Source organism: Apium graveolens, chromosome 8 (genome assembly GCF_009905375.1).
Source record: "Apium graveolens cultivar Ventura chromosome 8, ASM990537v1, whole genome shotgun sequence".
Taxonomy (NCBI): Eukaryota; Viridiplantae; Streptophyta; class Magnoliopsida; order Apiales; family Apiaceae; genus Apium; species Apium graveolens.
In genome coordinates, this window is record NC_133654.1 from 20,052,744 (window position 1) to 20,124,832 (window position 72,089).

The window sequence follows — 72,089 nt, forward strand, 5'->3', positions numbered from 1 at the left end:
CGTAGTGTAATCTCTTTTCCTGCAATAGCCTTAATATTCGGAGGATATGTCCTGAATCCTAAAAAATAATTGACTCTGACAAATAAATTTATTACATATAGAAATTAAAATTTGAATTTAAAACAAAGATACCATAATAATAAATTGGCATACCTCGAAACCCTCGGCAATAAGTTTTGTTACTATTTTACCCACCAGTCGTTTTACAGCACAGTCATAGAGGACGAAATTAAACGCTTCTGTAGAGTCTTCTGCAAGTAGAAAAATCTTGAACCTAAACATTAAAAAAAATGATTAAGAAATTATGTGATTTTTTAAAGTTTCATATAACTGTAAACTGGTTTAGTTTACAATTATACAACCTTTTTTGAGGAACATAATTGTTTTGATTGCATGTGGAGCATTTATATTTTCTTTCCAGTTTTGTGACTTCTCCAGAGCAATCCATCTTGCTGCAGCTACGGTACCATCAGCCAACACTCTCCTCCATATTATTAACTTTCACTTTGTATAGGAAAATCATCTAAAAAATGATTAACATATGATGAATAAAATTGTCTGGAGGCTGTAGAAAAAAAATAAACTCAAATTTCTATACATATGTAGTTAGTAAAATTGTGTAAAGCAAATAATTAATTAATACCTTCAAAAAATCAGTTGTAGTTTTCTCACTAAGTTCTTTTAGCGTGATAGTATGAATAGTATGATAAATTGACCCTTCGAATTGAGTTGATGATGATATAGCTTTTCTCGAAGGAACGCAACCTTCTTCACGGAGTCTAATTCGAGAAATGAAGTACATGTAATAATTTTGGTATTGAGAATAAATATATACAAAAGTGCCATAATTACTCAAATATGAACCTCTGTCTCATCTCAAAAACGGCATCATGGTCCAGGTTTAGATAAATTTTGGAAGCAGGTATAGTGCTAATCTGAACAGAGGCTGCAACCAAGAAAATTTGAAAATTAAGCTTCATTGCTACAATATTTTTGATAGTTTTATTAATAAAGAGGTTAGTTCATTAAAAATTAACTAACTATGAAAAATCTTAAGTTTGGTAGTGGTCAATATGACAATCACTCGCTCTTCTTTTGGAATCTCTTTATAACGTGCATCAATTGCAATTGCAAGATTACCCTACACGGTAACTTTGGAGGAATGCCTAGAATAAAATAATAGATGAAGTAATAGTAAACATACAATATGGAAAGTAATATTAAATATATGTACACAAACAATAATCAGAAAGAACCAAGAAAATTAATACCTTTCATCAGTAATCTGAAAATGGGCAATGTCCCTTTGACCAAACTTAGTATCAATCTTGGAAAGCTCCTCAAAACTCTCTAATACTCCCATAACATCTACAATCAATCTTGACGTTAGACACTTTGCGTGAAAAAAAATTACTTGAAAATTTAAAAAAAGGATTGTGTCCTAAAAACCTGTTGCAAATTCTGGAAATTCTGTACCACCGTTTGCTTGTGCAACAACAAATAATTCACTCAGATCCACAAATTCAAATTTGTGGGTAGATATCATTACATCATCATCATCAACAGGATCTACAGTTGTCGTATATGAGAAATTAATTATTAACCTAGAGGAAACATGTTTTAGTGTTCCAAGAGCTTTTTTGGTGTAAAAATTAGAAAACACGTATACGCCACCCTCCACTATCTTATCAGAATGCATTTTTTCAGTAATCTGGATATATGTAAGCATGTACATGACAATCCTACATAAACAAACAATGGTGAAGAAGTGGTTAAACATAGCAAACATTTTATAAACAGATTGATATTTAAATATAATTTATGTAACTATTATAAGTAAAAAAAAAATAGATTTTACACTATCATCCAACAGAATGAGGTTATATCTCTTGATGACATCGATTGCGGTAGAAGAGTTTGGAACCGAAGGTCATATTCGAGTTACTCTTGCTTTAATTTTCCAGGTGGTTCTAGAGAGGTCGAGAGAAGATAGTTGATCGAACATTGTTGCTAAAAATCTGGAAAATAGTATATTCAGCGAATTAGTTCGAATCAATTCAACTTTTAACTACATGATAGATACATAAAAAACTATGAGAAAATAGAAAATCAGAAATAGTTGAGTATTATTACGTTTGTGTAGTGGTTGCTAATTGTTAGTAGGAAGATGTGATTTTGTGTAAAATGATGAACATGGTTTATATATGTGATTGAGACATAATTAGTGGGAGGAATTGATGTATGTATAGGAAAAGTCAGCACTTAATAATTGTTTCTATGATTCAAATAATAAATTAGTGATTTTCTAATCATAAAAGAATCAATTATCGCATGAATTATGGACATGTATGATATTATTTGGATTATTGATTTTGTAAATCATAAAAAGAATCAATTAGAACTATATCTATATTTTTGCAGGGATGTAATTTGCTAATAAATAATTTATATGACTATTTACTCTTATTAAGGAGAGGAAAATAGAGAAGGGCATTTTAAGTAAATTGTAAAAGCTACTGCTAGTAAATATTAAGAATATATTGAAAATTCAGTATGATACATACTATAGATTGTATGTATGATGTGGTGTGCAACAAATTGTGCGATGAAGAATTATGTTTACAAAGAAGAATCAAAGAAGAATCGGCAGAATCATGTAGCTCTACAATCGAGGAAATTGAAATACATTCGATGATAATTGTGATGATAATTGTGATCAGACATTCCTTTAATACTTTGCAGAATAACTGAAACTGCTGTCATATTGGTAGTTACCATGTTGAATTAATTCAAATATGTTGGATAGTGAATATGGAGTATCCGGAACCCATGGATAGTGAATATGGAGTATCCGCTAAATATAGTATTGTTTGTATTGATAAATTGAAATCGGATAAATCCATGGGTTGTAAGTGGGTTGGATTATTAAAATGGATCATATATTTGAATTTTGTATGACCAAAAAGGGTAAACAAATGATTAAGGAGAGGAAAATAGAGTAGGGCATTTTAAGTAAATTGTAAAAGCTAGTGCTAGTAAACATTAAGAATATATTGATATTGATAAGTTTATGAAATTTAATTATAATTTCATAATTAATAATAGGAAAATGCTAGAGGTACAAAATGAGTTACTAAAATAGTTACAAATGTCATATGTCACATGTTGGTTGACTAAATATAAATGGACCTCCCTGCAGTTACATTAATAGGATTAATTGAATTTTTTCATTGTATCACATCATCCATGCCATGTCATTTTGTGACAATTTTTTATAACTTTCTTTTGTGCCTCTAGCATTACTCTTAATAATAACGGGATCATCATTAATCATTATTAATTTTAACCAAATGGAAGGAAAGAGGGTTTTTCATCTCTCAACTGTGTACATACTCTGTAAGTGATGATTAGTTATTTTTGGATTCGAGTTATTCATATTGTTTCTTGCCGTGTTATTTTACCTTTTTCATGTATATTTAAGTTGTTCGTGTTGTTTCGTGTCGTGTTTTTTCATGTATATTTACTATTCGTGTCGTTTTTTATCGCGTGCTTTATTAAATTATAATGCCACGCTATTTGGATTGTGATGAATGTCTAGCATTCCAGAGCTACTTGTATAATGTATTGTTTCCGAAGCTGCATTTAACAATGAATATTTTATCGGCAATATAGTATACTTTGAATGACCAGCAGATATGGTATTATTTTCGAACTGCTGTGGGTGAGATTACACAATTAGAAGGGGAGCATGCCTGGCTTGTCCCAGTATATATGCGATGCATTGGACAGAGGATTTGGGTTTAATTGGCGCACACCGATTTGTCTACCTCCAGACGTTGAGAAAGAGGGACTGGAAATGGTATTTGATTATTTTCGATTTGCTGTATCGTTGGGTCGGGATTGCGAGGTTAGATTCGTGTTTGCTTAATTCTTGTTGTTAGTTTGTACTTCCTGACACTTGTTTTGATTTAGAGTTATTAATTGTAGAATTTTTTATGGAATTTTTTCTATTTATAAAGGATATCATAAATTTTGAATTTATATTTGTTTTTCTTGAGTAGGAGCGCGAGTTGTTTATTGACGAACTTCTTCAAAGGGATGAACACTCTCTTTGGTCGTTGCTTCATGCTGCAAACTGTCTACAAGTTAGCGGGCTATATGAAATGATCCGCGACACTCTTGCTCAAAACACTAAGAAGAGTGTCTCGGAAAGAGAGCACGATTTATCTAGATCTTTCAAGCAGTGTGCGAAGGTTATTTTTCTTGCAGCTACCATGTTTACTACCAGTGACATCTTCCTTACCTTCAATTTCTTTATGTTAATTTTTTCAATTGATTCAGGGAGAAGAGCTGGAACCTCACAAGAATGTCAACATACGTGCCAGGCTTTCAAATAAACTGTTTGTGAAACAGACGAAAAAGCTCGACGAGGTACCGAATATAAAGGTAAAATTCAAATCTTCTTCAATATGATTACTATAATTGGTACTATAACAACTTGAATATATCTTCTAATATTTTTCTTTGTATCATACTTACCTTGTTATTGGTTGATGTTCTTCCTTGATAGAATGTGGAGGCAGCAGAACTGGAGCCTCCAGAGCCTGAAGCTTGTTCAATTGATGACCTCCTTTCATTTACTAACGGTGATGGAGGTATCATTATCTTTTTGCTCACTAGTTTTTATATGTGTGTCCCATACTTGCTTAAATATATGTATTACAAGATTTGTTCATATATTCTAAATTGGCTATACCCATTGTCCTTTTTCTTTTGTAAATATCCGAAGTCCTTTATAAATGTTATTATTTCAGCTTGTTCTTCTTGCCATATAACAACACGAAAATAATGGCATGTAAGAATGTGTAGAAACTGAAGGATGTTAGGTGAATTAAAATAATTTTAAAGGGAAACCCATATACGCCTATAAAATTGTTTTACACGGTGAGACTTGACATCCTATTATTTCAAAAAGGAATACACCACCATAAGCCTAACTAATTATCTCAGTTTTGAAATACTAGTCATGTCTCTTCTTATTACATACTATATAATGAGTTTGGCGCAGTTTTGATATATCAACTACGTCTCTTATTCTGTAGTCTTTAAATAAAAACCCTTATTGTCTTAGTTCTACTCTCTAGAAGGGGTGTATTTAAGTTTTAGGATACATGTCCTAACTTGTAGGAAAAGTGTCTACCTTGTCAAAATGATCTGCTCATCCTCAAATGATAACAAAATTGTACAAACATTTTTCTTATTTTCTAGTAATAAGTGATGGAATTTTATCCTTTTTATGGTTTCTGTGGTGTGGTTATCTAATGGTATCTTTCTAATTATACTTAAGGAACTTAGATGTTAGTTCTCCGTTGTTTCATACCTTACCGTTTTACAGTGTAGTTTAAAAGAGGCAAGACGGTTTTTTTAATGATGCAAACATCAATATTATTAAGTATATTATATTTGCAGACACTAGAGGGGGTCAAACCTCAAAGAAGAAGAAAAAGAATCGTAATAAAGGGAAAGAGAAGAAGAAAACTTCTTGTGTCAATGTTTTTGCTTCAACTGAGGCCTCTGCTTTGGAGCAAAACACCGAGAACAGTGAGCAGGTCAGGCACATGATTTCCATTATTATATTATTGGTTATTTCTTGCCGTAAGGCACATGCTTTCCATTATTATATTATTTGTTATTTCTTGTCATAATTCCCCATAGTATACGGTGTTGTTTGTTACCTAAGAAGATGTATATTAAATTTTTTAGGACTTGAATGCTTCTAATTCTGCATACGATAGAGGTTCCGCTGCTGATAGATTACAACTACTAGGCACTCAACATGAGAGCTTCAATCCTGACGGAGACATTGTTGATAATGATCTGGATCCCGCTTTGTTGGAAGGGATTGATAGGTTAGCCTGTTAATTTTGTCATTTATAATATATTTAGACCTCAATATTTTGGAAATTCTTTTGTATTACAATTATCTCAGTACGGGATATTTTTAAGTGTGTGAGTGTCATAAGTATCTCTTTCCTTTATGGAAACAGTATCTCATATATATATATATGTGTGTGTGTGAATGTAAGAATGTGTTTGTGTGTGTCTTAACTTCAAATATCTAGATTTGACGTCAAAGAAAAAAGAAACGACAAAGCCTTTAGGAAATAACATTTTTTTGGGAGTGTTCGACAAATTCACTTTTTCAAAATATGATGAGGTATAAAACAACTTTTGCTTGCAAGTAAAAGATACATACACAGTATGCCAAGAAAGATACAATGTAAGGACCCGTGTTACCAAAAGCACATATGAGGCAATTTCTACTGCTTTTGGATAAACGATTTTAATAAGGCAATTCTTTCGTCGCATGTCCTTAATTAGGTGATATTGATACAATAGATTACTTATGGCCTTAACATTTTTGTCAAATTGTTATAGAAATTGATAAATATGTATTTATTATATGTAACTAAAACATAAAACTGTGTGTTTATGTCATTATTACTAAAATGGATAAAACATCACTAAAAATGTATTTGTAAATTATAAATAAACTATAGTATTTTACATTAAATTTTCAATTACATTTTTTTAGTCTAAATTTGTTTTGTAATATGTGACCCAAACTTTAAAGTTAAAATGTAGGCTATACTTTAAAACTTAATATCATATCTGTCATTTTCTATCGCTCTTGTAATTTATATTATTAATATCATATTGTTGTCATATTAATGCCAAATATTGTGTAGATACCAATTCACTAGTTTCTATCTATTCTATATTATTTTATTATAATAAGCAAAACTAGTATATTTGGTTGGTTGTCATTTGGCACATTAAATAACGACCGTCAAATTATATACTATACTATTATAAGCGACATATTGTATATTTGGTTGGTTGTCAGTTTAACACATGTAATTATAAAATTATTGTTGCTTTGTCTCGCCTAGGCAAATAGCACATGTAAGGTCATGATTGGTATTGAGCACACAACATTGCAATACACTTATCTTGTGTTTGTTTCCTATATTTTGCTCAATGAAGCAATGCGAATCTTATTTTTATGCATAGGCAATGTTACAATTTTGGAAAATTACATATTTTTTAGAAAACAATTATATTTATTTAGCAAGCAACTACATTAGAAAAAGAAAAGGTAGGGGTGGGGATAAAGATACATGAACATGACACAAATTTGATTCGACCGCTCTTGCAAACGGATGCTTATGTTTTGAAAGAGGATCTATTTACTTGGTTGTACTCTCGACTATCAACCAAGTTGATTTCTCAAATATTAGTTTTCATTCTTTAATTTATTAATGTATCTCATTATACAAGAAATATCATACAGTATGTGATAGTATCATGAAATTACATGAAAGTGTTGGACTGATTGCTACTTGCATGTTTGCTTTTTTGTTGCTCCACCGGTGTTTTGTCTTTATACAACGTTTTAACAATTAATTAGTCTGGTGGAACCTATGGAATCTAGTTTTATTCATTTGATTATACTTACAACTTGAATATCTGTAACTGATTTTGACATTTTGGTAAATTGATTTTTTCGCCCTTGTACTATATATGGTATATGGGCGGGGAGATTTTGTCCGTTTAAGTTAAATTTTTTAAATATAAATAAAAAAATGAGTTCAAAGGCGTGTGCAAATTTTTATTCAAAGCTTGTAAGCATATATATATAATTCTTGTATGGCTACCTAGATTTTAATATGAAATTATTGACATGCATGCAACAACTGTACTGCCTTAATATGTATAATGTAGTATATTTATAAGTTTCCTTATAATTATGCGCAGTTGCACCCATTAAACTACCCTCAATACATGTGTGGCATGTGTGCGCATCGCGCAGTAAACTTAAGTATAGCCTTCACACACAGCCGCAGCTCATTATTACGCACTTCGCTCATTTTTCTATATGATTTTGATTGTATAATTTTTACAGCATATGGCTGATGTCTGCACACATGGAAAACAAATTCACATCCACAAACTTGTTTTTGTAAGAGTTTTCTTGGTTTAGTTCTTTAAATAAGTTATATACTATTTAGTGTATTTTCTCATATAAGATGTCATATGCCTAAACAAAAATCATTTTGAAATGTTTGTGGTGATGTTGCAGTCTTCTGCTTTTGTGTGTGAAATAAGTAGCAGTACTAGAATACTACATTCGATGAGAAGTATTTTATTGTTACTATTTTTCTCTCAACAAAGATATATTCCTTTTACCTTATTTTCCTTTTATTCGTAGTTCCTTATTCTTTGTGTGCAGGGAAGTAGAGGATTTTGAAATAAGGTTGATGACAGATGCATTGGGTTTAGAAAGGAATGAAATTCTTCAAAGACTTGGTACAAATTTTTATTCCTTCTTTAGATTGTGCAAAAATGTTTACTAAATTTATACATGTGTATATATGTATATGATGATGCATAATTTTTAAATTCCAAAGAGAACTACAAATTTAGAACTGATGCATTATGCATCATATTCATATATACATGAATTTTTGTTTCGTTAAAATTATTATATTTCGACATGTAATAAAGCTAAATTACTCATGGTTGGTGTTAAATTAAATAGTGTGTGTATCTATCTATACTATTATAAGCAGAACCCCTCTATTCGGTAGTCGGTTGTTCGGTACAGTTGTTTGGTACGACAAATAAAAACAGTCAGATCTAAAGTCAGATAGATAAGAACCGTTGGATGCAATAATAAAATATTATTATATTATTATTTAAACTGCTCTAATGGATTCAGGGTTCGAACCCTGTCAACAGCTTATTATATTTAAACTTTTATATTCTTTATTTTAACAATTTATACAGGTTCGGGGCTCGAGTCCCGTGAACAACATATTATATTATATTATTTATTTTCAGTCAAGTCTCAAATTATCACAAAATATTTATTATTATAACTTATTATGTTTTTCAATTTATTTTTCAACTATTGAAATTATATATCAAAATATAATAATTTTAAGATATAGTTATATTATTAAAAATAATTCAAGTGTTAAAAGCAATCCGTGCATCGCACAGGTCATAGGATAGTATATATATATATATATATATATATATTGTATTATGACAAAGGATTAAAGACCTACATGATTTGTGGTTTTCAGAATCTGTTCTTGTTCATTCTATCATTATCACAACTGAAAATTTCCATTTAACCCTATTTATCTCATCTTTTATGCACAACTATTTTTGGTCAAGTTTTGTTATGTCAATATTGCCATTTTATAATCTTTGGCTGTGCATAGAAATAATAATTGAATAGTACAAGTTATGCTAATTGAATTATAGTTAACAGTTTTTTAACATCATAGCATTAAATTATATATAACAATGGATTTTTTGCTGTATATATGATGAGAGAACGTCTCTCTATCAATTGTACAAGACTTTTTTTCACCTACGTGTTTAATTTGTTTTTTTATTATGACTAGTTATCCTCCTTTGTCAGTTGTAATCCTTTTAGTGTGTAGCAGGATGCACAAGTCTCCTTTATATTCTCTGTTAATTATATGGTTATATAATTATTGACTTGCTTGCTCCCTAATAAGTCATGGATGTTTTCACCCTTTGTACATATTTCACTTATATATGTAAGTTATGCTTGGATGGACAGGAATAGACTATGCTGCTTGATCGCAGTAATCTGTATGGTTCAAGACCTCCAGAGAATGGCTCATGTGTATTGAATGCATGCTTTAGACTTTAGAGTTAGTGTCAGGGTTGGGAATAACTTATGGTGAAAGCTTTTGACTGTAAAATGATGGGGATTGGTTTTGATGTAGTCGTATAATTTCTTCTCTTCATGCGCCAAGTTTTAGTTGCTCTTCTATCTAGAATGTATGAAGGTCAGCATTACTGTTGAGAAAGAACTCATTGTGTTCAAGTCCTTATTCACTTTAATGAATAGTGTTTTTAGGTGCAATTCAGATATGTAAGTTTTTTTTACCTTTACAGTACATTTCTTAATTTTTTTAAATATATTTAGGGGGTTGTTGTTTATCTTATGCTATAAGCATCTACAGTGCTCCTTTTCCTAGCATTTGTTACATTTATAAATCAAATGTGCATAATCCAATGATTCTAGACCCGCCTTATCCAATTTATAAAGGCCCTACCTCGCACTACTTTTCCGAAAAAACAGTTTTCCCAACTTATCAGGCCAAAACTTGCATTTGGTAACTGGTGTAGAAGTTTTGCACATAAAATAAAAACAACTTTCACAACCTATTGAAAAATTGATATTGAATTTTTTATTATCAATTATCAGCATAATTATAAACTATGCTATTGTTATTCACTAATAATATTTGCTATTCTGATTTGAGCTTGGGAACCATCTTTATTTTCCTTTAGGTTTGCTTTCTTCTTATATTATGATTGGTTAATATTTCATTATATGCCTCTGTAATCTATATAGATCAAACTTAGAGCTGGACCAGCTATACCACTGCAATCTCAGATTATTCTATGTGTGCTGCATTACCTCTATCAAGTTAATATAAATTAAATGGGTCAATAATATTACTTGTGCGGTCAGGCAAGGCATTGGAGACGAAGTTCTGAAGCTTAAAACCTTCATCAAACATAATGTCCGTAGTCTTCTTTCTTGGCAGTATCTCTGGTAATATTATTTCAGCAAGTATTGGAATCAATATCATAGCAATGCAAGTAGTTTGTCAAGTTTACTAATTATGTGCACTACTGTTTCTATTTGGTTTTATCTGTATCAAATCATATTGCAATGCTCTCTTGTCTGCCCTAAAACTAATTTGGACCTTTTAATCTATCTCCACTGCAACTTGGTAGCTGTAGTCCAGATATGCCTCCACAGAGCCCTTTGTTACCTGCTATTGAGAATGCAGTTGCATTTGTGAATACTCCTTCTGTAGGTACCTCCCCCTCAAGATTATTCGAGCTTAGATTTATATATTGTAAGGACAGGGTTTCAAAGTAATCCGGGATTTTCCCAGATAAGCTATTACAAGAAAGATCAACTATCTGCAGACCTTTCAAATTTTGCATTGACAAGGGGATGTAACCCGTGAAGGAGTTGCCTTGCATAGTTGCATGTATAATGCAGTCACCCAGCTCTGTTGGAAATAAACCGAAAAACTCATTTTCTGAGATATCCAATTCAACTAAGATTTTTAAAGCACCAATACCATCTGATAATGATCCAACCAAATGGTTTCAAAAAGCCCAAATTATATAAACGCTAGTTTTTTTTTCTTTCTGAATAATTAGGTCTATTCTAACAAATTCGGGGTGAGCAAGAATCGAACCAGAAACTAAATCATTTTCCACTTGAGGTATCTCCTCATCGCATTCATATATGTGCTCTGTATTCAAATCATATAACATTGTCAAAATTTGCAACAGACTATGACAAATTATATAATTTATTATAAATATCTATTCTGAACATAAATTTTCTTTTTTTTGCACTAAAATTTTCTACAAGATTTTTTTTCTTAAAAGAACACATGCTTGGCTTCCTCAAAGTGTTACCATGCCTTTAATGCAACAATTTTGTGTCCAAGGTGCAAATTACATTACCGATAGCATAATGCAACCATTGCAACAACATTACCAGTAACCTTGTAAGATGTACGAGTGACTACACAAATGACTTTTGATAATGGATCAAGGAAGATTCGATTTTCCCGGGATTTAACCCAAGCTGTTTTTTTTAGTCTCCATTTAGCTAATCCAGCTAGAGCCCGACCTCTTCTTAACATCCCGCTTTCCCATTAGTTCTCTCAGAGTTCCAACAGCATCCCAATTGCTCGTATCAGCAAAGGTGTTACTTAACAATACATAAGTTGAAGGGGTATGTCTGTCTAAATTTAAAGCATGCTCTGCTGCACGAGTTGCAGTATCAATATCCCCATGAAGTCGACAGGCACCAAGTAGAGTCTGCCAAACTAGGACTCCTGGTTTCGATGGCATATTTCGGATTAAGGCCTCGGCTTCTTTTGTACGCCCAGCTAGGCCTAAGAGATTTACCATACATGCATAGTGATCTTCTCCAGGTGAGATTCCGTAGTCATATGTCATGGAAGATATATGTGTCCAAGCTTCATCAATATATCCTCCCAGGCTACATGCATAAAGTACACATATGAACGTAATATAATTAGGTTCTGGACCTTCCACCCTCATATCACCGAAGATATTTAAAGCTTTTCTTGGATCCCCATTTTGTGCATACCCCATTATCATTGTCGTCCACGAAACAACTGTCCTGTCCTTCATTGATTGAAAAACGCTTAATGCTCTATCCATCAATCCACATTTTGCATACATATCCAACAAAGCATTATCCACACACACATCAACTTCATTATCAAGCTTAATCATCAAAGCATGAAATTTTTTTCCTTCCTCTAAAGAAGCTAAATTAGCACATGCATTAAGAGCTGTAACAAGAGTAAACTTGTTTGGTCTTACTCCTGTCTCCCTCATTTCTTCTACAATTTCTAATGCTTTTCTCGGTTCACCACAATTTAAACATCCAGCTGCCACTTGAGTCCAAGTGTGCACATCTCTACAAGGCATTTCATTAAAAGCTTTCCAACCATCGTCCAGTTTTTGGTTTTTCAAGTACATATCAACCAAAGAATTCCCTACACACATCTCATTTCCATGACCAGACTTAGCAAGCCGCGCATGAACTTGCAATCCTAAACTGAGATCAGTCAGGGCAGCCAAAGAAGTAAGTACACTTGCAAACGTAAAATTATCAGGTATCATCCCTTCCTGAATCATCCTACACCAAAATCCTGGAACATCAGAATAGGACGACTGCAAATAACCAGACATGATGGCATTCCAAGAAACAATATCCCTGTTCCAACAATTCTCAAAAACATTCAAAGCTTCATCAAACTGATCATGGCGCAATAACGCAGTCAAAAAAGCATTGACCAAGTAAACATTTGAAATCAAACCAAGCTTGAAAATCAAGGCATAAACTTGGAACACGGGTATCAAGCTACTAGAGAAAGAACATGCTTGAAGAACACTAACAAAAGTGAAGGCATTAGGCTTAATGCCACTGTTGTTGCGCATCCGGGAAAACAAGAAAAGAGCTTCAAAGGGTCTAGCATGTTGAACAAAACCAGTTATAACAGCAGTCCATGACACAACATTTCTGTGGGGCATTTCATCAAACAGCTGAAGACCATTTTTAAGATCACCGCATTTGACATAAATATTGAGTAGAAAATTGTGGAGATACAATGAGGAAGAGTGGATTGCAGCTTTAATAAACTTGGCATGAACAGCTCTGCCATGGATTAAGCTTGAAGATTGAGTGTATTTTCGCAACAAGTTAGAGTAATGCAATTCAATGTTGTCAACGCAAGTTGAGAAGCGTACAGTGGTGGGGGGAAATGCAAGTTGCAACTTGGTGAAATTGAAATGTGAGTACCTTTTGATGCATAACATCTTGTTATTACATACACGCCACTGCACAGTTTCGCACCGGTTCTTTCGGTTTTTTCTCGGCTCTAGTTTAATTTGAGGTATATGACTCCCGTATCTTTGTAGAAATGATTTATAAACTGGGAGCAACTTAGTTAGTATCAGCTTCTGAAGCTCATCTCGCAGGTGTATATCCAGCAGAATTCGTGTTGATTGGAACTGACAAACCTCATGTTGAAGCGAAAGTCTGGAACCTATCGAGTTCGTAGAAATCTCATTATACAAAGGAAACTTGTAATCTAATCCATCATCTATTAAACAATACAAAACCCTCTGCCAAATATATGAAAAGTAGTTCTTAATTATGCAACGCAACGATGTATCTTTGCAAATGCCTCAGTGTGGAACATTGTTTTAATCTCAGGCAAGATAACGACTAGAATCTTGTACAGATCCAAAGCAGCAAATACTTGCTGAAATGAAGCAATAGAATTCACAGCATCCGCAAAATTGTTCAACTCAATTGCAACATGTTCAACGATAGGGAAGAAACAGTTGTGCACGCGACAGCTCTTGCACCATCAAATATCCGTTCCTAGTATAGCCTCTCCCAAGGAAAGATACTGTTGTAACATTTTTTGGCTAGTTGTTTCCATAATCTGATTTTTGCAGCAAACACTTCACAGTCTAGACCTTGTAAGTCGTTGATGCTCCACCTCCCAGTGCTAAACTTAAACTTAGTCGTAAAAATCAGTTTTTGAAAGATGAGGTTTAGAAACCTCTTGCAGGTGACAACTTATTATATATTCCTCCGTCCCAATTGACTTTTTACGGTCAAATTGACCAAATTTTGACTAAAAATTTCATATAGTATATAATCGAAAAAATTATAAAAATTATATCATTAGAAAGTACATGTAATATACTTTAAAACGTATTCTTCGGTTTTTCAAAATAATGAAAAATTAATTTTTAATTTACGATCAAACTTGAGTCAATTTGACCACAAAAAGTCAAAATGACAGATAAATTGGAACGGAGGGAGTATATATTACCAAAAAGATGTTTGCCTCTGTTGGTACTTGATAGAGTGGTTTCGAGCTCTTGACTTACTCGAGGCTAGGGTGTGCATTTGTTGTTACTATTAAAAGTTTCGATCACAAAATAGATAGTGTGCATTTGTTGTTACTATTAAAAGTTTATCACAATATAGATTCGTGTAGGCTAGTTAGAGCATCTCCAAAACTAATAGCTAAAATTATTAGCTAAATGATCATTATCTAAAAATTTGTTAAATCTGTGAGAGTTTTTATTCCGGCAGTACTAGCTATAATGGTTAGTTATATTTAATAAAATTATTTTATTATTATATATGTATATATATGAAAATTTTATATGTTAAAATAAATTTAGTATATATATAGGGAGTTGCTCAAATGAGAACCCAATTATTGGTGAGAACTGAGATCTAATATCAGTCATTCGTTTCATATAATTTTTTTAATCTCCACCGCACAGTTCTTTCTTTTTAACTACTTGCCACTCTCTCTCTCGTTCACTGTCTTTCATCTCCTCAAACTTTCCTTTCCTGCCATCACCGCCTCGTCAATTTCTTTCATACCACCACCGATTCATCGGAATTCGACCATCATTGATTTCGTTAGCATCCTCATCATCGATATAAAAACATCTCCACTTAAAAATTTCACTCTTTTTACCAAGGTGATGTTTAAGATCTCGCCGCCGTCGAGATGAAAGTCACAGATTACCGGCGTTATTCGTGATTTTGCCTCCATAATCTGCTACTACACTGCCTCTCCCATATAGATTCATTGGAGAGAAGATGGTGAATACAAATGTGATGGTAATTACATCATTAATAAAGGTAAATGTATGGTGACGTGTCCGATGGTGTTGAAGGTGGTTTGGTGATAGTAATAGTGTGGCGGTGACGGTGATTAATGGTGGCGTTGCGGTTGTTATAGATTAATTGGGGTGATTTGTTCTTTAATTTGGTGATTTTTGTTATGATGTCGGTGGTCGGAGTTGAGGAGCATAGCTGGTGGCTGAATCCGTGAGTCAGAATCATTGTCCGACTGTGGTGATCATTGTATTTTCGGTGGTGATTTTTCATTCTCCGGTGGTGATTTTTGAATTGATGGTGGTGATTTTCTATTTGACGGTGATGATTATTGGTGGTCGCCGGAAATGGAGGTTGGCGGTGGTTGGAGGCGGCAGGTGGTGGAATTAGAAAGAATAGGGTGATAAAATATCTAAATATTAAAAAATTAGTGTGGTGAAATATTAATATAATGTATAAAATGAGTGGCTACGATTGAATCTCATATCTCACAATAAAAGAGGTTTTCACTGGAGTAAGACCCTATATAGTTAAATACAAGTGAAAATATAAATACTATATTCAATGAAAATATATTAAATATAACAGCAATTTGATATATATTACAATTGAAATATAATAACATATTTAAATATAACCAAACATAATTAATAAATATTACTTATATATCTATTATAAAATATTATATTATATTATATTATATTATAATATATTATATCTATTTGTATTTATACAAATATACAATGTATATTAAAATAAATATAATAAAGTTTAAAAAGTTAAATATAAAATAAATTTTAATATATATATATTAAGTGTAATATAAATATATATATATATTAATGTACTTAGGGCCCATTTGTTAACACCAGAACAGAATCAGAATGGGTTTAACTCAATCGGTCTGTTGTTCAGGTGATTTGGGTAAAAAAAATTATTGAGCTGGACCAGTCAAAATCATCTGGACGACACCTAAAATCAGCTGGACGAATCGTATACAAACTCTTCCTAAAATCTATTTTCCATATATATCCAGCAGCCTCTCCTGCATATCTCATCTGGAGGTCGCACAATTTTTCTGTTATCAATACTCTAGTCTCTATCTTTCATATAAATCCATCAACTACTCCTCTATATATATATATATATTCAATTACAATTTACAAGTGTTTCTCTATCTCTGCTATCTGCTCTCTACAGGTACGTTCTTATTCTTGTTAATTCTCTCTCTGTTTGGTCCCAAGTCCAAATCATGTCATAATATTAATACAACAAGCAAGTACATTATGTAGATTTATAGATTTGGCTTTGTCAGCCTTGTACTTGATGTCATGCTAATTAACTATATTGTCATACACAAGTTGCAGATTGAGTTTTTTAATCAAACCATACTATTCTAGCCTTAATAATTCTAGTATTAAGACAGTTTCACATTCTAATCCTTATTTAATTATACCTAAGTGTTGTAAAGAAACAACTACTTAGTTTAGAAGCAGGTGAAATGACAGTACTGTGCGCCTTGTGAGCTCTTTAGTAACGTGTCAAATTCTAACAAATATTCGGACTCTGGTAAACGAATGATTTGTACAATAAATAATTTCAATATTTTATCATCGGGGGGACTAACACAGACTGTCAAACAGATGGCTCCATATTCATTCTCTACGCAGCGAGATATTGTGATAACTTGTATTGCAGTTCACAATTTCATAAGAAAGAAAAAACTAGAAGATGAATTATTTGATCGATGTGATCAAGCTTCCTTAGTCAGATAACGATGGAGAAGGAGATAAAAAAAGATTTAGAAGGACCAATGAATGACACAGAGTGGGGATCTCAAGCCACACAATATATGAATGATCTTCGTAATCAAATTGCTCAGAAACTTTAAGGAAAGTTCTTGAAAATTATATAGTTATGTTTTCATTGAATAATTTTAAAATTGTATTAACATTGTTAAGTTGATTTGTCATTTTTAGAACTATATTAAAAAAATATTCATTTCGTATCATTCAGTGATAAATAGATATTATTTGTTAAATAATATTAATCATTCAGCAGGGTATAATAGTAAATTAATACTATCCAAATAATTTTTTTAAAAAAAATTAACAAACAACATGAATCATTTGGTTGTTCAGAATAACCATTCCTTCAGATTGTCCAGAAATTTTACCGGTTCAGCAAATGTGATTCATATTTAACAAATGGGCCCTTAGTAGGTTAAGTTTTAAATAAAAGACCAAAACTTGCGTGGATATTTTAGCTAATGTTACAGTATCAACAGATATAAAACAAATATAAAAGACGTGATAGAGGATATCTAACAGCTGTGATGGTCGGAGAGGTATATTTTTTTAACTAATATCTAAATCATGTCGTTGCCTAGACTTTGTACGTAACGATGCTCTTAGGCTGGGAAGAGTATGTACTAAAATAATTTTTGGAAAATTAATTAAAAAAAATACTGTCATAAATTATTCTCACAAAAATCCATAAATTTAATTTTTTATTATTTTTACAAAAGTGCAGACACCTTTCTTTTTCATTGAAAGGTGAAGACCCTTTGGATAAATATTTATCTTACAAAATAATGAATTAATTGATACTGAATTGAGAAAACACATTATCCAGTGTACAATTATTCATCATTCACGTGTATTTTTTTCTTCATTTTCACATTTATTCGTTAACCAACACCACCTGTTTGATAAAATTCTCAAAAGAGTTGGCATTGTCGTAAAATCCTGCATAATTATTTTATTTTTCTGTCTGCAGACTATATTTGCAATACAGGCTACGGAAAGTTAGTAAATTGTGTGCCGGGAAGTTTTCACATTGCAATGCATGCATTTCCATTTCCAGGTAAGATTTGTTTTTGCTTTTTTTATAATGTCCATTTATATGGAGAATATACCGAATGTTTCGGTGATAACATAAAAATTTAGATGCGGAATTTTCGTATGCTTTCTGATGTAGCACTTAACATTGTTAGCTTATCATTACGGTATTATCATTACATTTTAACATACATTAATAGGCAGTAGCAAGCTTTTCAGGTCCATAGAAACTGCAGTTAGTCTTTTAATGAGATTATCATGCATAATGCAAATCAGTATTGGTAACTAAAGTCTATAAGTTCATGTCATCCTCGTAAAGGTGTGTTAGCACATAGTTATCTTACTTAGAAGCTGTTTCTAATGGATTCCAGCTCACATAATACGTCATGCATGTCTGGTCGATCCTTTGGCGATGGCTTGGAGCATGCAAGACCAATATTGAACATTCTAGTTAGGCGTTTTTCTACTCTTTTGCCCTCCCTTCCAGATGTCATTACCTTCATGAGTGGGTCAGTAATGTCAATTACGTTGTCAGGCAAGGCCATCCAAACAAAGTTATGAAGGTTAAGACCTCTCCGGAACATACGATTGGTGGGCTTTTTACTTGTCAGCATTTCCAGTAATAAAATCCCAAAGCTGTATATGTCTCCCTTGGTTGTCATCTTGCATCCTAGACCATACTCTAATAATCAAAAAAAAAAATCAAAAGCTTTAGCTATAAATTGCAATATAGAGTACAATATACCAAAGACAAAATGGTAGCTTTAGGGGAACTCCCGCAATAATGCAGTGACTCTCACTCTCCATGCTTACTGCCATACATTGACAAATATGCATACTACTATATACGTGTATTCACCATTATATATGAGATTTATAATAAAACCAAAAAGAAATTCTATAGATCCATCTTGTGATAACTTCAAAAAAAAAATGGGGCTTCAGTCATAAGGGTAATTTGGACAATGATCCAGATGCATTAATACTACTTGGTGAGAGTTCATGGCAGTGTGAAGTTCACTCACTGTCCCTCAACCTGAGAACAAAAAATGGTGTTTGACAAAAGGATTAAATATAGGAGTAACCATTAAATTGTTATAGATGAGTGCAGAATTCAGACCAGAGTATGCAAAGGATAATGGGTGACTGCAGAGGAGTTTATATTGTCAAATGTATTAGCTGTATGTTAGCTGTATTAGCTGTCCCTAATTAGATTGAGATATATTAGCCGTATTAACAGAATTGGTTACCTTCCATATTTAGAGTATAGAATTGTTGTATAGGCTGAAATTTGCAAGTTAGCTGCATTTCATGATAGAATTCAGCTTTTATTATTGTTATATAATGAGGACTCTCCAACAATGGGAGAGATACTTTTCCCTGCCAATATTCTTGTCATGGTATTAGAGCTACAATTCTGATTTCCTCTTGTTTCTGATCAATTCTTTTTCATCGTTCTTGTGTCTTGATAAAGTTCCTTGTTCCTAGTCACTCTTGATCGTTCTCTCAGAATCATGTCTTTAGACAAGTATGACACTCTCTTGGTTCGCCCTAATGGCAAAAATTATATTCAACATGGGCATTTCACTTTCAGATCTTTGTCAAAGGGAAGGATTTATGGGGTTATGTTAGTGGCACCACTCTTGCGCCTGACAAAGAAAAAGACAAGACTGGATATGCTAAGTGGGAAATTAAAGATGCACAGATCATGGGCTGGCTGCTAGGATCTGTCGATCCGAACATTATATTGAACTTACGGCCTTTCAAAACTTCAGCTGTCTGAAGAAGATATATAGTCAGCAAAACACTGCTCGTCGCTTTCAACTAGAACATGACATAGGCAAACTTTAACAAGATGGCCTTTCAATTTATGATTTTTATTCTTCATTTATGAATCTATGGGTTGAATACACGGATATTGTCTATGCCTCTGTACCCGCTGAAGGTCTTTAGTCGGTTCAAGATGTACATGAAACTACTAAAAGAGATCAGTTTCTTATGAAATTGCGGTCTGAGTTTGAAGCTACTAGGTCAAACCTTATGAATCGAGATCCTCTTCCTTCTCTGGATACATGTCTTAATGATTTGCTTCGGGAGGAACAACGTCTTCTCACTCAAGACACCTTGAAAGAACAGAATTCTGAGTTAGTTCATCTGGCGTATGCAACACAAGGTAAATCAAGAGGCAGGGAAATGCGTAATGTTCAATGTTTCTCTTGCAAAGGTTTTGGACATTATGCTTCAAAGTTCAAACTGTTCCAAAAAAATTTGCAATTATTGTAAGAAAGATGGACATATAATCAAGGAATGTCCTATTCGTCCACCAAAAAAATCTGAGACAGCCTACACAGCCATGGTTGGATCCTTAAATACCAGAGGTATGATGAATACTGGACATATGACACGGAATGATATCGCTCCTGTTCAACCCATGACACCTGAAATGATTCAGCAAATGATCATTTCAGCATTTTTCACTCTAGGAATTTCTGGTAAATCTACTCTCGAATTACCTACTTGGTACTTTGATTCTGCAGCTTTTAATCATATGAAAAATAATGCTGATTTTCTTAAAAATATAAGTAAATATTGCAGAAATCTTGAAATCGGTACTGCAGATGGGAATCATTTACCTATCACAGCAACCGGTGATATTTCTTCCTCTTTAACCGATGTCTTTGTCTCTCCTGCCCTTACCACTAACCTTATTTCTATCGGTCAATTGATAAAAAATAATTGCAAAGTGACATTTTCAAAATCTGGTTGTATTGTACAGGATCAGCAGTAAGGGAGGGTGATCACGAGGGGGCCTAAAGTTGGGCGTCTCTTTCCTATATAATTTTCTTCACCATGTCGCTCGTTTCCTATTATTTCTTGTAATTCTTCCCGTATTGATTACCATGGCATAAGCGTCTAGGACACCCTAATAATAACGTTCTTCGTGGTTTGCTAAAATCTGGTATACTTGGGAATAAATAATATCTTCTCTTAGTTCTGTCCAATTCGATTGCAATTCTTGTAAACTTGGAAAAACGAAACTTTACCATTTCCCATTCATACTTCTGATGTAACTCAACGTTTTGATTTAATACATAGTGATGTTTGGGTAATGTCACTGATTGTTTCTCATACTAAGTATAAGTACTTTGTCACATTTATTGACGATTATAGTCATTTTACTTGGATATATTTGCTTTGTTCTAAATCTGAAGTGCTCTCAGCCTTCAAGATTTTTCATGCATATATTCAAACTCAACTCGATACAAAAATCAAAATTATTTGCTCAGATAATGGGGGTGAATATATGTCTTATTTGTTTCAAGAGTATTTACAATCCAATGGTATAATTTCTCAAAGGTCTTGTCCTTCAACTCCCCAACAAAATGGGATAGCTGAAAGAAAAAATTGCCATCTTCTCGATGTTGTACGTGCCCTTTTGTTGGAATCATTGTGCCCTCTAGGTTCTGGTGTGAAGCTCTCTCTACTGCAGTGTACCTCATAAATAGATTACCGTCACCATCCTTAAATCACGTTTCACCTTTCACTCGGTTATTTGGTCCCACTCCAGATTAGTCAGGTCTTCATAATTTTGGATGTGTATGTTATGTTCACCTTCCTCCATATGAACGCACAAAACTCACATACCAGTCAACAAAATGTGCTTTCTTAGGATATGCTCTACACCATAAAGGATTTCTCCGTTACGATCCTAATTTACCATGTACTCGAGTTTCAAGAAATGTAGTTTTTCTAGGAAAACCAACCTTTTTTCTCTACTTACAATGATCATCATTCTCCGTTATCTTCAGTTGTACCTCTATTTACTAACTCTTATGCAGATTCTTTATTTATTCCAGTGTTATTTGAATCTGAACATCCATCTCCTAAATCACTTTTGGTGTATCAACGACGCACTAAAGTCATGCCAAACTAGAATACTATACCAGAAACTCTCAAGCCAATCCACCTCCTCAAACTGATTCTTTTTCTGCTGATCATGTTCAAGCCTCTCCACCCCCTTAAAATGATTCCCTTGTTGCTGATCCCGTTCAAGCCACTGCACCTGCCACTCGTAGACATAGCACTCGAGTGAGTCAGCCTCCAGATAGGTATGGTTTTACTAATCCTGTATCATTGACAACTGCTATATCAACCATTCCTATTCCCACATCATATAAACATGCAATGAAGCATGAATGTTAGAGGAAGCTATTGAAACTGAGCTTCTTGCACTTGAAGAAAACCAAACATGGGATATTGTAGCGCGTCCCAAATCTGTGAAATCTCTTGGCACCAAGTTTGCGTTCTCAGTAAAACTTCATCCGGTTGGTTCCGTTGAGAGGTATAAGGCTCGACTAGTAGTTCTTGGAAATAGACAAGAGTACGGCATAGATTACGAAGAGACGTTTGCACCGGTAGCTAAAATGACCGTCGTGCGAACCATACTAACCCTTGATGCGTCTCAATCATGGAAATTGTCTCAAATGGATGTGAAGATCGCTTTCTTACACAATGACCTCAAGGAAGACGTTTATATAACACTTCCCAATGGTATGCCTATCTCACCTAATCATGTTTGCAAACTGAAGCGCTCTTTATATGGTTTAAAGCAGACACCTAGAATCTGGTTTGAAAAGTTCAAATCCACTTTACTTAGTTTTTCATATACGCAAAGTAAACATGACTCTTCCCTTTTTCTGAAAAAGACAAGTGTGGGTATAGTTATGCTTCTTGTCTACGTGGATGATATCCTTGACACTGGTTCTGATATACAAGCCACTGATTGTCTTAAAAAATATGTTACATTCCACTTTCCAAATGAAAGATCTTGGTCAGCTCGATTATTTCTTGGGATTAGAGGTACATTATCGACCGCGAGGTATCTTCTTGAATCAACACAAGTATGTTCAAGATTTGGTTGAGTTAGTCAGGACTCAAGGGCTCTAATTATGTTGAAACCCCAATGGAAATTAATGTCAAATATAGCAAAGAAGAAGGAGAGCTACTTTATGATTCTACTTTATACTGGAAGCTAGTTGACAACCTTATATATATCTTACCATTACTCGACCGGATATCTCTTACGTTGTACATATAGTAAGTAAGTTCATGCAATGTCCTCGACACTTCCACCTATCAGCTGTCAAACGAATCATCTGGTATATCCTTGGAACTCCTAGACGTGGCCTGTGTTCTTCCCCGGTGGTTCTTCACACAAGCTTCAAGCGTACAGTGATGCGGATTGGGCTGGATGCCCCGATGCTAGAAAGTCTATTACTGGTTGGTGTATGTTTCTTGGAGATGCTCTTATTTCATGGAAATGCAAAAAGCAGAATCGTGTATCGAAGTCGTCTAGAGAAGAAGAATATCATACCATTTCTGCCGCTTGTTCTAAAAGTATTTAGCTACGTGGGCTCCTTGGATTCTCTCAAGCCCAACCAACTCCATTGCATGCTGATAACAACAACGCCATTCAGATTGCATCCAACCCTGTTTACCACGAACGTACAAAATATGTTTACCACGAACGTACAAAATACATCGAGGTTGACTGTCATTCTATTCGTGAGGCTTATGACCACCTGGTTATTACTCTCCCACATATCTCCACCAGTCTACAAATTGCTGATATTTTTACCAAATCGATGCCACGTCAGCGCCACAACTTTCTTGTTGGCAAATGGATGCTTGAAGATTTTCCAGCAGCATCAATTTGAGGGAGGGTGTCAAATGTTTTAGCTCTATGTTAGCTGTATTAGTTGTCCCTAATTAGATTGGGATATATTAGCTGTATTAACAAATTTGGTTACCTTCCATATTTAGAGTATAGAACTGTTATAAAGGCTGAAATCTGCAAATTAGCTGCATTTCATGATAGAATTCAGCTTGTATTATAGTTATATAATGAGGACTCTCCAGCAATGGGAGAGATCCTTTTCCCTACCAATATTCTTGTCATATACTCCCTCCGTCCCAATTCATCTGTCTTGTTTGAATTTTTGCGGTCAAACTGACTCAACTTTGACTGAAAATTTCATATAGTATATAATCGAAAATATGTATAAAGAATATATCACTAGAAAGTACATTTAATATACTTTAATATGCAATTTTAAGTTTTTCAAAATAATGAAATAATGAGTTTTTATTTACGGTCAAAGTTGAGTCAATTTGACCATAAAAAGTCAAACAAGACAGATAATTTGGGACGGAGGGAGTATATGTTAGTGATAATATAAACAATTTAGCCAAGGATGTAAACAGTTGAAGTTATGAGCCCATCGAATGCTAAGGAGCAGCCATGACTATAAAGATGTCCATACTCTAATGTAGCATATACCTGTTTTAGAGGGAAGGGTTGAAAGGCTGATATTGCGTATAGTGGATGTCATTGAGATTAACAAAATTTACAAATTTTCTAGCTTCCCATCTCATATTCTATCTTCTTAGTTTTCGAAAAAGAATAAGTATACCTGGTATGCACATCCTATGCTAAACTAGAACATGTAAATGCTTAAATTAGCCCCAATAGAATTCATATTACATTTCAATTCAAGAGTTATAGTAACTTTACCTGGAGCTATATATCCGGTGGTTCCTCGTATACCAGTTGGGCTGCTACATTGGTTCATATTTGGGGATTCATGAAGAGAAATTGCCAATCCGAAATCTGCAATTCGTGCGAACATATTTTTGTCTATCAAAATGTTGCCTGGTTTTAGATCACAGTGAATAATGCAATGCTTGCATTGACGATGAAGATAATCGAGTGCACAGGCTACATCAATTGCTATATTTATTCTTGCAAGAAGGCTCAACATTCGAGGTGTCACAGGGCCATCATGGTACGTTTTATTTGTTGGATGAAGCCACATCTCTAAACTCCCATGATCCATGAGCTCATAAACAATAGCTCGAAAATCATGACCTTCCTGATCTACACTTGTGCATGTAGTTATGATCTTTACAATATATTTGTGGTCAATCATTTTTAATGTTTGATACTCTGTGTTGAAACTTCTCACTGCTCCTCTTCGTTGTAGGTTGAATACTTTGATTGCAACAGCCGTTCCAGTCCCAGTTTCTATCCCACTATGCGTTACGAGACGAAATTTTTCTTGATGAAAAATTCCCTTATAAACTGAGCCAAAACCACCTGCACCGACTAAGTTGGTTGAGGAGAATCCGTTAGTAGCTTTATGGAGATCCATATATGACACTGTGACTGAATTTTGAGTTATATCGGGGGAAGGATTGATAGACTGTCTTGCTGTGTGTATAGTCCGGTTGGCTCTACCAAAATTTTCTTCTTCATGCCTTCCAGAGGGCACTTTTAGAACTTCTGTCCTACACCATTTGGTCAAAATAATTGAAGGCATGATCGATAAATAAATAAATGTGTATTTATTTATATATGCATCTTAACTACGGGAATTATACCTGTTCCATAGTAGAGATTTCTTGTACCTCCGAGCCATCAAAACTGCATCTAGAAAACTTCTTTCATCAAACGCCTGGATACCATCTTTACTGGCCTGAAGCAAAATATTTAATAAATTTTTAATGCTTAAAAAAATTTAATGATATAATAAACATTAATCTTCAAATAATGGGAATTATGCAGTTTAACAACCTTGAAGGTGCTAATGATTTTACATTCGGCCCAGTACTTGATGTTGCGGTGTAATACTAAAAATTCAAGAATTTTAGAAAGAAAGAGAGAGAATGTAGGTTTATAGAAAATAAAAAGAACATAGTTTACTGACCTTAAAGATGCTTTTAACTGTTTCCAGCACACTTAAGATATCTCTAATGTCTGGTCGGAACTTTGGCAAGTTCTGGGTACATTTCACACCAATGTCTAAAAGCATAACCAGACTAGCCTTCGCCTTTGCTGCATCATATCTATTGAGTTCATGTAGATAGAATGGGTGGATAACATCATCTATCCTGTCAGACAAGGCATTAGAAACAAATTTCTGAAGCTTAAATGATCCATGAAACATAGGGTCAGTAATCTTCTTCCCCGTAAACATCTCCAGTAGTATTATTCCGTAGCTGTAGACATCTCCCTTAGTTGAAACCATGCATCCCTGATAGTACTCTTGTGCATTAAATATCAGAATGATGACAGTTAGAATTTGTCAGCTAGCCTTCGAACAAATCATGAAAATATTAGTTTCTTAATCGATCACTAATCCTGTACACTACTGTTTCCAATTAGTTTTATTTGTCTAAAATCATATTACAGTGCTCTTTTATTGGCTCCAGAAAGTCATCAAAACTTGTTAAATCCACCTATATGGACAAGTTCCACTAGTTTTGGAGATAGTATAACCATTTAGATTTATTATCACCAATTGAGAATAGATGCAAGAAAAAGATTTAGGGGACATGTTTTTGATATTTGTGGCAATGAAGAGGTTGAAGCAAGAATATATAAATACTAGGATATACCAAATTACATGTTCTACTACTAAATAGGACTGCAGAAATGGCCAGTTCATTTTAAACGTTAATTGTTAAGACAGCAAAAGGATTTACCGTACCTAACATTAACGCGTTCTATCCCAACTTGGCCGTTACTCTGACAAAATATTACATGTTTAAGAATGAAAGAACAACATAATATGAAATTTATATTGTATGAAGTGGAACCTGTGTTGGTTTTTACCTGGAGGTGCATATCCAAGGGTTCCTACAAATCCATTAAAACTGCTATGACTTGTGCTGCCTAATTTTGCAAGAAATTTGGCCAGTCCAAAATTTGATAGATGTGCCCTCATGTCTGTATCTAGCAAAATATTGCTTTGTTTCAAATTACAATGTATCAAGGGGTTGTCCGCTTGATTATGAATATAATCAAGTGCACTAGCCACATCGATCGCTATGTTTATTCTGGTATCAAGGCTCAGAATCTGAGGCATGCTGAGCTCATCATGAGATGACTCACTTGTTAAATGGTTCCACCTATCTAAGCTCCCATGCTCCATGAAGTCGTAAACAGTAGCTGTAAATTTTTTGTTGTTCTCATCGATGCTTGTACATGTATTTCTGATCTTAATAATGTTTTTGTGGCGAATGTTTCTCAGGGCTTCACACTCAGTGATGAAATAGATGGATGCTTGAGGCTTGAATACTCTAACTGTAAGATCTTTTCCATTGTATGGTGGACTACAAAATTTCCCTTTATACACTAATCCAGAATTACCCTCGCCGACTAAGTTGTTCCGTGAGAATCCATCAGTTGCTTGATGGAGTAGCTCGTAGGACAATTGGATGGGTGACGTGTTTATCTTTGATTCTAAAAAGCTCAGTGGCTTTCCTTTTGTCCTTTTAAGCCATATATAGCAACCAGTGGCTAGAGGAACTTGTATCGCACCTATCAAGATCAAAACTTGTACCCAATGCATTTTGTGTTTATGTGATCCATGACTACTGCATTTTGGTAGCTGTAGTTCAGGTATGCCTCCACAAAGCCCATTATTACCTACTACTGAAAATGCACTTGCATTTGCGAATATTCCTTTTGTATGTACCTCTCCCTGGAGATTATTCCAGCTTACATTTAAATATTTCAAGGATAGTGTTTCAAAGAAATCAGGGATTTTCCCAGAGAACTCATTACGAGAAATATCAAAATTTTGCATACCTCTTAACATTTCCATTGATTGTGAGATGTTACCGTGAATGAAGTTGCCCTGCATGTAAAGTGAATCGAGGGCAAAGCATTCACCAAGCTGTGTTGGAATGGAACCAGAAAGCTCATTTTCCGAAATATCCAATGCAGCTAAGGTTTTCAAAGCACCAATACCTGCTGGTAGTGATCCAACCAAATGGTTTTGAGAAAGATTTAACTTAATAGAGAAAGGAGAAATATTAAAGAGTTTGTTGGGTATAGTTCCACTGAAGTTATTCCGAGACAACTCCAAGAGGACCAACATTGGACAAAGTCCAAGACTAGGTGGAATGGTCCCGTTCAACTCATTATTTTCTAAATGCAACTCATCCAGCATAGATAGGTTCCCTATGGAAGCAGGAATGTTCCCTGAAAGTCTGTTGTTAGAAAGCAGAACTCGTTGCAGCTTCCCCAGTTTTGTGATCTCGGAGGGAAAAACGCCTGTGAACTTGTTACCTTCTAATGATAAAAATATCAAGTTGATAAATTCACATATCTCTGTAGGGATGCTTCCAGAAATCTGATTATCTGCTAAACTTATCATTGTTAGCTCATTTGAAAAATTTGCAACAGAACGGGGCAATGATCCATGAAAATTATTGCTCCCTAGTTCCAAAATTTTGATGCTGCTGCAATTGATCATTGAGTCAAAAAAACTCAAGTCATCCTGTTTCCCAAGTCCTAGATTGTTATTTTCCAAACCTAATTTTTGAAGATACGGTAGCCTTCCAAAATCTACAGCTATGGGGCCGCTAAAATTGTTGAAGTTAAAATCAATAGATTGAAGCCGGGAAGCATTAGAAAGTGATATGGGAATGCTTCCAGTGAATTTGTTATTTGATAGCAGAATCTTTTGGAGATTGGGAAGAGTCAACCCAATGTCTGATGGTATACTTCCTTCAAGTTGATTATTGGCCAAATTGAAGACATTTAGTAATGAGAGGTTGAAAACAGAAGCAGGGATCATACCAGTAAGTTTATTGGAGAAAAGTTCGAGAATGACTAGCCTATGAGCTCGTCCAAAGGTATCTGGTATGTTTCCTTCCAAAGCATTTCGTCCTAAGTTTAGAACTTTTAGCCTAGAAAGGCGGTGTACTTCTTGAGGAATCATGCCTTGAAGATTGTTGTTGTAGAGAATGATCTCACTCAAAAAACTCATGTTTCCAATATCAGAAGACATAGAACCCACCAAACCTTTAGATGAAAGGTTTATGGTGGTGACTCTTTTGTGGCGTTTGCTGCATATAATGCCTTCCCAGTTGCAGAAATGGAGAGACTTATTCCACGAGCTAAGAGCTCCTTGTGGATCATGAATAATGTTTTCTTTGAAGGCCAACAATGCTTGTTGATCTCTTTCAGTTCCACTTAGCATAGCTTTACAATTGGAGATGATAAGAGCGAGGCAGAGGCAGACGAGGATAAAGATAACACGTATATCCGGTATTTTTCATCTCCTCGCATTTTGAAAGTTCTGCTTCTGTATATTTCCTTTATCACTTTCCAGGCCCTTGTGTTGATTGATATATTAATATATCCGGTACTGAATGCACTCTACCGGAATCACCTTAGCTACCAGGGAAATGGTAGTCTGAATATTTCCCAGGGACTGCAATTCATTACTATTGAGCGTGTGAAAACTAGTACCAAATTATTGTTGGCTCCACTTTTAGACAAAGTAATATGATTGAGATACTTATAGACTCGAATCTTTGACATTTTATTATTGGAAATGTTACTCAATTATTGAGAAGCTTACAAATCTGGTTAATTTGTTTCTTTGTCATTGTTGAGTTGTTTTTTCGGTGCTCTTGGCCGACATGTGTTTTTCTTGGGTCTTTCCTCTGTAAAGTGTAAGAGGCTGCTGTGGAGTTGGATATCCACTTTCAAACGTTCACATTGTTTGTACGGAATGTTAGAGTATCAAAAAATGATTTCAAGAGCACGGTTATTTTATAAGACGTATCCATGTTTTCGCAACAATCTCATCTATTAAGATAGTCTAGTATCGAGTCATTAATCTACATCTACCGTTATTTGAGAATTATTTTTTGTACTCAATCTGGACGTATTTTAAAAAAACAATTATTTTTCGAAATTTAACAAGAAATCATTTTATTCCACACGTATATGTAAGTTTTTTTCAATTGTCGGATGTATTTTATATGCAGATAATTACCTGTCCACCTGTTTGATAAAATCCTATATAATTATTAGGCAAGGCTGGCGAAACAAAGTTGTGAAGGTTTAAACCTCCAATTGCTATACACGCACTGCAATTTGCAGGTAAAATGAGTTTCTGTTTTTATGCATATGAAAATATATGAATATGCCAGGCCACTAAATATACTTCAAATGTAATAACATTGAAGTTTTAGGTGTAAAGCTTCAAATGTTTGCTTATGTAGCATCTTACATTGTCAGCTAAATGATAATTATAATCATTGTATGTAACATGCACAGTGCAAATCAACATTGAAGGACTAAACTTCATATCATTCTTTAAGGTGAGGGAACACACATTTAATTTAGCTGAATGTTGTTTCTAATGGATTCCAGCTCGCGTAATACTGCACGCATGTCTAGACGATCCTTTTGTGATGGCCTGGAACATGCTAAACCAATATTGAACAGTTTAATCAGGTATTTCTCTAATCTTTTGCCATCCCCTTCATTTACAGATGTCATTACCTTCATGAGTGGATCAGTAATGTTAATTACATCGTTAGGCAAGGCTAGTGAAACAAAGTTGTGAAGGTTTAGACCTCCACTAAACATACGATGAGTAGGCCTTATTCCTGTGAGCATCTCCAATAATAGAATCCCAAAGCTGTATGTGTCTCCCTTGGTTGTCATCTTGCATCCTAGACCATACTCTATTGAAAATGAAAGAAAAATTAAAGCTTTAGCCATTTTTTTGCATGATAGATCACAATTTATCAAGTGAAAATGGAAGCTTCAAGGGCAGTCTTTAGCCATCCATTCCTTAATCCCGAAATACAGGGTTTCCAAAGAGTAGAAGTGTTAAAGTATATTATCCGTTTAGTAGAGTAGAGTTGGTCATCTAACAAGTAGTGTTATCTGTTTAGAACGTTCTATTTAACTTGGTGCAAGATCCTGGGGAACGTTAACAAATTGATGAAGCGATGTCAGATGCAAACCAAAGACTAGTGTATGTCAGTTATTAAATAAAGAATTATGGAAAGTGCATTTTATGCTAAACAAAAGCGAGTCAAGTCTTACACTTTGTCCTATAGGAATTCATTTTTTCCTAGTTCAATGCCAAGTTCTATATTAATTTTACCTGGAGCTATATATCCAGTGGTTCCTCGTAATCCAGTTGAGCTGTTGCTTTGATTTTGATTTGGGTCCTCCGGAAGAGAAATTGCCAGCCCAAAATCTGCAATACGCGCTACCATGTTTTTGTCTAGCAAGATGTTGCTTGGCTTTAGATCACAGTGAATTATGCAATTCTCGCATTGATGATGAAGATAACTGAGTGCACAGGCTACATCAGTGGCTACATTTATTCTGGCTTGAAGGTTCAGTGTTTGAGGTTTGATGGGCCCATCATGGCTTGTTTTATTAGTTGGATGCAGCCATGTATCCAAACTCCCATGATCCATGAACTCATAAAGAATAGCTCGAAAATTGTGACCCTCCTGATCTACAGTTGCGCATGAAGTTATAAGCTTTACAAGATTTCTGTGGTGAATGTTTCTTAAGATTTTATACTCAGTGTTGAAACTTCTAGCTGCACCTCTACGCTGAAGGTTGAATACTTTGATTGCAACAGCTGTTCCAGTGCCATCTTCTATCCCACTATTCCTTAAGAGAAGACGAACATATGTTTGATGAAGTGTTCCTTTGTAAACAGAGCCATAACCGCCTGCCCCAACTAAGTTGGTTAAGGACAATCCGTTGGTTGCTTTATGAAGATCCATGTATGACACAGTGACTGATGGTAACATCAACGTTGATGCTGAACTTGGAGCCATGTTTTCTGGCCTACACCATTTGGAAAACAACATATAAAGGTATGATAAATAATTCTACATACATGTAAACTATGGAAAATTGTACCCGTATGATAGTAGAGATTTCAGATTATTTTGAGTCTTCAGGACTGCATCATGGGCTCTTTTTCTAGCATATCCCCTAGTCCTGCCTGTGTTGCCCTGAAGAAAAAAGCATTTAGTCTTAAACTTTTGGCAAAGGGAAGACAGTATATGCAATAGTGAACATTAGTTTTTGTGGTTTTTTATGCAGTTACAGAACCTCAAAGATTCTAGGTATTTTACATTTGGGTGACTACTGATCATCTTGGTCTGAATGTGAGGTTAGGAACAGTCAAAAGCAACATTATGTTAAATTTAAGCGGGGAATTATGCAAGTATCTCTAACTAGCCAATATTGAAAGTAAGAAATAGATAAGAGCGTAGTTAGGAACCTTGAAGATGATCCTAACTTTTTCCAGGACGGTTAAGATATCACTGATGTCTGGGCGAAACTGAGGACACTCCAGGGCACATTTCACTCCAATGTTGAAAAGCATACTCAGACAATTATCTGACTGTGCCGCATCATGTCTTGTAAGTTCGTTTAGATTGACTAGGTCAATAATTTCCTTTACACCATCACGCAAGGCACCAGAAACAAAGTTCTGAAGGGTAAAACCTTTATGAAACATTGGATCAGTAGTCTTCTTTCCTGTCAGCATCTCCAGTAAAAATATTCCGTAGCTGTAGACATCCCCCTTAGTTGACACCGTGCCTCCCAGACCATACTCTTATTCATTAAATATCAGAGGGATGACAATTAGGATTTCCCAGGAAGAAGATGTATAAATCAGAAAAGTTGTTTTTAAAGATAACTAATCCTGTACTTTGTTGTTGCCATTAAATTATATTTGTGTCTTAAATGAGGATGTAATCTAGTCTCTGCCGCTAAAAAACTGAGACTTGTTAAATTCACCTATATGGACAAATTCCACAATAAATTTATTAGCACCACTTTAATAAAATATAAAGGAAATGAATTAGAGGATTTCCAAAGTAATAATTGTTGCAGTGAAGAGTCTGATAAAAGTGCACTTGTTAAATAGATTTTAACAAGTTCTTCTACTGAATCTTATTGCAGAAAACTTCAGGCCATTGCACAAGTTAAGTGTTGATATAGCAGAAACATGCATCTCACAACTCACATTGAGACATTCAGATAATATGTGTGGAAGTGGAGTTTATAGATTTTTACCTGGAGGCACATATTCAGTCTTGCCTACTAATCCATCTATACTGCTTTGGCTTGTGCTGTTGAATTCAAACTTTGCCAATCCAAAATTTGTTATATGCGCTCTCATCTCTGTATCTAGCAAAACATTGCTTGGTTTTAGGTTACGATATACCAAGGGATTTTCCATTTGATTATGAAGATAATCAAGTGCACTAGCCACATCAATCGCGATGTTTATTTTGATACCAAGGTTCAATATCTGAGGCATGTAGAGTTTATCGTAAGATATTTTGCTTGCTGACTGCTGCCATTTCTCTACGCTCCCATGCTCCATGAATCCGTAAACAATAGCTTTGAATTCATTGTTTTTCTCTGTGATACTGGAGCACATGCTTAAGATCTTAACAATGTTTTTGTGGCGAATATATCGCAGGGCTTCACACTCCTTCATGAAACGGTTGACTGCTGCTTTATCCTGTATGTTGAATACTTTAATTGCAATATCTGCTTCATTCTGATATTGTGTGCCTAGTTTTCCTTTGTACACTAACCCAGAACCACTCCTGCTGATTATGTTTGTCCACGAGAATCCATTAGTTGCTTCACGTAGTTGATCGTATGACAATCTGATGGGCGTTATTGATATATCTGATTCTGGATGTGGCTTCTTCAATATGTTAAGATACAACAGAAAACCGATAGTAAGAAGAACTGTTATAGAGGCTATCAAAATTATAACTCGTACCCAAGACATCTTGTGTTTATGTGATCTATTACTACTACTGCATCTTGGTAGCTGTAATTCAAGTATGCCTCCACAGAGCCGTTCGTTACCTACTACTGAAAATGCACTTGCATTTGCAAATACTCCTGTCCTATGTACCTCTCCCTCGAGATAGTTCCAGCTTAGATTTAAAAATTTCAAGGTTAATGTTTCAAAGAAAATTGGGATTTCCCCAGATAAGTTGTTACGAGAAAGATCAACATATTGCAAACCTCTTAACTTTTTCATTGATTGGGAGATGTCACCCTGGATGAAGTTTCCCTGCATGTAAAGTGAATCGAGGGCAATGCATTCACCAAGCTCCATTGGAATCAAACCAGAAAACCCATTTTCTGAGACATCCAATTCAACTAAGGTCTTCAAAGCTCCTACATCTGCTGGTAGTGGTCCATTCAAATGGTTTCCAGAAAGATTTAATATGACAGAAAAAGGCGAAATATGAAAGAGTTTATTAGGTATAGTTCCAGCAAGTTTATTTTGGGACAAATCCAAGAGTACCAACATTGGACAATTTCCAAAACTAGGAGGAATTGTTCCATTCAATTCATTTCTTTCTAAATGAACTTCATCCAACATAGATAAGTTCCCAATTAAGGTAGGAATAATTCCTGCAAGTTTGTTGTTCGAAAGAAGAACTCTCTGCAGCTTCCCGAGCTTGACAATTTCCGGGGGAATAATGCCTGTGAACTTGTTACCTTCTAAAGAGATAAAAGATCAAATTGATAAATTTACGTATCTCTGAAGGGATGCTTCCAGAAATCTGATTATTTGCTAAGCTGATCATTGTTAGGCCATTTGAGATATTAGCAATAGAATGGGGCAATGATCCTTGAAAATTATTGGCCCCTAGTTCTAATATCTTTAAGCTGCTGCAGTTGATCAATGTGTCAAGAAAACTCAACTGACCCTGTTCTCCAAATCCTAGATTATTATTGGACAGGCGTAATATTTGAAGATACAGCAACCTTCCGAAATCCACAGATATAGGGCCACTTAAATTGTTGGACTGGAAACCAATAGCTTCAAGTTTGGAAGCGTTGGAAAGTGATACAGGAATGCTTCCGGTGAAGTTGTTATATGATAACTGAATATTTTGCAGATTGGGAAGATTCGATCCAATTTCTGATGATATACTTCCTCGAAGTTGATTACTGGACAAATTGAGGGTAGTCAACAATGAAAGATTGAAAATCGAAGTAGGGATCAAACCGGAGAGTTTATTTGAAGAGACATCAACAATGACTAAGCTGTTAACTCGTCCTAAGGTATCTGGTATGTTTCCTTCCAAAGCATTCCGTCCTAAGCTTAAAACTTTTAGCCTGAAAAGATGGTCTACTCCTTGAGGAATTGCGCCTCGAAGATTGTTGTCATAAAGAACGATTTCATTCAAGTAACTCATGTTTCCTACATCAGGAGACAAAGAACCTACAAGATGTTTAGATGAAAGGTTTATGCTGGTGACTCTTCCGTGTCGTTTGCTGCATGTTATGCCATACCAGAAACATACATGAATTGAATTATTCCACGAGTCTAAAACTCCTAGGGGGTCATCCAAAATCTTTGCTTTGAAGGCCAACAACGCTAGTTGATCTGTTTCGTGTCCACTCAAGGTAGCGGTAGATGTGGGGATGATTAGAACAAGGGAGATGAGAAACAAAGATAGTATGTGTACTAAGTATTTTTTTACTTCCTGCTGCACTCATCTTTGGATGTTTTCTTTTCTGAGTGTCTAGCCCTTGTGTTTGCTATCCTGCTGTAGACAATTTATGGCTGAGTAAAACTTACTCTAGGGGGGATGGTAGTCAACAACTGGAAAATTCCATGCAAAGTCATCCATTGTTCTCTCAAAAACTGGTGGGTGTGTGAGACCTACCACATTTAAGTGCGCATTGCATTGTATTGGTGTTCAATGACAAACGAACAAATGATTGCCTCATTGGCCATTACACTGCTTTGTAAATTGCATAAAACAACCAAATTACCTCCCATAAAGAATTGTAATATAATCAAACTTGGAGACTGAATCAAATGAAGTTCTCTACAAACCTAGATACCGAACAATGAAGAATCCATAATGTGAAGGAGGGGAGGGGGGCAAAAATCCAAGTTAAACTTCTACAATAATCAGAAAACGGGCAATTTATGGTTTTTCCAACTAAAATTGAAACAACTAGTTCCAAGACATGATAGACTACCAATAACTTCAATATTAGTCTATGTCATCTGGTCGAACATCCCATCTTACTTTCCGTTTTGGTTTTGTTTTTTCTGGTAATTTGGCGGGGACATACACGACGCCATCACTGTCCTCGTCTTCGTCACTCAGCCACCCGTAACAAGGCTTTCGTCGTGGGTTTGGAATGGTTCCAATGGGTGGCTGTGGAGGGAGGATGGTGAGGGGATCGATGCTGTTGGTCATATCAGGGTTACTATCTGTATTGATGGCAGGGACATTAAGATTAACATCAGCTCCACGAGAATCTTCCATGCCTGCAACAAGAAGAACACTATTCTGATCCTCCCTAATGACCAATATTATTACATTCTGTAATGCAATATTTCCGTAACCAAGAGAAGTGTATATGCACGCTATCAATTATTCAATTATGTACTAATAATTTTATCTCCATACAGTCAATAACTTACAAATATTGGTGAGGCATAACATTCAGTTAACTAATCAATATAACATTGAGAATCTCATATTGTACCTGTGTAGTCATTTCCTGATGCATTATCAGTGATGTCAGAGAAAGGAGGTTCAGCATCATTCAGGGGCTCAGCAGTACCAGCTTCTGTAGCATCTGGATTTTGTTCCAAGGCCTAAAAAAATGAAATCTTATGCTCAGAGAGTGATAATTGTCATAGATTTGTCAAGGAAAATTATCAAGTCCTGACCACAAGTAGTAGCTTTACATGCACATAATGAACATATATACAGGTAAATTTTGCAGATAGCATATCAATCAATTCATTGCCTCTTTTATACATATCTTTAGACCTATTATTCCTTACACAACACAGACTTATGGTCAAATCTATGAGGTCTACTGCAGAACACTTCACTGTAACTGAAAAGAATCTCAGTCTATGTCACAAGGTGGCAATCTTTTAATTGTCTTTAAACTTCAGTACTTTTAGATATAAGATATGTCTTTATTTTTTTATTTTTATTTTTTCTATGGCTAAGTTATGTCTTCATTTTATATTTCGGATTAACAGATAATAGTTTGACTTGGTAAGAATCCTATACATTACATAAAACAGTTTTATTTTTAATTCGCGTTTCTGTTTGACTAAATATCTAACCTTGGATTTACATGAGCTAAATTTTATAACCCCTATAAGATGCATATGTTCAAATTATGTGAAGTTGGAAGACTGTGGACTTGTGCAGTAACTTTCAAAAGTGCACTATAATTTAAAATAGTAATCAACTCATAGTCGAGTCACTTAAGCATCTAAATTGACTGTTTTCCTCTGTTCTTTTGTGTTGTTACAGGTAATTATATAAAAGGATAGAAGCCAATATACAGCGTGTTAATAGTTTATAGTGAATACCATGTAGAACAACCTCATCTATACCATGTAGAACAACCTAATCTTAGTCCTCGGTCCTCCCTACCATCTATGCTTAAAACTTAAAGGGAAGTATAAGCAGTTACAGTTGATTTACTTCACAAAAGGGAAAACTTATATAATGGCAAATTACGTTTAGTAGTAGGCCTACAGAACATGTAAATCCTCAATACAGCTGAACCAAGGTACAGAGTTTAAGAAGAGAAACTGCATAATATATCATGTGCAACATTATATCAATAGCGTTGATGTATAAATAACTCATAAGGCAGATCAAAAGATATTATAGTCTATTCCTAAAATATATTTTGCACATGGAAAAGGTTGCACTAAACTACTATGTCATTTAATGATAACATAGGCAATAAAACAATAAATAAGCCCCCGAGTAAACAATTATACTCAAATAACTTGTAGGTATTACATTCCTAGTAGATATTCATAAATGAGAGGTGATGAGAAAACTTTAATCGAAAATATAACCAGACTATTATGTAATAAAGCAACTACACAAGTCACAATTTCTAAGGATTTGACAAATGCTAAAGAAAACAAAAAAAAATATTGATTCTAGTTGAGCACTTGACATTAGATTCTATACAATCGGATTTATACGCATTATGTCTTAAACATTCCACTTTTTTGTGCAACTAATAATTAGTTTGGGGTTTACATAAGCTAAAGTTTATAGGACTCGAATGCCTCATCAGATTTCATCCCTGCCATCTATACCTAAAACTTAAAGCAAGCATAACAGTTTAGAGAATTCACTTAACATGAGTAAACTTTAATACTGGAACATTTTGTATAGTAAGAGGCCTATATATATTGTGTAACTTCTCGGTGGAGTTTTAGTCGTTGAACCAGAGTGATGAACCATGATACATCATCTATAGCATCATATGTTGAAGTGACTCTATTCCCAGTCTAGCATAAATGAAATAGGGTGGATTATAATATGGCGTTTGATGGTAAATTAGGTGTTAAAACAAGAAATAATTATACAAAGTCATTATAACTTGTAAATATGTAAAACCTAACTCCTAGTCATCACACAGGCACTGCATTCCTAGTCGAACAACATACAGGAATATGCAAGTTTAAGCTAAAGTGTGGAATCTGGACAGACAATCATATAGCATAGCAATGGACACGAGTCATGAGTTAACGGAGTTAATTCAAATGCTAAACAAAAGATCAAGATCAAACTTATCAAACAAAAAAGCACAAAAGGCTAATACCGAGTTATTAAACAGTATATTCAAAAGACTACACACAAATGTATACTCATACTACTAGTAGTCATATATTTCAGCTCTGTAAAAGTTATGGTGGCTTCCTGGTTGAGAATTATTGAACTTACCCTGTAGACGCCCATTATATTAACCAACGCCTAAGTTGGTCAAATGCTAAGCAAAAGACCAAGGTTCAAATATTTTATGACTGCATATTTCAAATAAAACACTAGGACCAAGAATCACATGATGTACACAATTCGATTCAAAGGTTAACATTTAAATTGGTATAGGATTCTATACAATCAGATTTCTACTAAATCATTTCCTAAACAATCCATTTCCTTGTGCAGACCAAATTTTTTATTGATATTTGACAAAAGCTGAAGTTCATTAACTCTGATAAGATGCCTATGTTGGAATTAATGTCAAATAGGAGAAAAAGAGTAGGTAGTATCAGACTGGACTGCTGAAGCAACTTCAACAAGTACATCGAAAAGATCATATATAAATTTAGTTGAATCAAATGATTCACTTAAATTAGCTGTGTTCATGTTGCTTTGTTCTGTTGTGATAACTTCATCAGGATATAGATCGATGTACACTTGTTGTTAGTACATCATCTTAAACTTCATTCCCACTGTCTATGCTTTAAGCTTAAAAGCAAGCATAAACAGTTTTTACAGAAGATCCACTTAACAAGAGGATAACTTTTGTGCCACATATCTTGTGTAGTAGTAGGCCTATATATATCATTTAAATCCCCAGTGCAGAATGCAGATAAATCAGAGCAGTGAAGTAGAGAATTTTATGTCAACATTATATATTGGAGACACAGGGTGATGATGAGTAAGAACTTTTTAACTGCATGGCTGTATAAAGAACTCTCAAGGAGATGCAATACTCTGTTCCAATAAATTTTAGCATACATGGAAAAGAGTGGATTAGACCATCATGTCTTTTAATGACAGCATTATCGTTAAAACAAAAAATAATCACACATAAATAACTAATTCATTATACTAGTACTCAAATCAAAACCCGATTTCCAGTCATCACTTGGGCATTACATGCATAGCAGAAACGTGTAAACTGTAAAGGAAGACCCGAGATTAAGCTTAGACGGTCTGTAGTATTGATAGAAACATCTAGCATATTAATGCACCAAAAATCAGAGTTAAGGAGTTATTTAAATGCTAAGCAAAAGATCAAGATTGACTATTTCATGATAGCTTATTTAGAAATTTGGGACTATAGGGCATAGATTGTTACGGGCTTAGTAGAGTGTAGAGGCTCATTATCCCAAATAGACTAATCCACATAAATGATAAAGTTGTAATACTATAATCATTTCTTAAATCATCTAATTAAGCATATCAACTATAAAAATATCAGCAAATTCAAAATTTTATACCATTGTCTGCTCCGGTTGATCAAGCTGACTGGCCCCCTCTACGTTCTTGGACGTGCTTGCCTCATTGCCGCATTCTTTCCCTTCATTCGTTTTCAGAAGCAAATCAAGAAGAGTAGCATAATGACCATCTTCTATCAAAGGCCAAGCATCACTTCCACCATACACCTAAAATCAATCAAAATTAATCAAAAACTCCAACCAAAAATATAACATTATCGAAAAATCCCCTTCATATCTACAATACCCCAAAATCAAAACCCCTGTTCAAAAGTACTAATTTGTTGTTTGCACACTATAAATCATTCAAACACACATAGTAGTAAAGGCTAAAGAAACACACAGTAACACAAATATATGCATACATACTAATACACTGCACATACTCAAATACACATTCGATTTCACAACAAATCAAGAAAATTTCTCAAACATAAATCAAGAAAAACACATCAAACATCAAATGTACCTTCAAAAGCTCTTTCACCGTGCTCTTTATCAGCTTCTCCTCAAACCCAAAATCCTTCATGGCATCAACTGCAGCATCCATACGAGTCTCTCTAGGCTACAAAATTAAAAAAAAATCAAAAAAAAAAAAAATCAAGAAAGTTGAACAAATCAAAAACCCATGTTAAAAATCAAGAATCCAAACCTTTCTAGGCCTTCCTCGTCCTCTACTAGCCATCTTCTCTCTCTAAAATGTTTTTCTCTCTCTAAAAAACAAGAAACTGAGTTATTACAAGTGAACACTTTGGCAAGAGAGCTCGAGAGAAGACAGACAGACAGACAGACAGAACACAAGAGCGCCATTTGCATGCTTATATTTATCAGTTATTTACAATCGTGTACTATAAGTCAACATAGAATATGATCCTACGGCGGTAAATCGATTTAATCTTACCTTATTTGAGTAACTTTCTATTTCTGACCGTGGATTAAGATGTTAACCCATACCATTTTTATGCAATGTTCCAAAAACTTGTCATAAAATGTGTCATTTCAGTACAACTATACAGTCCATTACTTTAAACTTCAAAGCTCCTTTTATTATTTTACAGGAAAAATGCCCCTAAACACGTGAGGCAGTATATTTTTAATAACAGTCTTATAATTTTTTAAATAAATTTTATAATTATAATAATACCGCATTTACGGTAAAAAAAAACTCTTTATAACTTAAATGATTACGTATTTTTTTGGTATTGAGCTCTTTATATGATACGAGTACACGACTCAGCCTAGTTTATTTTTCTTGAACTATGTTGTAAGTACAAGGTGAGGATATTTGGGTCACACAACCTATGTTTTTCTTCACAAAATCTAGGAATTCAGGGTTCCCTAATCTTCGTCTGAAATCAGCAAGATATACACATTTTTCAAGTAAAAACATTGTACACGACTTTTTTTGGGCAAATATAAAAATGCCTCACTCCACTCCAAATTAATTGTTCTATAAATATTATTATAATATAGTATAGATAATTGAACCAAATTATACTCCATTTCAGTTATTATAATATAGTATAGATTATATTATTAAAAAAATATAATAATATATCTTTATAAATATTATTGAATCCACTTTATAATGTATTTTTCAGATTTCAAAAGTGTAAAAAGATTATATTTATTTTTCATTATGTATTGGGTCAAATTGAAAATCACAAAAACAACTAACTTGAAACGGAGGTAAAATAAGTAATCATCTTTCTTTGACCTTTGATATAAAAATTATTTAATTTCTCGCGAATCATTATAATTTCTTATTAATATTATTAATAAGAAATGTAATTTAAATTCAATGTAGATATCGATTTATTAAAATAAGAAATATATAAGGGATAAAGATATATTAAGACTTAGAATGAGACTTGCTCTCGGGCAGGGAACCTACCAACATCAATACTTACAATTTATTCAGAACTACGTGATTTTGATCATATATATATATATAGGGATTTGTTTAAATGAGAACTCCCACTAATATGAAAACTACTAATATGAGAACTGAAATCTAATCTCAGCCATACATTATTTATCCTAATTAAATCATAGCCACATATTTAATATCTTAAAATATACTTTTTTTTACTTCATCTCTCACCTCTACCCTATTTTCTCTCCACCCACCATAACCACCTGCCCCACTACCTCCGTTGCCCAAACTCACCCCGCCGTCTGCCGCCGTCCCCCGCCGCACTCCGCCAGCTGTAAGCGCAAATCTGTTCATCGTCGTCATCATCTCTCTCTCTCCCCTCTTCCTCTCCTCCACTAACTCCGCCAAACACCACTCCAACTATTATGTCACCACTTGCTCCGCCATTTTCGCTGCCAAAAAACTCTAAGACACGCTCTCGAAACTCCGACCCGATTTTTTCCGATGAAACTCTGTTTAATTGAACTCTCATCTAAATCTAGTAACATGATTTGATTTTTCTCATATTTTCATTCAGTGTTTATGATTTTATATAACCTGGTAATTACTTGGTGATTTTATATTGTTGGTCGAGTTATTTCCATTAAGTTTTGTTGAGTTTTATGATGGTTGTGTTGATTTTGGTGATTTTGTAGGAGGTGGTGTGATGGTTGTGGTGTTTATAGTTTATTTGTGGTAATTTTGTTATGATTTTGGTTGTCGGAGGTGATGAATGAAGCTGGTGGTTGGATATGGTAGAGAGAAATAGTGGCTGAGTGTGGTGATTTTTGTTGGGCGATGGTGATTTTTCTTTTTTGGGTGTGATTTTTGATTTTCCGGTGGTGATTTTTATTTGACGATGGTGATTTTCTGGTGGTCAGTCGGAGGTGGTGGTGGTGGTGGTCGCCGGTGGTGGTGGTGGCCAAAAATGGTGGTTGCTGGTTGTTGGAGGTGGTGGTGGGTGGTAAGTAGAAAGAAGAAGATGGAAGAGATGAAGGTTGTAGAAGATGATTAGATTTAAATGAATGGTCTAGATTAAAAATAGATTTAATTTTTTATAGTTGGGATTAGATCTCATATCTCACCAAAAAAAGGTTCTCAATGGAGTAAGACCCTATATATGTGTGTGTTTAAACGCGCGCGAGTGTGTATGTATGTAGACAACTTGAGAAAAGATTAGATAATCGCGCATTTTATCAATCTCCAAAGGCATTTGAGATTGATAGGGAGCACTCTTAAGTAGGGATGGCAATCGGGTCAGTCGAAGCGGATTTAGCAAAATCTAAATCTGAACCCAATTTTTTTTGCCAAATCAAGACCTGAACCCAAAAAAAAACTGAATCACTAAACTCAAACCTGAACCCGTCGGGTTTTGTACAAGTTTGGGTTTGTAAATCTTTACTAAATTGCACATTGGTTCCCACAAAATCTAGTGAAAGATTACTAAGATCTGATTCGAGTAAATGACTCATAGGTCTGACGATATTGAAATTGTTAGGATTGAATTAGAGGGTTCAGCGACTAAGAATGAAATTATTGGTGAAACAAGACCACAATGTTGACATATAGTATACTTGTTTCGAACACTGCTGCCGAAAATATATTTAACGATAATAGTTCAGCAATGTTAGACTTTAACGCAATAGTTTATACAAAGTATAATCTCTTTTTAGTACTAAGTGGTAATATATTATGTTACATATTATACTAATACTACTTCAAATTATAGGACTATACATAAATGTTAGATATTATTTATATTAAAACGGGTTTCAGGTTAGGTTCGGGTTGGAACAAAGTAGGTTTCGACCTTAAACCCAAACCTGACTTGAAAATAGATCGGTTTAAAAAGTCAAACCCAAACCCGAAATATTTAGATTTAGTAACCCGGTCAGATTGGTACGGATCGGGTATCCATCGGGTTGGTACAAATTATCATCCCTACTCCCAAGCACAGCTCAACCCCCATAAAACATCATTCATGTTCGTACAATAGTTGATTGTTAGCTTTACAACTCACCCTTTAACCTCTCAAAAATTGTTACGAAGTCCACTCATCAACCGTTTTTAATATTTTTTTTTTTACAATTTTAATATATTGTTATGGAAGTTCAAATTTTACAAAACGATTACTTTGTAAAAAATTATATTTTTAAAATTTAATAGTTAAATAGAATCGAATTGAATAATAAATAAAGGGAATCATTTTAGATCCATATCTGATCTATTTAGTTATCAGGCCGAATTTTGTTTAGACAAATTTACATTTGTTTATTATGGTACAGATTTAATCTCCAATACATTGACAAGTCTAGAATTAAACACCTAATCACAAAAAATGAACTAATTAACTAGAAAGTTGCTACAAAAGTTCTCCATAAATATTTACAAAAAAGAGAAATTCGTATATATAAATTAAAAAAACATGCCGTAAATATCATAAATTGATTATAAGCCTATATTGTTACAAGAAACTCAAAAAAATTAAGAAATGAAAAGTAAAACTCAATTCATATATAGGGAAGATTGAGCTAATTAACTAACAAGCTACCAAAAAAGTACTTCATATAAATGTGATAAAATGGAGAAATATATGGAAGCAGGAATTATAATTAAAGACATACCTTGTATATGATAAATGAATAATGATAAACGATGTTGCTAGAGGTTTCGAAGAATCGAGTTGTTGCGTCTCCTTAAAGTACCAAATTCCAAAATCCCATATCTCGTTTTTGAGAAAGTGCGGCTGCCTCTCCAAACCCTCTCGATTTCATTAAATATATATTAGGAATTATGGGTAATTAGGGATCATGGATAATTAGGCTGGGCCTCCAATTATATTTTGGATCGAACCTAATACATTAATTATTAATTACATTAACTAAAACGTTAATATTTGAACTATTTTTCTTAACACCGTAATTTAATTAATTATTTGGCTCCATATTATTTGCTTATTAAATTTTTCACATTTGAGATATCGTATGTCCATTAGTTAAATTAATTACAAAAAATTAATTTAGTTAATATCTTATTATCCTTGATCATCCACCTATTTTTATAATTATGCAAAAAAATTGCCTGCATAATTTAAGCAAAGTATTTCACAAAGTTTTCAAGAGGACATCTTAACCCGAATATTATCGGACATGGATTCCTTTTTATAATCAATATCACCTTGTAGGTAATGTCATTTCCAAAGACATAATGTTATAATTTGTTAGAAATATGTTATAGACTTGATAATATGCTACAAAAACACCTTAGTAGATTTGATTAAGTGTAATTGTAGCTTTTAACGGATAATGTACTCTGTCATCTGTTGAAAGAGTAGCTTATATTTAAATAAGTTTTGGTAGCACATTCCTGAATGTTGTAATGCCTTAGAGAACTAGAAGTTGTAGAATATTCTAGGTCATGTTGACTACTAGATTGATATGCAAAATAGGTTGGCTAATTGTAAATATTAGATGCCTTGTAATCTTGCATAAGTGAAATAGAGTTAACTGCTATGAAGATACTCTCAACGGATGTCCCACAAAGTTTTAACAGATGATCAACTAGAGTTTTAACGGATGATCAACTAGTCTCTCAACGGATGATCCAACAAAGTCTCAACGGATGACCCAATAGAGTCTCAACGGATGATCAAACTCAAAAAGTATTTGATAATGACTTGACAGCCACATGGGTTGATTGTATGCAAATGGAATGTGGCAGCCTATTAACAGGTTTTAGAGAATAAAGAAGCATTTCCACTTTCATGCTAACTTGAAGAAATACAAAGATGCTGGATGGAAAAATGGAGCAGCATGTAATTAGACTAAGACACTTTTGTCTTATTAGTTTATCTTTTTATCATGTAACTTGGTGATATATAAACCAAGAGTAGCAAGTTGAAAATTAAGCAAGTAAGAACTGAGAAATAGAAAAAGCTGTATCTGTTAAGAATTTCTCTGTTCTAAGTGTATCATACTTGTAAGTAGCTGTGTGCATTTTTGCATCATAGAGTTCTCATCAATATATATATATATATATATATATCTGGTGGGTAAGTTCAATCCACCAAAAAGTTTTTAATCCTTGTGTTTAATTACTTTGTGTTTAAATACATCTATATTTTCATTCCGCATTTTTGCATATTCAAACACTGATATATTTATATTTGTGTTAAGTTCTTAAAATAAAAAAGAAATCAAAAATTACATTCAACCCCCCTTCTGTAATTCTAGTTGTTAGATTGTTTGGGAATAACAATTGGTATCAGAGCAAGTTCTTGACACACTAAGAGTTTAAAGATCAAAGCAACTAACAACATGAGCAGGAAGGATGTTGCAGTAAAGATCCCGTTCTTGGATAAAGATAATTATCACCACTGGAAGGTCAAAATGTACTTGTATCTTCTCTCTCAAGATGAAAGGTATGTTGATTGCATTGAGAAAGGCCCGCATGTTCCTCGAAGAGTTGCTATAGATGCTGATAGTGTTGTAAGAAATGAGCAAACTGTTCCAAAGCCACAAGCAGAATGGACATATGAAGACATTGAGCAAGTACATAAATATAAAAAGGGTATGAATATTATGTTCAATGGTCTAGATGAAGATATGTTTGAAAATGTCATCAATTGCAAAACTGCTAAGGAAATTTGGGATACAATTAAAATCATATGTGATGGAACTGAACAAGTGAGGGAAAACAAGATGCAACTTTTAATCCAGTAGTATGAGCACTTTCATTGTGAAGACAGTGAATCTTTAAGTGACATCTTTAATAGATTTCAAAAACTACTGAATGCACTGAAGTTATATGGAAGGGTCTATCATACAAAAGATTTAAACTTGAAGTTCCTTAGATCTCTACCAAAGGAATGGAATCCTATGATTGTCTTTCTCAGAAATTCACAAGATTACAAGAAATTCACCTTGGAGAGACTGTATGGAATTCTAAAAACTTATGAACTTGAGTTAGAACAAGATGAGCAAATAGAGAAAAGAAGGAAGAAGGGAGGATCTATAGTACTGGTAGCTGAGCAAGAGAGAGGGAAAGAAATGAAGGTTGAAGCTGTAGAATATGCACCAAGCTCTAGGTTTTGTGAAGGAAAAGAAAAGGGGCTAGTAGCTGAGCATGAAGATCATCTTAGTCAAGATGAAATGGAAGATATAGATGAACATCTAGCTTTCCTGTCAAGAAGGTTTGCCAAGCTCAAATTCAAAAAGAATTTTGGAGCAACCATGCCAAATAGAAACATGATGGATAAATCCAAATTCAAGTGTTTCAGATGTGGCTTGAGTGGTCATTTTGCAAGTGAATGCAGAAAGCCTGACTCTGAGAAAAAGAAGTTTGAGCCTGTGGATTACAAAAAGAAGTATTTTGAACTGCTCAAATAAATGGAAAGGGCTTTCTTAACTCAGGATAATGATTGGGCTGCTGATGGGATAGATGAAAATGAAGAAACCAGCTATGTCAACCTAGCCCTGATGGCCAAATCAGATGAAGCAGAAGTCAATTCTTCAAGCAATCAGGTAATCACCACTAACCTAGCACATATTTCTAAAGATGAGTGTAATGATGCTATAAATGACATGTCCACGGAATTATATCATTTGCGTGTTACACTTAAATCACTCACCAAAGAGAACACAAGAATTAAAGATAATAATCTATTTTTTAAGTGAGAGAAATGTTGTGTTAGAAACTTAATTTATTGAGTTTGAGAAACTGAAATTAGAATGTAGAATTGCTAAGGAGGGAACTGACTGAATCCTTAAAGAAAGAGGAGATTTTAAGAAAGCAACTTGAATGAGAACAGGATGTAATTAAGGATTGAAAATCATCTAGAGATGTCCATGCTCACATTACCAAAGTTCAAGGTATAGAGTCTTTCTGTGAGGAAGCCTGAAAAAAGAGTAAAGAGAAACTGGATCCTAGTTTGGTAGAAGGACTTTCAACGGATGTGGATTCAACGGATAATGAAGATTATCCGTCGAAAGATAAAAAGATTTATCCGTCAAAAGATAAAGAACCAAATCCATCGAGTGAAAAAAAGCCAGTTAGCAAAGTCAAGCTAGCTAAATTAAATGAAAAATATGGATCAGTTTCCAAGAACTTTGTTATAAGAGAAACAAGTCAAGTCAAGGAAAATAAGAGAGTTAATGTAGGACATCTGTCAATTAAGCAATTGAATGACTGATTAGAGAAAATTGAGGTTAAAGCAATCTCAAAAAGGAAAAACAATAGGAATGGAAAAGTCGGTATTAACAAACATAACAACTACACACCTGACAAATATGCTCCTATAAAAATCTGTGTTAAGTGTGGTAGTATTAATCACCTGTCTGTTAATTGCAAATATGTTATTCCTGCATCCATGTCTGCACCTTCCTCATTTCCCAACATGCCTACATTGCCTTTGAATGTCATGCCTGTTGTGCCTGCACAAAATCTGAATGCACAATTTGCTAATATGCCATTTGCACAAAATCCCTACTATGTTGCATTTAATATGCCTCAAATGCCATTTAGCATGCCTTACTGGAATAACATGTTTGCACAAAGTATGTCATTTCATGTTAACCAACCTATGCATGATAACTCTGTTGTGATGAATGGTTTTCAAAGCCATACTCTAATAACTAAGGTTGCATCTCAGTCACCTAAGTTGAATGAGGAAAAGCTTAAGAAAGCTAAAATGAAGGCTAACAAATCAGGACCCAGGGAGACTTGGGTACCAAAATCAACTTGATTTGATTTTATTGTGTGCAGGGAAACAGAAATAATCTCTGGTATCTGGATAGTGGTTGCTCAAGGCATATGACTGTAGATTCTACCCTGCTCACTGAGTTTAAGGAGAGAGCTGGCCCTATTATTATTTTTGGAGATGACAACAAATGGTATACTGTGTGATATGGCTTGATTTTAAAAGATAATATCATCATTGAAGAAGTTGCTCTAGTGGATAGACTCAAACATAATCTTTTGAGTGTCAGCCAGCTATGCGATAAAGGCAACTCAGTAACATTCAATTCTGAAGCCTGTGTTGTTACAAACAAGAAGGACAACAAAGTGGTTCTCACTGGAGTGAGAAAAGGAAATGTATATTTAGCTGACTTCAAGTCATCAAGCACAAATTCTATTACTTGTCTTTTCAGCAAATCAAGTCAAGATGAAATTGGCTAGGGCACAAGAAGTTGTCCCATCTGAACTTCAAGACTATGAATGAATTAGTCAGGAAAGATCTTGTTAGAGGCATTCCTTAAGTTGAGTTCTCAAAGGATGGATTGTGTGATGCTTATCAAAAGGGAAAGCAGATCAAGGCATCATTCAAAAAGAACCTTGAATTTACAATTTAAGAACCTCTACAACTTCTGCATATGGATTTGTTTGGACCAGTCAATGTGTTTTCAATCTCAAAGAAAAGATACTGCCTAGTGATTGTTGATGATTTCTCAAAGTTTACTTGGACATATTTTCTCAATACTAAAGATAAAACTAGTGAAATCGTTATCAATTATATAAGACAATTCAACAATCATCATGATCTCAAAGTTAGAAGAATCAGGAGTGACAATGGAACTGAGTTCAAGAATTCTGTTATGAGGTTGTTTTGTGAATAAAATGGGATCATGCGTGAATTTTCTGCAGCAAGGACTCCACAACAAAATGTAGTGGTGGAAAGGAAGAACATATCTCTTATTGAAGCTGCAAGGACAATGCTACAAGAATCAAAGTTACCAACTTACTTTTGGGCTGAAGCTGTAAATACTACATGCTACACTCAGAATACTTCTTTGGTCAATCAAGAAAAATGCATGACTCCCTATCAATTGTTCAAGAACAGGAAACCAACACTTAACTTTCTACATGTCTTTGGATGCAAATGCTATATTCTAAGAAATCAAACTGAGCAACATGGAAAGTTTGATGCCAAAGCTGATGAAGGGATATTTGTTGGATATGCTGTGCGAAAAGCATATAGGGTCTACAATCTTGGAACCAACATTGTAATGGAATCTGTACATGTTGTGTTTGATGATAAGAAGATTGAAGGACTGAAAGATGGAGGTTTCCATGAAAGCCTCAAATTTGAAAATGTTTAGATGAATTATGATGGTAGTGATTAAAAAATAATTTCCAAGGAGAGTGCAGAAAAATCAACAACAAATGAAGCACATAACTCAACATGTGTCGAAAGACAAGGTGCATCATCCATTGAAAGACCAATTGCATCATCCGTTGAAAGACAAAATGCAACATCCGTTGAGCCATCAATATGAGTTGAAATTTAATTTAGATCACATACAGAAAGGACCCCAACTTCAAGTCAAAGATCCACAAACTCAGGGAGAGTTTCTTCTAATCAAAACTCAGTCACACATCAAGACAACTGTGAGGCCTATTCATCTAGAGCTAATCTACCACAACAAAGAAAATGGACTAGAGATCACCCCTTTGACCTAATTACTGGTGATGTATCTTTAAGAGTGCAAACCTGAAAGCAACTAAAAAAGAATGTCTATATAGCAGCTTCATGTCTCAGGAAGAGCCTAAAAAAGGTAGAAGAAACTTTGTTGGATCCTGATTGGGTTTTAGCCAAGCAGGAAGAGCTAAACCAATTTAAAAAGAATAAGGTATGGAAACTAGTACCCAAACCTAAAGGCAAAAATCCTATTGACACCAAGTGGGTATTTAGAAACAAGATGGATGAAAATGGCATAGTAGTCAGGAACAAAGTTAGATGGTTGCTAAGGGTTATTGTCAACAAGAAGGAATAGATTTTGTTACAAGACTTGAAGCCATCAAAATTTTCCTAGCCTATGCAGCTCATACCAATTTCAAGGTATATCAAATGGATGTTAAAAGTGCATTTCTGAATGGAGATTTGGAAGAGGAAGTCTATGTCAGTCAGCCTTCTGGTTTTGAAGACCCCAACTTTCTAGATTATGTCTACTATCTTTTAAAATCACTGTATGGTTTGAAGCAAACACCTAGAGCCTGGTATGATACTTTGTCAAAGTTCCTTTTAGAAAATCACTTCACAAGAGGTATTGTTGATAAAACTCTTTTCTTTAGAAATGTTAATGGCTCTAGTATACCTGTTTAGATTTATATAGATGATATTATATTTGGCTCTATAGATGAAAAACTTTGCAAAAAGTTTGCTAAACTGATGCAAAGTAAATATGAAATGAACATGATGGGAGAACTAACTTACTTTCTTGGTTTACAAGTTAAGCAAGTTAGTGATGGAATATTCATTAGTCAAACCAAATATATTTATGATCTTTTAAAGAAGTTTGACTTAATGGATTGCACATCTGCAAAAACTCCCATGGCCACTGCCACCAAACTTGAATTGAACAGTACTGAAAAGTCTGTGGACATCTCAAGGTATAGAGGCATGGTTGGCTCACTTTTGTATTTAACAACCAGTAGGCCAGATATAATGTTTGCTACTTGTCTTTCTGCTAGATTTCAAGCTGATCCTAGAGAATCTCATTTAGTAGCTATTAATAGAATTTTCAGATATCTCAAAAGAACACCAAAACTTGGCATTTGGTATCCTAGAGATTCTGGTTTTGATCTAATTGGTTATTCAGATGCATATTATGCAGGTTGTAAAATTGATAGAAAAAGTACAACAAGAACCTGTCAATTTCTAGGAAACAAGCTAGTGTCTTGGTTTAGTAAGAAACAAAATTCAGTCTCTACTTCTACAGCTGAGGCTGAATATATTGCTGATGGCAGCTGTTATACACGGATTTTATGGATGAAAAATCAATTATTGGACTATGGTCTACAAGTGGACAAGATTCCAATCTTCCGTGATAACACAAGTGCCATTTCCATTACTGAGAATCTTGTGCAACATTCAAGGACAAAACACATTGACATCAAGTACAACTTGATTCGAGAACATGTCATGAATGGTACTAAGGAACTTTATTTTATTCCAAGTGAGAAGCAACTTGCAGACATCTTTACCAAGCCACTTGATGAGTCCACCTTCACTAGGTTGGTAAGTGAGCTAGGTATGCTTAATTATTCTTAAATTATTTTGATGTCTAAGCAATTTTTATTGCAGCCATAATCAAATTTGATTTTTCTTATTAAGATGAAATTTTGGCTAAGTAAAATTTATATCTCGACGGATGTTCATTATCCATTGAAATTGAATACCTGTTGAATTTCATTATCTGTTGAAAATCAAATATGTTTTTGGGTACTTTATATCTCGACGGATGTCAGTTTATCTATATTAGTTGAATTGCTTTCATCATAGCCGTTAATTATATTCCTTATCCGTTGAATTTACTTACAGTCTGTAAGTATATCTCGACGGATAATTTCTAGAATTTCTATAGTTTATTTATTTTTAAACGGCTATTTTGGGCAAATTTCATTGGGTGCTATATTGTACTTTTTAATTTTTTACTTGTTTAATTCTGAGAAATTATAAAAGCCCCATTTTATTTTCTATTTTACTTTTATCTTTCTTAAAATAATTTCTACTATCTCTTCATCTCCAAACCAAAACCCCTCTTTTCTGTAATTGTTTTCATTCACAACAATGACACATGTAGTCAAGATAATGTCTCAATATGGATTCATGTATGAAAAGAACAACTTTGTAGCACTGGTGAACAAGGGTATTGATGCTTCTGAGGTCTATCACAAAATGATGGACTTCATTCAATGCTGCAAACTGAGCTATGCAATGTTGGCATCACCAGTAATCTATTGTGAGGTTGTGGTGGAAATATGGACTACAACAGTGTACAACTCCAAAGACAAAACTATTGTCTTCACTCTGAAAGGTAATAATTACTGTATAAATTGTGATGAAATTCAAGCTTGCTTACAATTGCCTGAAAACAACACACTAGTTCCACACACAGACACAGATGTGAGTACCATGCTTGTTTATGTGGGCTATGCTCTTAACCCTGCCAAGTTAGGTGAGGTTAAGAGGATGGGCCTTAGAAAAGAATGGAGCTTTCTTTGTGACTCTTTCATTAAAGCATTTTCTGGTAAGATAAGCAATTTTGATGTAGTTACATACTCACTTGTTAATATGCTATATATGTTACTTAGTGATAAGTACTATAACTTTAGTGAGTCTATCATGTATGAGTTATGTTACAAATTAGAAGACATTAAGAAGAGAAATAAGAACATCTATTATGCTAGATTCTTTATGATGATGGCTAATCATGTTTCTAAGGATCTCTCAATTATGAACCCAACAAACAAGCTTGATTGTTAGGTCCAAGAGAAGAGAGTTATTGCTGATTTAAATAGGGAAAATCACCACAGTGAGGTTCCTCTCATCTATTTGCCAATCTTTGAGGAACCTCGGGTAAGTAAGGTAAACACTTCTGTCTCCACTACTTCCCAACCACCGATTTCTTTGCAAACTTCTGTGGCAATGACATCTGTGACAATGACCAAACAGATGCCTACCCAAGCCACAAAATCAAAAGTTTCACAATCGAAGTCTAAGAAACCCCACTCTAGTTTCTCTCAAAAGGGGCTAGTTTCAAAACTACTAAATCCAAAGAGGGGAGTGTGAAGGGGAGTAAGGTTGGTGAGGGATAGGGTGAACATCAAAGAAATCATAAGGATAAGGAGAGTGAGGTTTGTATGACCCAAGCCAACCATATTGCAGTTTCCCAATAGACTGTAGTGCTTAATAAGGATATAAACCCTTTACTAGTTGCATCCTCCTAAAAGGATGTACCTATTGAAACAAGCTCTCAAACAAGAGCACATGCCAAAAGGGGAAGGGACATAGATCAACCTCAAACTTATATTAGAAAGAAGAAATCTAAATCTTTGGGGGGAGTCACAAGGTGCACAAACAGTGCCGATTGTAGTCAAAGACTCAGTTACTGCACCATCTCAAAGTTAGATTGATGTGGCTCCAATAAATATGGAGTCACAGCCAAAATTTCTCATAATTAAAACACCTCAAACACAAAATTCTCCCACAAACTCACTGGATGTGGACATGATAAACACATCAATTCCTGATTCTCCATCTTTAACTCTCATGGAGGAGCCAAAATCCAAAGCAAGCGAGCATCATCTTATAGATGATTTGTTGGCTAACTTGCCATTTCTTTTTTATTCTATTGAGAAATCTGTGCATAATCTCAACTCAATCACCAAAGATTCTACAGTAATTTCAAGTCCTAACTCTATCATTTTGTTGGGAATATGTTATGAACTTGATGATTACTTTTAAAAAAACACCTTAGTAGATTCAACTTAGTGAAAAATGTAGCACTCGATGGATGATCAGATATAGTCCCAACGGATGACTCAATATAGTCCCGACGGATGATGATTTGACATCCATCGAGTGAGTAGCTTATGTAACAATAAGTCATGTAGCACATTTCTGTAAACACCTTTGTATAGATTATGTAGTAGCATATAAGTCATGTTGACTTTAATTAGATATGCAGAATAGGTTAATTAATTATAAATATAAGATGTCTTGTAATTCTGCATAAGTGAAATGAAGTCAAGTATCAAATAGCTACCCGACGGATGATCAACAAAGCCACCGACGGATGATCAACTAAGCTCCCGACGGATGATCAACAAGGCAACCCGATGGATGATAATCATGTACCCGACGTATGATCAATTCACACATCTGTTGACAGTGACAACACAGTCACATGCGTCTAGTGTTTGCAAAAGGAATGTGGCAGCCTATTCAACTGGGTTTTTGAGAACAAAGAAGCATTACTATTTCCATGCTATTATGAAGATATTCAAAGATGCTGGAATAAAGTAGTGAAGCAACATGGTATTAGACTTGATAGGTTTTGTTTTATTATCTTATCTTATTAATATGTAATCTTGGTGATATATAAACCAAGAGTAGCAAGTAGAACAAAAAAAGACTAAGCAAATACATTCTCGGAGAAATAATTGTAAGCTGTATCCTGTAGCATTTCTCTATAAGTTTAGTTGTTCATATTTGTAAGCAGCTGTGAGCTATTCAAGCTTCATAGGGTTCTCTTGATATATATATATATATATATGGTGGATACATTCAAATCCACCAGAAAGTTTTTAAAGACTTGTGTTTTTAATTACTTGTGTTTTGATCTATCTAACTCTTCATTCCGCATTTTGCAAATCAAACACTTATATATATTTTCAAGTTAGAACCACTTTTAATTAATCTAAAAAAAAGTAGCCAGAATTACATTCAACCCCCCCTTCTGTAATTCTTGTTGTATTTTTAGGGACTGACATATTTATCCTCTCTCGGCAGATATTCATCATCCGTCGACTAGTCATTGTCTCTCGAAGGATAAGCTTAACAACAATTATCCATTGACATTCACAACTACTATTTCGACAGATGTCACTCATCTGTTGAAAGTCTCTACACAACTTGGAATTTCTACAAATATTACAAGTGTGGATGACTTAGTGGTTGTTTAATCACTATTAGGATTGAGGGAAGAAAGTGAACTGAGTGAGAGGCTGAGTTGCTCTCAGGCAAAAGGAGAGGAAAAGAGTGACCCAATGCATGCTATTTCTTCCAGCATGGCAAAAGTGAGTGAGAGGAGTCCCACCTTAGATGGTGAAGGTGAGGATGTGAGGGTGGGAAGCCAAGGGAGCCCTGGATGCAATAAAAGAGAGATAATGAGAGAAATGCAGGTACCATAGAAAAATGGGAAGAGCCCATTATTAGTGAGTTAAGGGATGTCAATGAGGCAGAAAAGAAGCAGTTATTTCAGCAAGAATATCAATTGGTTTTAGACTCTGTTTCTTTTGAAGCTCAGGCATTTACTCATCAAATTCTAGTTGGACAGGGCAATGAGGCTGCTGAGAGGATATTAAACTTGGTGCACACAACATCTTCTATGCTAAGGGCTAATGATGCAATCAACTCTCTTCCATCTACAGCTGGTGATGACTTTGAGTTCGATTCTAGTGGTACATTTGGATATGCTTCTAATGAGGAAGATTATGGCATGGACAAAGGGGGAGATGCAGGTCCTAGATCTAGCACAAGCACTCTAGCCTGGATGTTTAGCAAGGACTATAGTGACCATCATTTTAAATCAACTATATTCCACCTTATCCATCAAACTCAAACAACTCTTCAAGCCACTACAGATGCCAACACCAAAAGTCTTCTCCAAGCCCATCTTGAATCTCTACAACTGCACAAGATTCAATCTCTAAAACAGAGTCAAGATGTGGATGACATCAAGACAAACATTGCACAAGTCAAGAAGGACATCAATGAAAGAATGGAGTCTAAACTTCCTGAAGCTACAATGAGAGACATTCACCAGAAAATCATGAAAGATGATGACATAAGTAGCAAAATTGATTTTTTGGACACTAGGCTGACAACACTGGAAAATTCAATCAACAAGATTCATGTCAACATTGCAACAGTTGAGCTCATGCTGAATGAATAAATGAAGAAGATTGATGAAAGGATTGAAAAGGTTTTTGGTCCAATTGCAAAGCAAGATAAATCTATGAAACACTTCGCACAATTGAGACAAATCCCTATCAGTGAAATGAGCTTGAGGAATATGGATAGAGGTCAAACCTCTACTAGAAGATAGTCAGAGGCTAATGTGATCTTGAAGCCCAAGAATCATTTATCAAAACATTCTACCAAGAATCCTTCGGACCTAGTCTATGCAACTCCATAGCCTGATGAAAAGAAATTGCTTGGTCACTCTATTACAAACATCAAGGATCCCAAAGACTCGGTTTTAATGAAAAGGATAGCAAAAGTCTACAGACATGGAAAAGAAATTTGTGTGATGGCCAGACATCCACAATTTGTAGAAGCCAAGAAAGAAGAAAAACTGAGACTCAAGCGTCAGAAAAGGCAGGATGCCTTAGAAGCTAAGAATCAAGCTGAAAAGGTTGCTCCCAAATCAGAAATCTAGAAGCCTGCCACAATAACTGAAACTGAGAAAAGTAAAGAACCAAAGCACAAACCAGGAAAGGGGTATAGAAAGCAAAGAGCCAAAAGGAAGATGGAATTTGAAGAAAAAGAAGAGAAAGAAGATGAACCTGAGCCTACCCAGTCTACTACTATAAATCAATCAACTTTGCCCACAATGAAGCAAGTTGAATTCAAGGTCAATCCTGAAGTAAATTTTTATGGTGAATCAATTATTCTAAAGGATGAACCAATAGATTGGGAAAGCCTACCCATTCCTGATCTTAATCTCCCAATTCCAACCTCCCCTAAAAGAAGAAAGAACATGCCAAGCAAGCCAGTCAAATCTATTCCATCCAAATCCAAAACTCTACCCAAGCCCAAACCTATAGTCAACAAAGGAGATTAACTATTGATTTGTGACATTAAGGAGTTCTCAGACATCAATCTCTATCTGGATGAGCTGGATGAAGTGCGAGCTATTAATGCCCACAACAGACTTCTAGAAAGACTTGTATTTAGATACATGGGTGGAAAAGAGTTTACTTGGCCTCTTCATAGGATTCTCAATGAAGGCTGCTCTGTCTTATTGAAGATTTTCTCCTAAATCAAGAAAAACTCTGGCTTTAATATTGATGCCAAGAAGCAGATACTCAACTAGATTGAAAGAATAAGACAAAGCTGGAGAGACCCAAATACACTCCCAAGAGTCTTAACTATTCCTTACACTGGGGATAGAGTGTATTTGAGGCCATATTGGCTAATGGAGTTCAAGCATGAAAAGAACATATGAAGATTCTTCAGATTAGATGATCAACTAAAGATATCAACCAATGAAACTCTCAAGGAAATGCAGGAGATGTTGGATCAATCAAATGAAGATGAATCTGAGTTCTATAGACAACTCCAACACCAGATTGAAGAGAACAATGAAAGGCTGGGAAAGAAGACTTGACATTCAAGGAGAAAAAATTAATTTGCTCAGACTAGAAGAGCACCTTGAAAAATGGCTTGTGAGATTTCTATGAACTTTCTTTTGTATAATTTTCAATAAATTACATCACTTATCAGTTTTATCTACTGTTGAATAATCTCTATGTAAAAAAGTGTTTTTAACATCAAGTCCCTCTAAATTTATGCCTACAATTCTGGTAGACATAAATTGGGGGAGATTGTTAGGAATATGTTGTAGACTTGATGATATGCTACAAAAACACCTTAGTAGATTTGATTAAGTGTAATTGTAGCTTTTAATGGATAATGTACTCCGTCATCCGTTGAAAGAGTAGCTTATGTTTAAATAAGTTTTGGTAGCACATTCCTGCATATTGTAATGCCTTGGAGAACTAGAAGTTGTACGATATTCTAAGTCATATTGACTACTAGATTGACATGCAAAATAGATTGGCTAATTATAAATATTAGATGCCATGTAATCTTTCATAAGTGAAATAGAGTTAACTACTATGAAGATACTCTCAATGGATGTTCCACAAGGTTTTAACGGATGATCAACTAGAGTTTCAACGGATGATCAACCAGAATCTCAACGGATGATCCAATAAAGTCTCAACGGATGATCCAACAGAATCTCAACGGATGATCAAATTCAAAAGGCAGTTGATAGTGACTTGGAAGTCACGTGGGTTGATTGTATGCAAATGGAATGTGGTAGCCTATTAACAGATTTTAGAGAACAAAGAAGCATTTCCACTTCCATGATAACTTGAAGAAATACAAAGATGCTGGATGGAGAAATGTAGCAACATGTAATTAGACTAAGACACTTTTGTCTTATTAGTTTGTCTTTTTATCATATAACTTGGTGATATATAAACCGAAAGTAGCAAATTGAAAATTAAGCAGGCAAGAACTGAGAAATAGAAAAAATGTATATATATATATATCTGGTGGGTAAGTTCAATGCACCAGAAAGTTTTTAATTCTTGTGTTTAATTACTTTGTATTTGAATACATCTATATTTTTATTCCTCACTTTTGCATATTCAAACACTGATATATTTATATTTGTGAGAAGTTCTTAAAATTGAAAAGAAACCAAAAATTAGATTCAACCCCCGTTCTGTAATTCTAGTTGTTAGATTATTTGGGAATAACATAATTAGTAATAAATCGCTTATTATGAATCACATAATATGCATTAAATATAATTATCAATCACTGTATTTAAATTAAAAACCTAAGTCATAATATATATATGTATTTAAGTCTTTTTAATTCTCAATGTTAGATATTGAGTGTTGTTAGGTCACACACACACTGTAGAGGGGGTGAATACAATGTATAATACAATCAAATCGAACTTTAATATATTAAGTAACAGAAAACAAACTTTATTGAAACAATAAACTCTGTTACAGTATGGAACTGTTACCTCTCAGTGATGAACAAATATCACGAGAGCTGCTAGGGTTACAATGAATAAACTTCTCGAATATATGATAACACTTATAGTGTAAACCCTATGTATGTGTTTATATACTACACAGTTACAAGATAATCGCTAATTGATATGGAATATAATTCTGCTTCCTAAAATATATCAATCAGATATCTTTTCATCCAAGTATTCCATTCTTCACGGAACTCCTTCTTCATGCATATCTCTTCTTATGTTTATCTTGATCTTCTTTCCTTTAATCAGCTACTGTCCTTATCTGATCGTCCTTCAGCACTTAAGTTCTGATATCTAACTTCTGATGATTATCTCCTGATAATATAAGTACTGATATCCTTAAGTCCTGACTTCCAGTATAAGTATTGATCAACAGTTAAGTACTGATTTGTCCTGTTAAGTAAGATCTGAAATCTAAACATAAATTATATTAGCCATGACATTATCAAATATATCTAACAATCTCCCCCAACTTGTAAATTAGCATAATATACAAGTTTAACAGATACTTGATGATGTCAAAAATATTAAGTACAAATGCATGAGAATTAGACTAGATAACTACAACTTACAGTCCTTAAAGCTTTACCAATATTCAACTTCTGATAACAACTTCAGTCTGTACAAATATCAGAATTTAAGCAGTTATAGATCTTTGACTTGGCTTCATCATCTGATCTCTCTGATGTCAGGAGTTGTTCTGAGATAGTTCTTCAACAAACATTTCTCAGAATATCTGAGTTCATCAATCATTCTCCTTTTGGCATCTTTAAGCTCTGCAGTATCTTCACCAGTTTGAAAGATTGCAGCTCTGAGATCATTGATCTTTGCTTTTCTCAACTCCTGATCTAGTCTTATGACATAGGCTTTGTCAGACTCCAGATTGAATTCAAGTCCCTTAATACCAAGATATGTTCTGATCTGTGCAGTATTAGGCTTCATATCAACAATATCACCATTGTGATCTCTGTACTTTAGAACATATGTGCTGTCAGACTTAACATAATAAAGCCTTTTCTGTCTCTGAATCTGTTCTTTTAAGTAGTTTGCAGCAGTTTCTGTTATTCTGTCATTCACTTGAAGTAAGAAAAGTACATGCTCCAATTCTTCAAAATACTTCAATGGAATGGCATTTTGTCTTATATGATAAACCCTACCATCTGTCATGAAATACAACATGATGTATTCTTTCAAGTAGGTATGGTAAACCATCTGTACAGATTCCAGTTGATTCAATCTCTCAGGAGTTGCTCCAATACCTGGTTCACTCAAGGAAGTTGGATCATTGGTAGTGTTGTGTACTCTTCTTTCATCAGCACTTCCCAATCCATTTTTATCTCTTGCTTCCTTTCCAGTAACTACTCTAGCTTCAAAACCACTTGCAGTAGTCTTCAAAGGTTGAGTCTGTTTTGCTTTAGTGAATCCTGGTAGGAGTGTCTTTGATCTATCTTCTGATATCAAGTTAACTTGAGCTATGTCAGAGGTTACTTGCTTCTTCTGAATATCAGAACTTACAATTTCTTGACTCTGAATAACTTGAGCCATGTCAGAGGTTGTTTTAAGAACTTTTCTTGAAGTCAGAGCAAGATCATCCTTTTCATCAGTAATTTCTTCATCCTCAGGAGGTACATAAACCTTGATAGGTTCACCAACCTTTTCTTTACCCTTGGATCTTCGATCTATCTGTGGTTGTGATCTAGCCAATGTTGCTTCAGTATGTGTCCTTTCTTTGATCACAATGCCTTTGAGTTTTGGAAGTGACTTTTTACCAGAAGCTTCAGATTTAGATGTGACTTTCTCTGATTTAAGTCTGGCTTCTTCTTCCTTTAAACTTTCCAAGTCCATTCCTGGATTTTCCTGAAGAAATAACTGTCTTGACATTTCCTCATCAAGATCTAAAAGTTCATCAGAACTTAGCCTTTTACCAGTAGCAGAACTTATTCTCTTCCCAGTATCAGAACTTGTCCTGTGACTAGCTTGTCTTGATGTGAATCCTCTACCTTGACTATGACCTCTACCCATTCCAGAGCTTCCTTGATCATCTTTTTCATTATCCTTTCCTGTCAGTGTCTTGTCAGTCTTGCATTTGGACTTAATCACTTTCTCCCCCTTTTTGGCATCAGCAGGTAGTAGAAGAGAGATAAGCAATTCCACCGAGGATTGGATTTCAGTTAGTTGTGATTGCTGAGAAGCTTGATTTTTTAGAATTTCATCAATCTGAGCTTGTTGATGATCTTGAGTCTTCTCAATATAAGCAATCCTGTCAATGGTAGGTTGGAATAGCTTTTTCTTATCAATTTTCCAAACTTGTTCCAGTTTGATAAAGTTCTCCTGAATCTTGTGTAACTCTGCATGAGTAGTTGAATGAAGACCTTGTAGATGTTTAGTACTCAATGCAGTGACTCTAAGCTGGGTTTTAAAATCATCAGAATTTAACATTTCATCAGCTTTAGTCAAGTGCTCAGCAAGATGCTTTTCAGTTGGAACACATGAAACTGAGTTCCATTCCTTAGTCCACTCCTGACCTGCAGGAGTTTCACTCCAAGGTACTGGTGCTTCCCCAGTAACAAACTTCTTAACCAGTTCAGACTTAGGAAGAGTCTGTTGAGGAGTATGTCCTGAAGGACCTGCTTCATCAGCATCTACAGTTGGAGCAGCATTACCAGTATCTCCAGCATTTGCAGCATCAGAACTTAAAGAATCAATATCTTCTGATAAGACAACAGTGTGAGTAGCAATGGAGGCTTCAGCATCCTCTAATTGCTGATCTTGGTCTAAGTTCTGATCAACAGCCATATCCTGATGCTCACCTAAATTCTGATCATCAGCATCTTGATGCAGAGAAGGTGTTGTTGATAACTCTGGAGTTTGAACAGCATCAGTAACAGGTGTTGTGGAAGGAATATTTGCTGTTGGAGCTTCTAAGAGAAGTACTGCAGGCACAACCAAGTTTTGAACATCAATATCAGCACTTGTGCCTGGATCAACAGAAGACACAGAAGGTGTGTTAGCCTTTTCAGAAACAGCTTCCTGAGATGGAGTTGATGGCGAAGAAGTGACTGGAGCAAATTCCTTGTCTTGTGAGATCAGAGATTCCTGATCCCCTTCCTTAGCTGCTTCCTCTTCATCATCTGAAACTGGCCTTTTTGCCCTATGTTTCTTGTATCTCTTTGTTGATTTGGATTCCTTGGGAGTTTCAGGAACTGTCATTCTTCTAAGCCGTTTGAGAAGCCTAGATCCCCCAATTCCAGAATCCTTCTGAGAAGTCACTTTCTCAGCTTCACCTACAACAGGTTCTGAAGAAGGAACCTGTTCCTCAGTATCAGATTCATCTCTCAGTACAGTCCTCCTCCTCTTTTGAGGTGTTTGAGGAATAGTTTTTGTCCTCTTTGGCTTGGAGGATGAGGGTTGAACAGTCTGTGAAGTAGAGAGATAGGATTTGAGATAAGTCCTGAGGGTAGGTTGAGTAGTATGAGTGGTAGGTGCTGAGGATGATGGTTTTTGGGTATTTGTGGTTGGTTGGACATCAGAGTAAACAGATCTATAAGTATCAGGATCAGCATTTACTAGGATCTGTTTTACAGACTGATGAATCTGTAATGGTCTAACCACTATTTTCTTAGTATCAACATTTACCAGATCATTAAAGTATCGTTTTGTAACTCTAAAAGGTGGGGTTGAGGTACTGGCTAATTGAGGTTCATCAGTACAAAAAGTATATATAAGTTGACAGAATCTAGCAAAATAGACAACATTTCTATCCTCTGTCATCCTATCCCCAATAAGACCAATTATTCCAGTTGCAAAATCAAAATGAGTTTGATGGATAATAGCATACCCTATGTGCTGACTCAGAATTGGGATAGCATCAAAATTCGAACATTTGTTCCCAAAAGCTTTGGTGATGCAGTCAAAGAAGAAACTCCATTCTCTTATGATATTAGCCCTTTTTAACTGCCCAAGCTTTGCCAAACTCTTTTCATATCCCAAATCAGCCATTAACTCCTGAAGTGCTGATTCCTCTGGAGTTGAAAAAGTACAATTTTCTGGGAGATGTAGAGTTTTGCGTATTGTACCAGGAGTGACTGCATAAGATGAATCACCCACTTCAAAAATAATACTGGGAGTGCCATGTTTACCACCATCATCAAAGTGCCCAGTCCGCCAAAACGTCAGAACTTGTTGACTCGAAAAGACTTCAGGCTGAGTTAATGCATACCCAATCTCACTGTGTGCAAGAAGATCTTGCACAAAATGCAATTCAGATGGAGCTTCAGCATGATCAAGAATTGCAGCATAGTTGTTTGGAACAAACTTAGCTCCATCAATGATTAAATCCTTAGGTGCCATGTGAAAAATTGAGATTCAAAAGTGCCTGTTAGGTGTTTGATAAGATGTCTGTATGAAAAACCAACGTGAGAAGAAAGAGAGTAAAAGTAAGTAAAGAGAAAGAATACGAAGAAAATAAAAGATTAAAGAAATCCTCTCTCTGTTGTACTTATACTCTGAACAAAAATGTTACCGTTGGACACCTGTCAGACATGCAGTAATAACGGATAGTTACTGGGCTCGAGAAAACAGGAATCATTACTTACCCGATTGCCTGTTTTCAAGGAAAAACCGTTCCACTTACCCAGATATTCCATTAATCAAGGTGAAACAGTTTTAATTCAAAATTGAAACCGTTCCCACTGAGTTAATTATTTTTCACTGCATCATTAATATTCTGAAAGTAAATCACGTAAAAATGACCAAGATAAATTAGATGAGTAAGTGCTAAAAAAAATCAGAACTTAAATTAAAACAGAATTTATATGGTCATCAGAATATCAATCAGGATTTATCAATGCATTACCAAATATCTTAGAGACAAAATCTTGAAGCAAAAACAAATTTCATTAATATATCAAGAGAATACATTTATGAAATGGAAATTACATCAGTACTTATACAAGATTTCCCTAAGCTACTAAACCTAACATCAACAACTTTAGTCCTAGCTAAGAAGCCTGATAAAGCTGATGATGAAGAAAAACAGGAAGAAGACAAGATTAAATCATTTCTTCTTCTTCCTACTCTCGACAAACAGAATGGCGAGTCTGATGATTCACTCTTGCTGGCGGAGAGCTGCCAGTCTTTCCTCCTCCAATCGCTCCAGATGGCGATGGTAATCCATAAAAGAACAGGAGGTGGGTCAGTACCTCCTGTGGGACAGAGTCCCATATCTCCTCAGGAATGGCTGTGACATGCCATTCCTGCTGCCATTCGGCACAGCTTAGCTCCATATTGAAGTTTTGGTAGTTCAAAAACATGTTGAATCTGACCATTGTGTTTTTGAAAGAAAAAGTATGAAGGTAAGTGTGTGAGAAAGAATTTGATGGGAAGGCTGATGTGAAGTGGCTGCTTATATAGGTAAGAGAATGCCAGGAGACGTAAAAGTATTTAATGCTGACAGGTAGAATTAATTCTACCTCGTCTCCCTAGACTTTGAAAAAGAATAACATTCATTGGAAAGAGGAAACATGGTGTAAAGCGCACAAGAAACAAGTAACAGTGGACTGTTCAAGTACGAATACCATTAATCCTAATCATAGTGACTATTAATCTTCCACTTCAACATATTCAAGTATTAACTGAGACTGTTATCAAATTTTATTCATAGATAAGTCAAGTAAAACATTAGACTGTAATATCAGAACTTAACAGTCATTAGTACATAATTTCTTAACTCGAAAAAAGGAATGCCTATCTTAGTAAGTCCTCATACAAGTTCTGAGTTATACTCTTCAGAACTTAATCATCAGAATATGCAACCAAAGCTTGTCCTCAGAGTTTGTGCAAAATGACACAATGGCTGTTTATCTAAAATAACATAGACCTCCACAGAAATTTTCATCATTCAGATGGAGTGATTAGTGTGTGCATTAAGCTAAATAACAGACAAAGAGTAAAGTCTGATTCACTTCAGTACATCTTAGAAATAAGGCATAACTAAAATTTTGCTAAAGAGCTGTCATTGTCCTGAAACCTACTGATGAATGAGTTCATGCTTGAGTCCACCTCAACTGTTTTGTGCTAATTTTATGCATCTTTTGAAATTCTATTTTATAGTGGCTTCTCAGTGTAAGTGAGTCACGACTGCTTATCAAAATTTATGCTATTATCAGAGTATTTCTCCAGTAATCATAGAGTGTAAAAAGTCACCAAGAAAATATTTTGCTTTTCTAATGCATATTTACTTAATACCAGCAATGCACTTGGGTCGTCCCTTCCACATTTTTACTCTAGATCTCAAAGGAGTACCTGATTTTATTCTTTTATCTTTTTGCTTTTTCTTTTGATAAGTGAGGTTTATCAGCACTTAGTACATTCAGCAGTTTTACTAGTATCAGAACTTAACAGATGAGTAGCATTATTCTAATTTGTGACTTAGTAATAAGATAAACAAAGTAAACTCAACTAAGCTCAATTATCAGAATTTGCTAGTGTCATAAGATTTCCACTGAAATAATTACTTCTTACATGGAATCATTTGTTTATTGAAGACTACTAGGTCAGTATCTAGCACAGTTATCCTCATAGGATTGAATAGTTACTTGAACAGACATATCACTTATCAGAGTTTAGAAACATATATCAGACAACAATCAGTACTTAAACGCGTATTTCAATTAATCACAGAATAAACAAAGAGATTACATTCTGTAAATACTGATCATAAAGTCTGATGCATCAGAACAAAACTAGACAGATTTAGAAAAAGAACCTGAAACCATTCCAAGTTCATTTACCAATCTTGTAAAAGTGGCTTCACATAGTGGTTTTGTGAAGATATCTGCCAGTTGTTGATCTGTTGGAACAAAGTGCAATTCCACTGTACCTTCATCCACATGTTCCCTTATGAAGTGGTACCTGATGCTGATGTGCTTTGTCATAGAGTGTTGAACTGGATTACCTGTCATAGCAATAGAACTTTGATTATCACAGTAAATAAGGATTTTGAAATATGTTAACCCATAATCCAGTAACTGATTCTTCATCCAAAGAATCTGTGCACAACAGCTTCCTGCAGCAATATACTCTGCTTCTGCAGTTGATGTGGAAATTGACTTTTGTTTCTTGCTGAACCAAGAAACCAATCTGCCTCCAAGAAATTGGCAGCTTCCACTTGTGCTTTTCCTGTCAATTTTGCAACCTGCAAAATCTGCATCTGAGTAACCTATAAGTTTAAAATCTGATTCTCTAGGATACCATAATCCCAGATCAGCTGTTCCTTTAAGATACTTAAAGATTCTTTTCATAGCTGTTATGTGAGGTTCTCTTGGATCTGCTTGAAATCTTGCACAAAGACAGGTAGCATATATAATATCAGGTCTACTAGCAGTTAGATAGAGTAGAGAGCCAATCATACCTCTGTAGTCAGTAATATCTACTGATTTACCGGTATCCTTATCCATTTTTGTTGCAGTGGCCATGGGAGTGGATGCACTTGAACAATCTTGCATTCCAAATTTCTTCAGCAAGTTTCTGGTGTACTTGGTTTGACAAATAAAAGTGCCTTCTTCATTCTGCTTGACTTGAAGGCCCAGAAAATAGCTAAGTTCCCCCATCATACTCATCTGATATCTTGACTGCATTAGTTTGGCAAACTTCTTGCAAAGTTTGTCATTTGTAGACCCAAAAATGATATCATCAACATAAATCTGGACCAGAAGTAAGTCCTTTCCATGGTTGAGGTAGAACAGTGTTTTGTCTATTGTTCCTCTGTTGAATCCACTTTCCAGAAGAAACTGAGCTAAAGTCTCATACCATGCTCTAGGAGTTTGCTTAAGTTCATAAAGTGCTTTATCAAGCCTATAGACATAATCTGGATGTTTGGTATCTACAAAGCCTGGAGGTTGTTCAACATATACCTCCTCCTCCAATTCTCCATTGAGAAAAGCACTTTTCACATCCATTTGAAAGACCGTAAACTTTTTGTGAGCAGCATAAGCCAAAAATAACCTTATGGCTTCTAACCTAGCAACTGGTGCAAATGTTTCATCATAATCAATTCCCTCCTGTTCAGAATATCCTTTTGCAACCAGCCTTGCCTTATTCCTTGTAATTATGCCATCACTGTCAGTTTTGTTTCTGAATACCCACTTTGTACCAACAACAGATCTATTCTTTGGTCTTGGCACTAGGGTCCAGACTTTGTTTCTTTCAAATTCATTTAACTCTTCCTGCATTGCTTGCACCCAATCAGCATCTTGAAGAGCTTCTTCAACTTTCTTTGGCTCATTCTGAGAGAGAAAAGAATTGTAGAGACATTCATTTGAAGTACCTGTTCTAGTTCTGACACCTGCATCAGGATTTCCAATTATCAAATCAGGTGTATGTGATTTTGTCCACTTCCTTGCAGATGGAAGGTTTTCTCTAGAACTGGATGCTCCCCCATGATCCATGCTATCTTCATTTTCATTTTCTGATGCTCCCCCTGAAACTATGCTCTCTGAGTTAGAGTCTTCAGTATTTAGATTTTCAGCACTATCAGAACTTGGCTTATCAGAACTTGACGAATCAGAACTTGAAGAGCCAGATGTATGTTCTGATGTTTCTTGAGCTGTGGTAGGATCTTGAGTATGCTCCCCCTGTATAGGCGCATCTTCCCTTGGCGTAGCCACCACAGTTTCAATAACATCAGAGTTTATTCCATCAGAGTTCACAGTATCAGAACTTAGACTGTCAGGATATTCAGTATCAGAATTTGAGTCTTCATTTTCAAATCTCAGCTGATCATGGTTAATGAAATCTTCAAGACCAGTAATCTTCTTGTCATTAAAAGAGACATTGATAGATTCCATGACCACTTTTGTCCTCAAATTATAGACTCTGAAGGCTTTTGTGGAAAGTGGATATCCAACAAAGATTCCTTCATCAGCTTTTAGATCAAACTTTGATAGCTGTTCAGGATGAGTCTTGAGAACAAAACACTTGCATCCAAATACATGAAAGTATTTCAGATTTGGCTTCTTTTTCTTCACCATCTCATATGGTGTTTTTTCATGCTTGTTAATGAGTGTTGCATTTTGAGTAAAACAAGCAGTCTGCACAGCTTCAGCCCAGAAATAGGTTGGTTGCTTCTTCAAGCATTGTACGTGCAGCTTCAATGAGAGTTCTATTCTTCCTTTCAACAACTCCATTTTGTTGTGGAGTTCCAGGAGCAGAAAATTCCTGCTTTATTCCATGGTTTTTGCAGAACTCTTCCATTATCAAATTCTTGAACTCAGTGCCATTATCACTCCTTAAAATTTTCACAGAATCTTTGACCATTTTATCCAGATATTTGACATGATCAATCAAGATAGATGCAGTTTCACTTTTTGTGTGCAAGAAATACACCCATGTGTATCTGGTGAACTCATCCACTATGACCAACACATACTTCTTCTTTGCAATAGACATGACATTTACTGGACCAAATAGATCAACATGTAGTAGATGATAAGGCTCAAGAATTGATGATTCAGTCTTGCTCTTGAATGAAGATTTTCTTTGTTTGGCCTTCTGACAGGAATCACAAAGACCATCAGGAGCAAATACTGACTTTGGCAGTCCTCTCACAAGATTTTTCTTGACCAGTTCATTTATATTGTTGAAATTTAAATGAGAGAGTTTCTTATGCCAATTCCAGCTTTCTTCAATTGATGCTCTACTCATCAGACAGATTGCAGAACCATCAGTACTTGTTGAAAGCTTAGCTTCATAAATGTTACCACGCCTGTATCCTTTCAGAACAACTTTGCCTTTAGATTTACTCATAATTTCACAGTGTTCTTCAAAGAAATCAACATGATAACCTCTGTCACAGATTTGACTTATACTCAGTAGGTTGTGTTTAAGTCCTGAGACCAGAGCTACTTCTTTAATTATGACATTTCCAAGATTGATATTGCCATATCCCAATGTTTTTCCAATGTTGCCATCTCCATAAGAAACACTTGGGCCAGCTTTCTCCACAAAGTCTGATAGCAGGGCCTTATTTCCGGTCATATGTCCTGAACATCCACTGTCCAGAACTAGAATATTTTTCCTGTTGCCCCGCAATCACAAAGACCACTAATTATTAGTTTTAAGGACCCAGACTTGCTTGGATCCTTTGGCCTTATTAAGTTTGTTAACATTTGCAGCGGATTTAGCATCAGAGTTTATGTTAACATTTTTCTTATCAGAACTTACACTATCAGACTTTGAATCAGAATTTACACTAGAAGGAATAATGGAAACTTTCTTCAAAGAAGGTTTTATTTGATAATAATCATAGTACAAACTATGATATTCCTTACAAGTATAAATGGAATGCCATAAACTACCACAATGAAAACAAGGATTTTGTGGTTTGTATCTAACGGACTGACTCTTTACTCCTGATTTTGAAGGTAAAGAGTTAATATTCTTATTCTTCCTGCAAAAAGAAGCCAGATGGTTAGAACTTCCACAGTTATGACATGTTTTCCTAGGAGCATCAGGAACAGGTTTATAATTATTGCTTTTATTCACACCTTCCTTTCCATTCCTATTTTTCCTAGGTGATTTTACCTTGTTTGCATTCTTAACATCTTTCAGCTTATGCTTAAGCTGCTTCTTTGTCATTAAGCCTATGTTCACTTCAACTGTCTTTTCCTGTTTTAGTTTGTCAGAAGTTAATTCCTTTGTAACTTCTGATTTTTCATTTTCAGACTTTACAGTTACAAACTTAACAGGTTTTAACTTTGGCTTTTGCTTATCAACAGGCTTAATTTCTTCAGTTCCTTTATCATTCTTATCTTCTCCATAACCTAAGCCCTCTTTCCAGTTTCCACTACTTAGCAAATTTTGAGTTGTTTTGCCAGAGTTAGTCCAAGTCCTGATAATCTCTCTTTCCTTTTCTAACTCAGTTTTTAGAGATTCATTCATTTTTAGTACTTCATCCCTAACATAAAAAGCATCATCTCTATCCTTCTGAGTTTGATGGAACATGACTAACTCTTTTTCTAAGAAATCATTTCTTTTCTTAAATGCAAGATTTTCAGAAGTTAATCTTTCACATGTTAAAGTTTGATCTCTATAACTAACAAACATGGTTTTAAGATATCTTCTCAACTCATTAATATCATCAGTATGAAAAGCATAAGTAGTTTGAGGTACCTTTGTTTCAGCAGCTTCAGAACTGCTCTCAGCACTTTCTTTATTAGCATTTGCCATCAATGCATAGTTTTCCTCACTTTCAAAGTCTGAGGTGTCTGTCCAGCTTTTCTGCTTTGTGACAAGAGCCTTGCCTTTGTCACCCTTTACCTTCTTGCAATCAGGAGATATATGGCCTTTCTCACCACAGTTATAGCATTTAACATTGATATAATCTCCTCTGTCAGACTTTCCTCCTCTGCCTTCAGATCTTCTAAAATTCTTCTTATCAGAACTTATGCCTTTCCTGGAAACTTCTTTCCCTTCCTGAACTTCCTGTATGCAATCTTTGTGATTCCTTTTACCATAAGAGCACACAGCTTCATCATCTCCTCATCAACATCAGTCTCAGGCAAGCTTTCAGAATCTGAGTCATCATCACTTTCAGAACTTGATGACTCAGTTTCAGACTTTATGACAAGAGCTTTACCCTTGTCTTTCCTTGAGGAAGCTGCTTTGGGGAATTCTTATTCAGCCTTAAGAGCAACTGTCCTTGACTTTCCTCCTTTCCTCTTGCTTCTTTGTTCCATCTCAAGCTCATGAGTCTTGAGCATTCCATAGATTTCGTCAAGAGTTGTTTCATCAAGATTGTAGTTGTCTCTTATTATCGTTGCCTTCAAATCCCAGCATTCAGGAAGAGCTAACAGGAACTTAAGGTTTGAATCTTCAAGATCATACTCTTTATCAACCAATGACAAATCATTCAAAAGTTTGACAAATCTATCATATAAATCATTCAATGACTCATTAGTCTTTGAGTCAAAGTGTTCATACTCTTGAGTGAGTATTGTCTTCATGTTCTTCTTAATTGTGTCAGTTCCCTGACACCTTGTTTCCAGAGCATCCCATATCTCCTTAGCAGTCTTGCAGTTGATTACCCTGTTTGACATTACATTATCAATGGCACTATGCAGTAAGTGTCGTACCTTGGCATCCTTAGCAATTGATGCTATATCTTCAGCAGTATAATCACTCTTCTCCTTTGGTACGGTCTTTGCTGCTTCACCTGCAACTGCAACAGCGAGCTTGGTTGGTTTGTGAGGCCATTCCTTGATTCTATCAAGGTATTCAGGATCTGTAGCTTCCAGAAACATGGTCATCCTCACCTTCCATATGGCATATTCAGATGGTCTCAGTATGGGAACCCTGATAGTCTCATACCGACTTTGAATTTGTGGCTTTGGAGGTTCTTCAGTTTTGGTAGGCTTAGTTGGAGTTTCTGTGTCAGACATGATTGTGTTTGGATCTTTAGCTGTATGTGTGTTAACAGATTGGCTCTGATACCACTTGTTAGGTCACACACACACTGTAGAGGGGGTGAATACAGTGTATAATACAATCAAATCGAACTTTAATATATTAAGTAACAGAAAACAAACTTTATTGAAACAATAAACTCTGTTACAGTATGGAACTGTTACCTCTCAGTGATGAACAAATATCACGAGAGCTGCTAGGGTTACAATGAATAAACTTCTCGAATATATGATAACACTTATGGTGTAAACCCTATGTCTGTGTTTA

At 34.9% G+C, this 72,089-nt stretch overlaps 5 protein-coding genes and 2 long non-coding RNA genes across 13 annotated transcripts; 3 read left to right on the forward strand and 4 right to left on the reverse strand.

The window, feature by feature from the left end:
- Positions 1-3,527: 3,527 nt before the first annotated feature.
- LOC141676744 (SKP1-like protein 21) lies at positions 3,528-11,103 on the forward strand. 4 transcript variants are annotated; one of them, XR_012557123.1, is made up of 8 exons: positions 3,528-3,907; positions 4,062-4,253; positions 4,342-4,446; positions 4,571-4,655; positions 5,470-5,609; positions 5,764-5,909; positions 7,967-8,370; positions 9,662-9,772. XR_012557123.1 is itself a non-coding variant. In XM_074482452.1 (8 exons), the coding sequence occupies exons 1-8, from the start codon at positions 3,749-3,751 to the stop codon at positions 10,609-10,611; spliced, it is 930 nt and encodes a 309-aa protein (XP_074338553.1). In that variant the 5' UTR covers positions 3,530-3,748; the 3' UTR covers positions 10,612-11,103. The 4 variants fall into 4 exon arrangements, 3 of the variants coding, with proteins under 3 accessions (XP_074338553.1, XP_074338555.1, XP_074338554.1); XM_074482452.1 differs by lacking the exon at positions 9,662-9,772 and adding an exon at positions 10,586-11,103 and having other exon boundaries at positions 3,530-3,907; positions 8,294-8,370; XM_074482453.1 differs by having other exon boundaries at positions 3,534-3,907; positions 8,294-8,370.
- A 328-nt stretch (positions 11,104-11,431) lies between these two features.
- Positions 11,432-14,269, reverse strand: LOC141676713 (pentatricopeptide repeat-containing protein At2g13600-like). Its single transcript, XM_074482418.1, has one exon. It carries the CDS (start codon positions 13,495-13,497, stop codon positions 11,749-11,751), a length of 1,749 nt encoding a protein of 582 aa, XP_074338519.1. The 5' UTR covers positions 13,498-14,269; the 3' UTR covers positions 11,432-11,748.
- Positions 14,270-16,258: 1,989 nt separating this feature from the next.
- On the forward strand, positions 16,259-27,397 carry LOC141677349 (uncharacterized). Its single transcript, XR_012557388.1, has 3 exons — positions 16,259-16,534; positions 18,113-18,199; positions 27,267-27,397. It is a non-coding gene; the product is annotated as an uncharacterized LOC141677349 (long non-coding RNA).
- LOC141677345 (LRR receptor-like serine/threonine-protein kinase EFR) lies at positions 18,286-29,225 on the reverse strand. 4 transcript variants are annotated; one of them, XM_074483229.1, is made up of 5 exons: positions 26,849-29,225; positions 25,941-26,278; positions 25,615-25,709; positions 24,749-25,521; positions 18,286-18,856 (listed from the first exon to the last, which is right to left on the reverse strand). In XM_074483229.1, exons 1-5 carry the CDS (start codon positions 29,223-29,225, stop codon positions 18,519-18,521), a joined length of 3,921 nt encoding a protein of 1,306 aa, XP_074339330.1. In that variant the 3' UTR covers positions 18,286-18,518. The 4 variants fall into 4 exon arrangements, with proteins under 4 accessions (XP_074339330.1, XP_074339334.1, XP_074339331.1 ...); XM_074483233.1 differs by lacking the exon at positions 18,286-18,856 and adding an exon at positions 18,954-19,210; XM_074483230.1 differs by lacking the exon at positions 18,286-18,856 and adding an exon at positions 19,968-20,297.
- On the forward strand, positions 29,157-33,123 carry LOC141677348 (uncharacterized). The gene is made up of 4 exons (XR_012557387.1): positions 29,157-29,293; positions 30,068-30,136; positions 30,314-31,887; positions 32,990-33,123. It is a non-coding gene; the product is annotated as an uncharacterized LOC141677348 (long non-coding RNA).
- On the reverse strand, positions 30,374-34,442 carry LOC141677346 (receptor like protein kinase S.2-like). Its single transcript, XM_074483234.1, has 5 exons — positions 33,104-34,442; positions 32,301-32,638; positions 31,934-32,028; positions 31,155-31,858; positions 30,374-30,726 (listed from the first exon to the last, which is right to left on the reverse strand). Exons 1-5 carry the CDS (start codon positions 34,440-34,442, stop codon positions 30,374-30,376), a joined length of 2,829 nt encoding a protein of 942 aa, XP_074339335.1.
- Positions 34,443-35,947: 1,505 nt separating this feature from the next.
- On the reverse strand, positions 35,948-41,094 carry LOC141677347 (uncharacterized). Its single transcript, XM_074483235.1, has 6 exons — positions 40,993-41,094; positions 40,744-40,804; positions 40,561-40,656; positions 40,095-40,259; positions 36,578-36,689; positions 35,948-36,356 (listed from the first exon to the last, which is right to left on the reverse strand). Exons 2-6 carry the CDS (start codon positions 40,774-40,776, stop codon positions 36,076-36,078), a joined length of 687 nt encoding a protein of 228 aa, XP_074339336.1. The 5' UTR covers positions 40,777-40,804; positions 40,993-41,094; the 3' UTR covers positions 35,948-36,075.
- Positions 41,095-72,089: the final 30,995 nt, after the last annotated feature.

Bases quoted from the DNA above. Each gene is read 5' to 3' on its own strand.
- LOC141676744 (XM_074482452.1), top strand. From the start codon at position 3,749: ATGCCTGGCTTGTCCCAGTATATATGCGATGCATTGGACAGAGGATTT. The intron at 4,447-4,570 runs GTAAAATTCAAA...CTTCCTTGATAG, and splicing joins ACGAGGTACCGAATATAAAG to AATGTGGAGGCAGCAGAACT. The intron at 8,371-10,585 runs GTACAAATTTTT...TTGTGCGGTCAG, and splicing joins TGAAATTCTTCAAAGACTTG to GCAAGGCATTGGAGACGAAG.
- LOC141676713 (XM_074482418.1), bottom strand. From the start codon at position 13,497: ATGTTATGCATCAAAAGGTACTCACATTTCAATTTCACCAAGTTGCAA.
- LOC141677345 (XM_074483229.1), bottom strand. From the start codon at position 29,225: ATGCTAAGTGGAACTGAAAGAGATCAACAAGCATTGTTGGCCTTCAAA. The intron at 26,279-26,848 runs GTAAAAACCAAC...TTAATGCACAAG, and splicing joins CCTTGGATATGCACCTCCAG to AGTACTATCAGGGATGCATG. The intron at 25,710-25,940 runs GTCAGTAAACTA...ATTTTGCTTCAG, and splicing joins CAGTTAAAAGCATCTTTAAG to GCCAGTAAAGATGGTATCCA.
- LOC141677346 (XM_074483234.1), bottom strand. From the start codon at position 34,442: ATGTTGGATGAAGTTCATTTAGAAAGAAATGAATTGAATGGAACAATT. The intron at 32,639-33,103 runs GTAAAAATCTAT...TTAATGAATAAG, and splicing joins GACTGAATATGTGCCTCCAG to AGTATGGTCTGGGAGGCACG. The intron at 30,727-31,154 runs GTAAAATTAATA...CATTTTCAATAG, and splicing joins CACTGGATATATAGCTCCAG to AGTATGGTCTAGGATGCAAG.
- LOC141677347 (XM_074483235.1), bottom strand. From the start codon at position 40,776: ATGGCTAGTAGAGGACGAGGAAGGCCTAGAAAG. The intron at 40,657-40,743 runs GTTTGGATTCTT...TTAATTTTGTAG, and splicing joins GACGAGGAAGGCCTAGAAAG to CCTAGAGAGACTCGTATGGA. The intron at 40,260-40,560 runs GTACATTTGATG...GATTGATTTTAG, and splicing joins CGGTGAAAGAGCTTTTGAAG to GTGTATGGTGGAAGTGATGC.